Raw genomic sequence first — 52,641 nt, 5'->3', positions numbered from 1 at the left:
GTCTCTACTTTAAAGAGTCCTCTCCTGCTGATGTTCAGGTGTATATCAGTATGTAGTGTCTCTACTTTAAAGAGTCCTCTCCTGCTGATGTTCAGGTGTATATCAGTATAGTGTCTCTACTTTAAGAGTCCTCTCCTGCTGATGTTCAGGTGTATATCAGTATGTAGTGTCTCTGCTGGGACATGTCTCCATGCTCTTTATTTTTCTCATACTGTCTGTGCTGCAGCACCTCTTTTCACCCTCTGTCTGAAACCAGAGCCCAGTCTCCTCTGATTGGTTAGCTGGCCGGCTCTGTTGTGATTGATTAACCGCTTAGAGATGTCCCGCCCCTTATCACGTACAATGTGTTGGAGCGCTGGCCAATAGAAGCGCAAGTGTTACATAGTGATGTCACTGTGTTCAGGAAGTAAACAAAGGAGTCTGATGGAAGGGTTTAATGTGTGGGAGAAAAAACATTGGGATTTTAGCCTTTGCACAAAAACCTATAGAACACACTACATGAAAGGGGAAACCACAGGAAGCAGAATAGGGCCTCTTTGAGTATCTGAATACTTCTTCCATCACTGTTTGTGTGTTTGTTAGGCTTTGGTACATAAAGTGAGAGGAGTGTCGCATGCAGCAGCTAAACAAACACACCTGTCTTCCTCTTCATTTACGAACACTCTCTTTCTCACACACACACAAAGCTTCTCTTACGCTCTCGACATGTTGTTGTGCTCTTTGTGGCGGAGAATCAAAAGTGAAAAGTGAGCTGCTTTTGTTCCACTGACCTCACTTTACTCTCCCGCTCTACTTCCTTTATTTTGTTTTTCTCTCACTGCCTAATATTTCCCTGGCTCCATGCATGTGTCTTACACCTCTCTCCCCCTCCTCACCCCCAGTCTGTGGGTCCTTTATTTCCACTGACTTGTTTTTGATGTTTTTCTCACCTGCCTTCCCCCCCCCCCGTCACCCGTCACCCTCTCCCTCCTCCAGCCATTCATACAGCGTTTTCATAGAAGTGACAAGGAAGGTTTTCCATTTGTCACGTCACCGGGGGACCAACATATTACGTTATTAGGATACGAAAAAAGGTAAATGAATTCACAGTTACATAAAAAATACGCAATCCCATTACTGTACATTTTGAGGAATAGGGAGATTTAGAGCAATGTTACAATACATTTTAAAATAAGGAACGATATATTAGAATGCACACAATACAGCGTTTCACAACCCAAAAATGAGTCAGCATTTTAGCACTCAGGTTCCCTCGTCTAGAAGCCAATGGTTTTTAAATGTTTTCACTTCTGGAGATGTTTGTTCTTGGTGTTTTTGTAGGCCCGGAAGTTAGCATCTCCCTGGTTCCCTCGACAAATATCCAATGGGATTTTGACATTATAGTTATAGCAAAAATAAGTATCAAACAAATGTTTTTGATTCATACACGTATTTTTCAGCAGAATAATCTCCACATATTAACATCACTTTATGATTTCTGAAGTAACAAAGCTAATGTTAGGCTATAAAGGAACTACAGCACAGTCACATGACTTCACGTCACCACCGCTAAGCTAAAGGTGGCTAATGTTGGGCTATAAAGCAACTACAGCACGGTCACATGACTTCACGTCACCACCGCTAAGCTAAATGTGGCTAATGTTGGGCTATAAAGGAAGTACAGCACGGTCACATGACTTCACGTCACCACTGCTAAGCTAAATGTGGCTAATGTTGGGCTATAAAGGAACTACAGCACGGTCACATGACTTCACGTCACCACCGCTAAGCTAAAGGTGGCTAATGTTGGGCTATAAAGGAACTACAGCACGGTCACATGACTTCACGTCACCACCGCTAAGCTAAAGGTGGCTAATGTTGGGCTATAAAGGAAATACAGCACGGTCACATGACTTCACGTCACCACAGCTAAGCTAAAGGTGGCTAATGTTGGGCTCTAAAGGAACTAAAGCACGGTCACATGACTTCACGCCACCACCGCTAAGCTAAATGTGGCTAATGTTGGGCTATAAAGGAACTACAGCACGGTCACATGACTTCACGTCACCACCGCTAACCTAAAGGCGGCTAATGTTGGGCTATAAAGGAACTAAAGCACGGTCACATGACTTCACGCCACCACCGCTAAGCTAAATGTGGCTAATGTTGGGCTATAAAGGAACTACAGCACGGTCACATGACTTCACGTCACCACCGCTAAGCTAAAGGCGGCTAATGTTGGGCGTGATGATGTTTCGTTGTCTCATTTAGACACTTGTTAGCAACCGCCGTTTTGAATTCACCAGTGCGGAACAACCCATAAAACACATTCAACAAACCATTGACTTTCAGACAAGGGATCCTTAAATGCAAAAATGCTGACTCATTCCCATGTTTTCAGGCCTATCCCTGCACCGCTCCATGGTAACGGAGTACACATTAACCATAACGAGTTGACGTTGGCTGTCGGCTCGGAGAGGTCACCATGCAGAGGGTTAGTGTCCAGTATTTCCTGAAGTTCATGAATGCCTCCTCTTTGATGTGTTGGAAACTGTGTGTGTTTGTTTATTATGTCTGGGCTGGAAGCCTCCGACACCAAAGTGGAAAAGGCGCATTCTTTGATGAGTCAATGGAACTTTAATATGAATACAACAACAACAAATATCTCCCTCTGTATGTGTGTGTGTGTGTGTGTGTGTGTGTGTGTGTGTGTGTGTGTGTGTGTGTGTGTGTGTGTGTGTGTGTGTGGTGCAGACAAACACACACACTTCAGAGGGTTTGGTGTTTTTCTTGCTTCCTTCATTTTCTCTCTACGTGCCGGGCTTGTTTACTCGGGTCTGTTACATCACCTCCGCACACTGACAGAGAGAAATGGCTTGTGTGGGAAGTTTGGTGAATACATAATTTTGCTCTCTGTGTAGGCTCTGTGTGTGTGTGGTGTGTGTGTGTGTGTGTGTGTGTGTGTGTGTGTGTGTGTGTGTGTGTGTGTGTGTGTGTGTGTGTGTGTGTGTGTGTGTGTGTGTGTGTGTGTGTGTGAGAACATTCTGTATACAGTGTGTATTGCGTGTACAGTGGTGTGTACTAGCAACAGTTTTTGCTTCGGGGTCAAACAGTGTCTGGCAAATAGCTACCTCAAGTCTATAATAAAAAACCCAAGAAGTTTATATCTCATAACTCATTCTGAAAGTATTTCCAGAGACACATTTACTCTGTTGCACAATACAAATGTTTTCAGTTTCTCAAGTTGCAATTGCATTTCCTTGAAAGGACACACTTGGTCTTCGTACCCATGCTAGCAGCATATTTCTGTCTGTCAAAAACAGAATGTATGCTAACAACGTTGGTTATCCTCTCAGCCTACCTTTACACAACCAGCAAGTTCACTTTAAGATTCTTATTATATACCAGAAAGAATGATGCATCTTCTATGTATCAGTTATTAATGCAAAAATGATTATCAAATTATTTAACATAAATTTAAAGTTTTCAATGTGATTCCAGTATGCTTGATTTCCATTTCAAAAGTTTGAAGCATATTTTGATGATTAGTGGAATATAATTTTGGCCATAATAATATTGACATGAAGGTTTCCAATTGTCCTAATCTCAAAATACTCTATGGATTGTCATTAGGTGTGGCACAGATTAAACCACTTTGCACAATTACCATAACACCATGAAGTCACAATTTGTATTTTCCTTCAACTTTGATTTTATGAACAAATACCTGCAAAATGTTACCTAAAATGCTAATTGGCAAATATTAGCGTGCTAACGAGGCTGTGAAAAGGGCCCTGTATCTTAAATATCAGGATGTTTGCATTGCAATTTTTAACATGGTGCAAGTCAATGTTAGCAATTAGCAATATTGACATCAATACCTTTATACATATAATAGAAAGTGGAAAATATTTGTCTTATAGATGATTAGAAGATTTAGAAATAATCTTTAGAACAGTGGTAAGGGTTTTTATTGACATAGCTGGGTATTTCTTTTTTGGAGTCGGATGCTAATGTGTGTGATTCAGCTTTAATGGAACCACATGAGAGGCTCAGCATGGAGCTCGGTGTGTGTGAAGGCTTTTGAAGTGTGTGTTTCTGATGTGCAAACAAAGTGTGTATGCACATGTGTCTTTCTATGCAGCACAAGGGCAGGAGGTGATTTTTTAGAGGATAAAGGGACAGGATATTTTCCCTGTCCACACAAATTAAACAATTAACTGCATCCCTCTGCTTAATGACACATTTCAGGGAAACTGTGAGAGAAAACAACAATTAAAACACCCACAATCCCTCTTACTGAACCTCAACAAGCAGCCCACTGCGTGTTCCTGTGTCCCCGTTTAATGTAACGTTCGAGAGTGCATGCAGTGGATGTGGAATATGTATTTAACCCTGTGTGTGTGTGTGTGTGTGTGTGTGTGTGTGTGTGTGTGTGTGTGTGTGTGTGTGTGTGTGTGTGACTGCAGATGGTTTCCTGTGTGCGTGTCCGCGGGGATGACAGGAAGATTATCCAGGCGCTGCTCACCTCCGCTCTGCACCCTTCAATGAAAACCTTAAAGCAAATTAACTCAATTTCTGTCTGTTTACATGGGTGTGTGTGTGTGTGTGTGTGTGTGTGTGTGTGTGTGTGTGTGTGTGTGTGTGTGTGTGTGTGTGTGTGTGTGTGTGTGTGTGTGTGTGTGTGTGCGTGTGTGTGTGTGTGTGTGCGTGTGTTTGCAGAGAAAGGTGGCCTGGGAACCTCCGAGTAGGTGAAAGGGATGTGGGGGCTAAAGACAGGATATGGAGGGAGGCAGCTGTGAAATCTAATGAAGTACATGTACTATATATTATGCAGTGCAATATTATACTACTGTACATAAGTAATGTGGACATACTTGTACTTAACTTGAGTGTTTGAGTGTATTATTATTGAAAAATGTGCAATGCTACAGGGTAAACTCCCCCCATGCCTGAAACACTTTCATTGGACTCCTATGTTTACTTCCTGAACATAGTGACATCTCTATGTAACATCCGCTCTCCTATTGGCTAGCGCTCCAACACAGTGTACGTGATAGGCTAAGGGGCGGGACATCTCCAAGCGGTTGACCAATCACTATAGAGCCGGCCAGCTAAACCAATCAGAGCAGACTGGGCTCTGGTTTCAGACAGAGGGTGAAAAGAGGTGCTGCAGCACAGGCAGTATGAGAGAAATAAAGAGCTTTTTGAACATTAAAGCATGGAGACATGTCACAGTAGAGACACTACATACTGATATACACCTGAACATCAGCAGGAGAGGACTCTTTAAAGTAGAGACACTACATACTGATATACACCTGGACATCAGCAGGAGAGGACTCTTTAAAGTAGAGACACTACATACTGATATACACCTGAACATCAGCAGGAGAGGACTCTTTAAAGTAGAGACACTACATACTGATATACACCTGAACATCATCAGGAGAGGACTCTTTAAAGTAGAGACACTACATACTGATATACACCTGAACATCAGCAGGAGAGGACTCTTTAAAGTAGAGACACTACATACTGATATACACCTGAACATCAGCAGGAGAGGACTCTTTAAAGTAGAGACACTACATACTGATATACACCTGAACATCAGCAGGAGAGGACTCTTTAAAGTAGAGACATTACATACTGATATACACCTGAACATCAGCAGGAGAGGACTCTTTAAAGTAGAGACACTACATACTGATATACACCTGAACATCAGCAGGAGAGGACTCTTTAAAGTAGAGACACTACATACTGATATACACCTGAACATCAGCAGGAGAGGACTCTTTAAAGTAGAGACACTACATACTGATATACACCTGAACATCAGCAGGAGAGGACTCTTTAAAGTAGAGACACTACATACTGATATACACCTGAACATCAGCAGGAGAGGACTCTTTAAAGTAGAGACACTACATACTGATATACACCTGAACATCAGCAGGAGAGGACTCTTTAAAGTAGAGACACTACATACTGATATACACCTGAACATCAGCAGGAGAGGACTCTTTAAAGTAGAGACACTACATACTGATATACACCTGAACATCAGCAGGAGAGGACTCTTTAAAGTAGAGACACTACATACTGATATACACCTGGAAATGAGCATTTAACCTTTAATAACATGTGATAATGTATTAGTTGATTTAATTATATATTAATATATTAATAATCTAAACCTGCAAAGTAACTAGAAACTAAATCTGTCAGATAAATGTAGTGGGAAAAAAGGACAACATTTGACTACAAAATGTGGTCGAGTAAGATAGATAGATACTCTATTGATCCCAATTTGGGAAATTATTTTGTTACAGAAGCATCAGTGTGTTCAGACAATAAAATACAAATACTTAAGAAGTGGAAAAGAGAATTAACAATTAAAAGTAAAATGAAAAATATAATATCAAATATAAACAATACAAAATATTCTGGATGATTAAAATGTTTAAAAAAAAGATGTATAAAGTAACATAATGTGAAGTAACTCAATTTTGTATTTAAGTACATTATTGAGTATATTTAATTAATTTAGTTCTGTTTTTATCTTCTATTTCGAGATGTTTATATTGTATAATTGTATATTTCCTATTCTTTTTTATTCCTTATTATGTACATACTTGTTTTACCTGTTGCTGCAACGAAAACATTTCCCAATTAGGGATTAATAAAGTATATAGAGATGGTCACACATGCAGAGCACACAGCACACACAGTGACATTTGTTCTCTGCTTTTAACCCATCCTAGTACCAAGAGTCTAGTACCAGGAGTCTAGTACTAGGGGTCTAGTACCAGGAGTCTAGTACCAGGAGTCTAGTCCTAGGAGTCTAGTACTAGGAGTCTAGTACCAGGAGTCTAGTACCAGGAGTCTAGTACCAGGAGTCTAGTCCCAGGAGTCTAGTACTAGGAGTCTAGTACCAGGAGTCTAGTACTAGGAGTCTAGTACCAGGAGTCTAGTACCAGGAGTCTAGTACCAGGAGTCTAGTACCAGGAGTCTAGTACCAGGAGTCTAGTCCTAGGAGTCTAGTCCTAGGAGTCTAGTCCCAGGAGTCTAGTACTAGGAGTCTAGTCCCAGGAGTCTAGTCCTAGGAGTCTAGTCCCAGGAGTCTAGTCCCAGGAGTCTAGTCCTAGGAGTCTAGTACTAGGAGTCTAGTACCAGGAGTCTAGTCCCAGGAGTCTATTCCCAGGAGTCTAGTCCTAGGAGTCTAGTACTAGGAGTCTAGTACCAGGAGTCTAGTCCCAGGAGTCTAGTCCTAGGAGTCTAGTCCCAGGAGTCTAGCACCAGGAGTCTAGTACCAGGAGTCTAGTACTAGGAGTCTAGTACCAGGAGTCTAGTACCAGGAGTCTGGTACCAGGAGTCTGGTACCAGGAGTCTAGTACCAGGAGTCTAGCACTAGGAGCAGTGGGCAGCTATTGTACAGCGCCCGGGGAGCAACGGGAGTGAGGGGGGAAGGTGGATGTCCAGTGCCTTGCTCAAGGGCACCACGGCAGGGCAGGAGGTGAACTGGGACCTCTCCAAGTAGCAGTCCACACTCCATATTTAGGTCTGGTCGGTGAATTGAGCCGGCGACCCTACAGTCCAAGCCCCTACTGACTGAGCCACTGCCGGACATGTTTTATCTTATATTATTATCTTATCTTAGTTACACAACTGATGGTAAAATAACCATTCCTTCATCACTGTCCAGCTTCCTCTTGTACTTGATCTGTTCAGCTCTTGTCTGAAAGTATTTTTATAAAGTGAAGGGAAGGAAATTCCTCTCTGTTTTCCATGGCTGCCTCCAGTATTAATGCAGCACAGACTCGCAGCTGAGTATATTTATTTAACTTTTCACAAAGCAGCAGCCGGACAGAGGTATGCGTGTGAAAAGAACTTTAAAGCATCAAAAATATTATTTTCGCTCGAACATAAATAAATAAACACCCAGAAGCCAGGTCCTCTTTGGAATGTAGTAATTCAGAATTTTTATGAATGACTGCATTCATGCTAGGCCACGCCCCCTCATCTCTCCGTGTTGGAACTCCAAGCCCCGCCCCCCATGCTGCTTCCTGATTGGTTGAAGGAGTTCTGGAGTGGGCGTGGCTTCCGTAAACAGCACAGCGCTGATATAAAAACAAAGCGTCAAACTTCTGATCGATGAAAATGTACGAGTGATGGGAGAGATTAAAGGACCGGCGTGCATTGCGGATTTTACTTTTTGGGACAAAAGCCTTTGTTTCTGAGCATGTGGAGGATTTATTTTTCTTTGATATAAGTTTTCTCCTCTTCTATGTGAGTCAGCTGACAGCATGGGAATACTGCTGTTATTTGCTGTCGTGCAGGTGGTGACAGTCGGACTGGTGAGTGCAGGATGTGTATTTATTGACTCGGTTATGCTTCCTGTAAACACTGAATAATCTCGAAGACTCGTTTGTTTACATTAACCATAAAGCCTTATCTTCCTTCTCCAAAATCAAAATAATGGTCGAACTAAATTGCAGCTGCACACACGTGAATAATAAACCTACTATAGTCCTCATTTTTCCTTCCATGACTCAATGTTTTATCCTCATATTTAAAGAATATGTGGGAATATTTGCAAGTTTTCAATATGGGGTTAGAGGGACCACGTGAGGTCCTTAAGTGGTGTGTCAATGGTCCGTAAGAACTAGGTTCCTTTTGGACATATACTGCAATATAAATCCTGCATTGATAATGTCACTTGAGTTCATTAATGAACTTATTAGTGTTATTAGTACTACATGTACTACAAATATTGGATTATTATTACAGATGCATCATGGTGTAATTATGACTTTTACTGTTGTTGATGTTGTTGTGTTTTAGTCTATGGAACAATATAAATTGTCATATACAAAGATGGGTAGTTGATAACCTGATAAAGCGTCATTCATTTGTTGTTTTTTCAAAGTATATGTACATACGCTTTCTATCCCTCTTGTACACTTCCGTAATATTAGACAAAAGTCCTAATAACGGAGATAAAAAATACCCTTGACTCCCACTCACTGTGAACTCATTGCCCTTTATAAATGAGATGTGACTTTTGTACAGAGGATGTTTCAAGTTCCAGGCTATTGTCACTGGATTGTGTAATGTCATGGATTTAGACCTGTGTGTGTGTGTGTGTGTGTGTGTGTGTGTGTGTGTGTGTGTGTGTGTGTGTGTGTGTGTGTGTGTGTGTGTGTGTGTGTGTGTGTGTGTGTGTGTGTGTGTGTGTGTGTGTGTGTGTGTGTGTGTGTGTGTGTGTGTGTGTGTGTGTGTGTGTGTGTGTGTGTGTGTGTGTGTGTGTGTGTGTGTGTGTGTGTGTGTGTGTGTGTGTGTGTGTGTGTGTGTGTGTGTGTGTGTGTGTGTGTGTGTGTGTGTGTGTGTGTGTGTGTGTGTGTGAGAGCAGAGATGGAAGGAGTACTCAGATTTTATATTGTAGGTGAAAATAACAGTACTAAATCAAATAAAAACTCTATAACAAGTACAATTCCTGCATTTAAAATGTTACTTCAATAGAAATACAAACATATTTGAATCTTAATATACTCAAATTAAGTAAATGTATGCGTAATGACCCATTTCAGGATTATAATTACTGATGCATTAATGCTTTCATCACAGCTGGTAAAGGTTGAGCTCATTTTATCTACTTGATATACTGCTGCTGGATATCTTAACCTATAATTATATGTGCATGTTTATTTATGAATATTTTGTATTAGCTAACAATCTGAATCTGCAAAAAGCTGTATAAAGATTCAAAGGTTTTATTGTCACAAAGCTCCAGTGTAGAAATGGCAATGAAATTCTTCTGACCTGAGCTCCTCCAACAATGCAACATATAATAAAATACAAAAATAAAAGTAGTGCAAAAAGTCTGTATACAATAAAAATACTCAGGTAAAATACCTCTTCTTTACTCCACATCCCACCGCTGTGTGTGAATGTGAGACACAAGGGATTGGCGGTAGGAGGCTGGTGGTGGTGGTGGGGGGGTTTTGGGGGGGTTTTGGGTCAGAGAAAGTGCCTTTCATCCCGACTCGCTCCTGTAAATGCCAAGCGGAAGGCGACAGAGGGTTACAGATATCCCTGAGGGCCGGGACAGTGCTCAGCATTCAGCTAATGTTTAAGCCTCACACACTTTCAGGAATTTCAGGGATCTGTGTAACATAAGTCCGACTATTGTCCCGCTTTGGTCTCCTCCTAACATGGAAAATGTGTGTGAAGTCAGTTTGCAAATATGCAGGTAAACTAAAGTGCTTCATGGTTTGATGAACAACATGGAAAAGGCACAAAAAGTTGGTCTTAATGGGTAAAAATGTTATATATTATGAGTCTTTTTACATTATTCAATACCAATTTCTCACCTACCCGGAGCAATTACATAGAAAGAGTCGGTGTGCCAGAGCTCACACACACTGTGAAGTCACCAGGAAAATGTACATTAATTTGGTTTAAATCAGTAAAAATTGTATTATAATGTCAACCAGGCTTTTCTTGTTCCAACCACATTGAGGAATGACATGATAAATGCACATAAGTTGGTTTGAATCGGTAAAAGAAGTATTACACCATCAGTCTGACCTTGTTTTTACACTTTTCAACAAGTTACTACTGTGCCTATCCTCAGGTTAACTAAAGTACACACTATGGGCCCTCACACACTTCAAAGGATTCCTTGGAAAATGAACATGAGGAAGTTAATTTATTCCAGTTTACTCCTCCTGCTATATTGCACTGTTTCTCTTCCTTATTTATTTTATGTCTTAACAACATTGTATATGTGACTGTTGGAGGAGCCATCACATTTTCATGGCTAACAACCACGCTGTTTCTATCCTGCAAATCACAATAAGGAAAATTTCCTGATTGCCAATATTCAGGGTAACTAAAGACCACACTTTTTTTTAGATTTTATTTCAATTACCGGACGTTTGTTCTATCCAAAAGCGACTTACAATATATGCGCTTAAACATGAATATACAGACTCCAAACAGCAAGCATCCTGCAGGTACATTAGCTGTCAATGGGCAGCACCAATTTAAGTGCTACATATATAGAGAGATGTATTTTGTATTGGCCAAAGTGCAGTGGAAACAGGTGGGTTTTCTGTCTGTGAGCTAAGATGTGTAGACTTTCTAGTGTCCTACCCTACTACAAATCTCACATTTTTAAGGAATCTTTGTACTTAATCTAACTATTGTTGGTTCCAGTGGAGCTCCTCCTTACATGGAAAAGATACATGAAGTGTTATATTCAGGTTAAAGTGCACACTCGGTCTTTTCACAAACTTTTAGGACAAACTTGTGAAGGTATTCGTCAAAATGTTGTCCTGCTGGTCGCTGAATAGCTTCTGATTTCGGGACCATTTACTCTTTTCATTCCCTTTATCGCCCTTTCAAATCTGTCTTCTATAATAAAACCACATAAGGGCTGAGACAGAAATGTTTTAAACAAAATAAAAACATTGTCCTGATTGGTTCCAGTGTGGCTACTCCATGAACAATCAAAAAAGTACTAAAAGTCACTTCGCCAATATTCAGGTTCACTAAAGTGCACACTACGTCCCGTCAGACATTTCGAGGGAATCAAAAGTTAAATGTACGTAAAGTTGATTTGCAAGTAAGCAGGTTAAATAGAGTGCACACATTGTCCTTTCATACACTTTGAAGAATTGCTGGGATCTTTCTAGTGCAAGTCAAACTAATGGACTGCAATTGTAAAGCACTTTTCCAGTCTGTACGACCCATCAAAGCACTCTTACATATAGTCAGCTTTCACCCATTCACACACATTCATTCAGAGGCAGAGGCTACCATACAAGGTGCCACCTGCTCAGGAGACTCTGACACACCCTTGGCCATCGGGAGCAATTTGGGGTTAAGTATCTCGCCCAAGGACACATCAAAATGTTGACTTAAGGGGCTGTGATTGATCCCACAACCCTCTGATTGGTAGAGGACCGCACTACCTCCAAAACACCCTATGAGAGTACATCAAGTCCAATATTCAGGTTATGTCTTTTAATTTGTATTGTACAATGCCATGTCTTTTTATGCTGCTGCAACGCAAGAGATTCCCAAATTGGGATCAATAAAGTACTTCTTATCTTATCTTATTAGGTTATTTGTTTCTTTCCGTTAACTGTCAAGTGGGAACTAAGTATTTTTTTGTACGTTTTTGTGTTTCTCTTATTTTCCTACGACACTGTTATGATTGGCTGTGAATAAGAAAACACGAAAGACAGACCATCTATTTCAACTTATTCATTTTGGGAAAGGGGCAGGTACAATAAGATTATTATAACATTCTGAGTTGGGAACATTTGATAGAATATAGGAACATCGTTCTGGTGTACAAAATCCTGCACTGCTTAACTCATTGGTTACTCAACGTAACAACACCAGACTGACCACTAGTAGCTCCACACGCGGCGACCTATCAGTCCCATTCAGGAAGAGTACTTTTGGTCAGTTATCATTCTCCGTCACAGTGATACAAAACTGGAACTCTCTACCCACTAGTGATGTTACGTTGGCGAACGATCCGATTCTTTTGAACGGCTCTTTGGTACGAACGAAGCGAACCGAGTCGTACTTAGTGAGAGCCGTTCTTTTTATCGTTGGTTCACTGCCTGCCATAAATCCACTCGCCTTTACAGGAACTTGCTTTCCTGAATGCAAATGTTCCGTAGATGATGGCATAACGTATGCTGCTTGCGTAGTAGTTGGGCTGGCTGAGAGATGTAGCAAGTTAAACATTTTCTGTGAGTAAAAGTAGATTTCTGGCAAAACAGTCAATCATTATCCTGGTGATTATTTCGCAGATAAACCTATTAACCCCGCCCTCTTTTGAACGGCTCTCGGAAAGGAACGGAGCCATAAGATCCGGCTCCCTTCAAAGAGCCGTAATTCCCATCACTACTACCACTCAAATCAAAGACATACATACATATACCACCTTTACAGCTCACTTAAAAACATGGTTCACTGAGAACCTGGATATGGCGTTGGATATAGCGTGTGTGTTACATGTTGCGATCATGGACCCCTCGTTTCTGTTGTGTGATCGTGATGTGCTATATGTGACATGTATGTAGTAACGTGTGTTGTTTGCATTGTTCTCTTTCATCCTTTCTTTATAACTAATGCTGTTGATGTGTTGTGATTTTAAAAAGGTGTCTATTATCATCCGGGGACAACAGCTGGAAATGAGCATGTTGGCTAAAGCTAATGCTCCATTTACTGTTTTTAAGAAATAAAAATGAAATGAAATGATCTTTATTAAAAGTGCACATTGTCCCCTAGGTGTCTGCTGGCTGCCCGGAGGTGTGTGTGTGTGCCGGCCCCCCCTCCTGCCCCCCGGGCGTCTCCTCCGTGCCGGACGGATGCGGCTGCTGTAAGGTCTGCGCCGCGCAGCTGAACCAGGACTGCCAGGAGGGAAGAAGACCCTGCGACCATCACAAGGGACTGGAGTGCAACTATGGAAACGATGTGGGCCGAACACACGGCATCTGCAGAGGTACGACCAGGGAAACCTCCTCCACCTCAACTATGTGCATTATCTCTCATTTAGTGCTGCACTTAAAGGTCCCCTATTATACTGTTTGTCATCAATATATTACAGGTCTCAGATATATACAGAACATGTCTCTGATTGGCTGAAACACCAAACAGATCATTGCAGCATCCCATAATCCCCTCTGTTTCAGCCCTGTTTCCAAAGTGCTGATTCTCTGTCTGTTACTTTAGATTAAAATAAGGAGCCCCTCCCCACGCCCCTCTGAGAGAGATTTGGTTAAAAAGAACATAATGGTGCTCTAGGAGGTGATTCAGGTGATAAGGTGGGGGGGGGGGGTTACCTTGGTTGCTGATTGGCTAATGGTTACACAAGACAAAACATCGTTATGACATCATAAAGTGGCCAAAATCTGATCAGCTCATTTTCAGACAGGTTTTTATATAAATGGATCAGGACAAAAAGAGAGAGAATCTTTGTTCCTGAAACTTTCAGAGTCTCTTTACACAGAGGGGACACATGTTGATGTAGAAGAGACATGAAGAAGAGGGGACACATGTTGATGTAGAAGAGACATGAAGAAGAGGGGACACATGTTGATGTAGAAGAGACATGAAGAAGAGGGGACACATGTTGATGTAGAAGAGACATGAAGAAGAGGGGACACATGTTGATGTAGAAGAGACATGAAGAAGAGGGGACACATGTTGATGAAGAAGAGACATGAAGAAGAGGGGACACATGTTGATGTAGAAGAGACATGAAGAAGAGGGGACACATGTTGATGTAGAAGAGACATGAAGAAGAGGGGACACATGTTGATGTAGAAGAGACATGAAGAAGAGGGGACACATGTTGATGTAGAAGAGACATGAAGAAGAGGGGACACATGTTGATGTAGAAGAGACGTGAAGAAGAGGGGACACATGTTGATGTAGTAGAGACATGAAGAAGAGGGGACACATGTTGATGTAGAAGAGACATGAAGAAGAGGGGACACATGTTGATGTAGAAGAGACATGAAGAAGAGGGGACACATGTTGATGTAGAAGAGACATGAAGAAGAGGGGACACATGTTGATGTAGAAGAGACATGAAGAAGAGGGGACACATGTTGATGTAGAAGAGACATGAAGAAGAGGGGACACATGTTGATGTAGAAGAGACATGAAGAAGAGGGGACACATGTTGATGTAGAAGAGACATGAAGAAGAGGGGACACATGTTGATGTAGAAGAGACATGAAGAAGAGGGGACACATGTTGATGTAGAAGAGACATGAAGAAGAGGGGACACATGTTGATGTAGAAGAGACATGAAGAAGTGGATTCTGCATAATAGGTGACCTTTAAGTAGAAATATGAGGTACTTGTACTTCCCTTTACTCAAACGCTAACCCTCCACTATATTTGTAGGCAAATGTTGTACTTTTTAGTTACTCATTGTGGGCCGAACACATGGCCTCTGCAGAGGTACGACGAGGGAAACCAAAGGGCAGGGGTGGAGTGTAACTAAGTGCATTTACGTTCATATAGTAGTGGCATTAAGGGACATTTTGAGGGACAACCTTAACCCTCCACTTAATCTTTAGGCACATGTTACAGAATTAGTCACTATTTTCTTTGCAGATTTAGGTTATTAATGCAAAATGTAAATCTACTAATGCATACGTAATAAAGATTGCACTCGCCGGCAGTACATAGAGTCATTCAAACTAGCTTTAACATCAACAGCTGCAACACATAACTGCACATTAATGCATCAATTATTATAATACAATAACTATTTATGATTCTGAAATTGGTATACTTAATAACGAGTACTGTTGTCCTTCTTTCACGTCTGCGTCAGGGTCTGAAAAGTAAAGCTAAAAAGTTAGTGCTTAAACCTGCATTATTTCAAATAGCCAACTCCAAAATAAGTCAGATTGTATGAAGAAATGACCCTACTTCTCACCTGATTTATTACACCAGTAATCACTCCTTCAAATACGTTTTCTGGGCTTATGACTAGTTTTCTACGTTTTTTACAATACAGTAAGTTATGCTGTAAATTATGTTCTCATTTGAAGTCAAATAGACAACAAAGCAGGGTATGCTTTAGGTATTGTATCGAAGTCTATGAGAAAACGACCCTAATTCTCACCTGATGTATTACATTACATTGCATTTAGCTGACGCTTTTATCCAAAGCGACTTACAATAAGTGCATTCGACCAAGAAGATACAAACTTGAAGAAAACAGAATCATATAAGTACATCAGGTTTCATAGAGCCAAAACATTTCAAGTGCTACTCAACTGGCTTTAGATAAGCCAGTCCTTTGTTAGTATATAAGTGCTTTGTTAGTAATTCTATTGCTCGAAGTGGAGTCGAAAGAGATGAGTTTTCAGTCTGCGCCGGAAGATGTGTAAGCTTTCTGCTGTCCTGATGTCAATGGGGAGCTCATTGCACCATTTTGGAGCCAGGATAGCAAACCCACGTGTTTTTGCTGATGGGAACTTGGGTCCCCCTCGCAGTGCGGGTGCAGCGAGCCGTTTGGCTGATGCAGAGCGGAGTGCACGTGCTGGGGTGTATGGTTTAACCATGTCCTGGATGTAGGAAGGGCCAGATCCATTCACAGCATGGTACGCTAGTATTACATTTTTCTAATGAGTTTATGGTCTCAATCCCTACTTTCAAGTCTCCTTCGAAACAGAGTGATGTATATTTTGTACATGATGGACCCATTTAGAGAAAAACCCTTTCACAGTCTTTTTTCAGTTCATGAAAGTTGATTTTAAATATTGTTTGCCTAAAAAATGTCTTCAGCGTTCGGTCGTAGACAGATCCACTTCCTGAGTTGTTCCAAAAAACAAAATGGCAGTAATCACTCCTTCAAATTAGTTTATGGCCTTATCACTAGATTTTTTTTTACTATACAGTATTAAGTATTATTGTATAGAAGTCTATGAGAAAACGACCCTAATTATCACTTGATTTATTACTTGGTAAACATCTTTTCTAATGAGTTTATGGTCTCAATCCCTACTTTCAAGTCTCCTTTGATACAGAGTGATGTATATTTTTGTACATGATGGACCCAGTTAGAGAAAATGAGCATTTGGTCGTAGTCAGCTCCACTTCCTGAGTCACTTCTTGCTCCAAAAAACAAAATGGCAACGTCCAAAAATCAAGATGTCGACGGCTAAAATCCCCCAAACTCTCGGCTTCAAAACGGTAGTCCACAAAACCAATGGGTTAAGTGAAGGTCACTCCGGACACTTCTCCTTATATACAGTCTATAAGTAGGTGGTAGGAGGAGGAGGAGGGTCCGATTCGGGGGGAGTCTTTTGGGTTTAGAGTCGGGCATTGAGTTTGGGGTTTAGCTCGGGGTTGAGTGAGGGGATGTGTGACTTCAGGGCGGGGGGGAAATCTGGCTGGAGGTTCTCTTTGATACGAGTTTCGGGTTTGAAGCCGGTGCCACGTTTTCAAAAACCAGAGCACCTTCATGAGCTGCCACTGAAACCCAGCCAACTGCACAGGATTCATATAAGCAGTTCAGTGTGTACACAAACACACACACGCACACACACACACACACACACACACACACACACACACACACACACACACACACACACACACACACACACACACACACACACACACACACACACACACACAGTGGTATTTTTATATGTGTGTTTATTTGGGGGTGTCCCACTCGGGGAGCGACATTGTAAACAAGTCTAAATTCCTTTCTGATCTAAGAATAGAGCTCGCTTCATAAAAGTGGAGATAGTGTGTCTCGCCGTCTCTCCTCTGATCTCTGTGCACATTAAAGATGCGTTTACACATCAGCCACTTCCTGTTAGTTATTTTATTTCCTGTCACAGCTTTTCACAGAGTTTTCTTTTTGGATTTAGAATATTTAATATCCGAACACTTCAGTTTTTGAAGTCTTTGAAGTGCGGTTTGGATACTTTTCAGCCCACACTGATAATTACCAGCTTCTTATGATAAGATAATATCCAATTGTTGTATTTTAAAGATCATAAGCTGTAGTTTTGCTCACTTGATGCTAACAAATGCTAACAAACAGTGAGCAAATATGCATTATTTCATATTCCATAGCTATATTATTACCACAATAGACAAACAAAAATTTCTGACTTTTTTATTAACGTACTGTACCTCAAAAAATGCAGAGGCTTCTGGAACTTGCAACTGCGTTCTCGTCCTTTAAAACTGTGAAAAATGTCACAAACAAGAACCAGACTCTCTACTCAGCATTGTGCAGATTTTCTTCTTCTTCTTAGTCTTTATAGGATAGCAAAACTATTTTAACTTGCACACCGCCACCTACTGTATAAATATTGCATTGTTAAGTTAATGAAGACAATTTTAATAATGTTATCGGCTAGATTTTAACATAATAATATACATTGCCCATTCTCTTTTGGCCATAATATATATAAATATTTGGCCTGCTGTGATGCAAGTCAAATTTCAGACTTGATCTACGTATTATCGTATCGTGTCGTATCGTATCGTAAGTGCATCCCTAGTTTGTTTTTGTCCATTTAAAGGTCACCTATTATGTCTTTTCTACATCAACATGTGTCCCCTCTTCTTCATGTCTCTTCTACATCAACATGTGTCCCCTCTTCTTCATGTCTCTTCTACATCAACATGTGTCCCCTCTTCTTCATGTCTTTTCTACATCAACATGTGTCCCCTCTTCTTCATGTCTCTTCTACATCAACATGTGTCCCCTCTTCTTCATGTCTCTTCTACATCAACATGTGTCCCCTCTTCTTCATGTCTCTTCTACATCAACATGTGTCCCCTCTTCTTCATGTCTCTTCTACATCAACATGTGTCCCCTCTTCTTCATGTCTCTTCTTCATCAACATGTGTCCCCTCTTCTTCATGTCTCTTCTACATCAACATGTGTCCCCTCTTCTTCATGTCTTTTCTACATCAACATGTGTCCCCTCTTCTTCATGTCTCTTCTACATCAACATGTGTCCCCTCTTCTTCATGTCTCTTCTACATCAACATGTGTCCCCTCTTCTTCATGTCTCTTCTACATCAACATGTGTCCCCTCTTCTTCATGTCTCTTCTACATCAACATGTGTCCCCTCTTCTTCATGTCTCTTCTTCATCAACATGTGTCCCCTCTTCTTCATGTCTCTTCTACATCAACATGTGTCCCCTCTTCTTCATGTCTCTTCTACATCAACATGTGTCCCCTCTTCTTCATGTCTCTTCTACATCAACATGTGTCCCCTCTTCTTCATGTCTCTTCTACATCAACATGTGTCCCCTCTTCTTCATGTCTCTTCTACATCAACATGTGTCCCCTCTTCTTCATGTCTCTTCTACATCAACATGTGTCCCCTCTTCTTCATGTCTCTTCATCAACATGTGTCCCCTCTTCTTCATGTCTCTTCTACATCAACATGTGTCCCCTCTTCTTCATGTCTCTTCTACATCAACATGTGTCCCCTCTTCTTCATGTCTCTTCTTCATCAACATGTGTCCCCTCTGTGTAAAGAGACTCTGAAAGTTTCAGGAACAAAGATTCTCTCTCTTTTTCTCCTGATCCATTTCTATAAAAACCTGTCTGAAAATGAGCTGATCAGATTTTGGCCACTTTATGATGTCATAACGATGTTTTGGCTTGTGTAACCATTAGCCAATCAGCAACCAAGGTAACCCCCCCTCCCCCACCTTATCACCTGAATCACCTCCTAGAGCACCATTGTGTTCTTTGTAACCAAATCTCTCTCAGAGGGGCGTGGGGAGGGGCTCCTTATTTTAATCTAAAGTAACAGACAGAGAATCAGCACTTTGGAAACAGGGCTGAAACAGAGGGGATTATGGGATGCTGCAATGATCTGTATGGTGTTTCAGCCAATCAGAGACAGGCTCTGTATATATCTGAGACCTGGGATATATTGATGACAAACAGTATAATAGGCGACCTTTAAAGTATCTTCCACTAACCCTTGTGTCCTCCTTCTTCCTTTCCCCCCAGCAAAGGCAGAGGGCCGCTCATGCGAATACAACGGGAGGATTTATCAAAACGGAGAGAATTTCAGCGCCGGGTGTAAGCACCAGTGCACGTGCATCGACGGGGCGGTGGGCTGCGTGCCGCTCTGTCAGAGCAACGTGCCGCTGGCCTCCACTTCCTGTCCGGCTCCACAGCTCGTCAAGGTGCCCAAAAAACATCACTCAAAACACACCTGTTCAACCACTGAACATCCACACTGATAATGACCTGCTTCTTAGGACAAATACCATTCACATCATTTCCAATTGTAGTATTTTAAAGATCATAAGCTATAGTTTTATCACTTGATGCTAACAAAGACTAACAAACAGTGAGCAAAGATGCATTATTTAATATTCCATAGCTGTATTATTACCACAATGAACAAACAAAAAGTTCTGACTACCACAAATATTGAGTTATTTTTAGTAATAACTAAAAAAAACTAAAATAACTATGAAATAAGAAATGAATTAAAATGAACATATATACATAATGGCTCATATATACATATTAGATATATTAACATGTGTGGAAACAGTGTGTATTTTTGTGTTATTCTCTGTCAAAGCGTCTTATAAGCGCTATAAAAGTGTCATGTATTATTATTATTATTATTATTATTATTATTATTATTATTATTCCATTCTATTCCTATGTAAATACTGCTATATTTGTCTATATTTTTTATTATCTCCAATATTTTTTAATGTTGATTTTGATTTGATTTGATTAGATTTATTCCGAATGTGTAAAACAATAATACAAAAATGTAACATGAGAATTATTATAGAATAAAAAAATTAAGCAGTGTCAAATTGATATACAAAAATATACAAATAAACAAATAATCTACTTAATTACACATCCTGAGAAGGATCCCACCCCTTCTCCCAAAAACTAAATTATTAACATATATATATCTTTTTTATGTACGCACCATGACATCAAGTCAAATTCCTCGTACGTGTCAACCTACCTGGAAATAAACCTGATTCTGATTCTGATCATTAAGGTGCCCGGTCAGTGCTGCCTCAAAATCGACTGCCACAAAGGATCCTCCATCCAACCTCCAGTTTACCCGCCTTACCCCTTCATCCCATACCCTGCGTACCCCTTCCCAAAGCCTTACCCCAAACCTTTCCGGAAGCTGTACCCCTACAAACCCAAGAAGGAAAAGGACACGCTTGGCAACGAGCTGGTGGAGGTGGGGCGCAAGTGGGACAACAACAACAACAACAAGCTCCGTGGAAACAAGCACCTGGCGGGTGAGCCTGAGAGCGCCGTCTGTTTCCTCCGCACTAAAGCATCATGTTTACGTTTTGGACGTTTTGACGCACAAACGGCCTCACTGTGGCACCTTTCCTCTGCATCTACCACTGTGTGTGTGTGTGTGTGTGTGTGTTGGCGTTTATGTGAGTCTTGTTTTCCACTGGCTCCTTGCACACCAGAGGTTCTCTCTCTCTCTCACAGCACATGCCTCTGTCACCCAGCCTTCCCTCTCTGTAATCACCCTCTCTGTGCGTCAGTGTTGCCTGTTTGCTGAATGAAGGTAGTGTGCTTTGCATCTCTGGACCTCTGCGTTCCCCTCTCTCTCCCAGCGGCCCTTTTCCCCCTAGCTTTGCTTCTGCTGATCCTGCTCCTCTTTCCCGTCACATTTTGCATCGTCTATTGTCCTCCAACACGACATTTTCATAAGCCTGGTGTCCGCGATCTAGTTCATCGTCCGAGAGTTACAGATCCTCCTGGGATGGTGTTGATTGTAACACGTAGCAATTTGTTCTACTTGCCACCATTTTTTTGGTGTGGTTTTGGAGGTTATTGAGGATGTTGAATTCATTTCTGACATTTTTAGGATGAAAAATTGTAGGTTTGTGTCCCTTAAAACCTTAAAGTCGACAAAATGTTCAACAGAATCAGCTCACCGGGAGTACATATATGGCCACTTTTTGGTCAAAATAGCCATTATTGATGCTGAAAATGTCCAAATTTGATATGGCATATGCAATAACCTCCAAAATCACTCCCAAATTATCCAAATCAAGCAAGACATTGTTTAGCTTTTGTCTGCATATGCTAATTTATGCTAATTGTACAATTTGCCCAACATCTGCAAGTTAGCATCTGGCAGTTTCTATGTCCTTGGGGAACTTTTGGGGATCTCAACATTTCAGGGTTCACACTGCTGCTAACTAAACTAATGATTGATGGGGTTACTAAAACCTCAAAATCAACACAAAATCAGCCCCTAGAGAATACAGATATGACCACTTTCTGGTTAAAACGGCTATTATTGATCCTGAAAATGTCCAATTTGATATAGCATCCTCAATAACCTCCAAAATCACTCCCAAATTGCTATTGTCTGCATATGCTAATTCATGCTAATTCATGTCACTTAATGTACCATACATTTTCTTACATAAAACGTTGGTGAACTCAACATTTCAGGGTTCACAAACAGACTATCAAAGGGGGTACACGAAACAAAAAAGTGTTGGGAACCACTGCTTTAACACGTCCTTTGTTTCCTCTCTCCTAGCCTGGAGGCAGGTGGGAGATCAGTGTGCGGTTCAGACTACTTCCTGGTCCCAGTGTTCCCGGAGCTGTGGGATGGGCGTCTCCTCTCGTGTTACCAACGACAACGCCAGGTGTAAACTGATCAAGGAGACGCGGCTGTGCAACGTTCGGCCCTGCAGCTCCATGTCCGCCCCCGTCAAGATGAGGAATGTGAGTGATGCTTTTAAGATTCTCAGACAGGCATTTCTTCCTCTTAATGAATCCAACAGAGTCGTTTCAGAGAAAGGATTGCTCTCAGTTTGGTTTTTAATATCACGGCATGTTGCTGGAGTCCTTTCTGGTGCATCTCGGTCTATTAGTGGTTCTGTTGCTGTGTGGGAAACCCCAGCCGGGTGACGATGGACTCGATTTAGGACACGTTTCCTCTGAGAAGCTTCACACTCAGATGGTGGTTTCCCAGTCTGAACTAGAAGGGCATTCGGAGAGACCAACGCAAATGCTGTTTCCAGAAATGAAAAATAATGCACGAACCCGCCGTGTGATTTGGATCTGATCCTAAATGTAAGGGGTTCTTCTTTGGCCAAAACCAGTAGAGTTCCATAATCCTGCTGACAAACAAACCAATAAACCAAAACATGACGTCCTTGCTGGAGGTAATAAAGGTGATTCAAAGCTTAAAGGTGGGGTAGGTAAGTTTGAGAAACCGGCTCGTGATACACTTTTTGTTATATTCCATGGAATGCTCTTAACATCCCGATAGCAATGAATATCTGAAGTGCTTTGACAAAAAATCCATAAATAAATATCATCTGTGGAAGCTGTAATACTGTAAAAAGCACGACCAATCATTTTAGCCGGCCCGGCTAAAATAACTGGATGGCCTACCTGCCTGTCAGCCTTCCATCTGTGCACAAACTTATCTCGTGCCCTCATTGGTCATGTGCGTGTTCGTGTGTGTTGGAGGAGGGGCTCTGTAAGGAAGGGGCAGATTTTCTCCGGTTGTGTATTTTCAAATTCTAGCGATCTCGAGCTGGTTTCTCAAACGTACCTACCCCACCTTTAACAGTAAGTTCAAAATATTGGGAAATGCTCTGAATCTCTTCCTGGCAGATAGTATGATTGATACTGCACAAAAAACGATGTAACACTTAAAATGGTTTGGCTTTTTTAAAGTGAATTTACTGTTCTGAGTTTGCAACTCCAAATGACACAAATTATAATGTGAAGGTATATCAAATAAAGGATCCAAGAGGAGGTTAATGGGAAACCAAAGCCAGCCCTAACCATAAGAGGAAAGTCATAAGTCCATTGCAGCATCTTACATTTCCCAAATTGGGATCAATAAAGTACATCTTATCTTAAATGTTGAACTTTGTCAGCAAATGAAAACAAACTGGGAGATAGCTATAGGCGTTGTCTCCCATTGTACTTTCGGACACTTTAAGAACACCTAGAACCACAGTTTTGGGCTAAAATCCCATAACTTTTCAGACACAAAACAAAAACCCCTCATTTGTTTGCTGGTGTTTGGAGAACTCCCACGCTGAGCCGTCACTGTCAGCCGCACTCAGCGTCTCTTTGCTTTGTGATTTAAAGAGCTCTCCATTCGCCCACTCTGTTTTCCTCTCATCACTCAACTCCCTCTGAAACGCTCTGCCTCTCGCTGTGAAACACTCAGGAGGTGGACAGGTTGTTTTGCACCTGTTCTCTCCCCGTGTTTTCAGAGCGGCTGTGGGTGTTAATGTGCATCGTGTCGATCCTGAACCGTCGCTGGCATGTTCCTCTCCGCCACTCATCGGTTGTTCTGACCTTTCATTTGTTTTTCTTTGTCTCGGTACTTAACGGCATCGAGTTTGTTTTCCATGGCGCGGGGATCGAGTAATGAGTTGTTTCGTCTTGCTCTGCGGTATGTAGGGTTTGGTAACGTTACACAATAGAACTACTCAGTGCTTTTAACTAAGTAAAAGTGCCAATACTTAACTGTAGAAATACTCTGTTACAAGTTAAAGTACTGTGTTCCAAATCAAGTAAAAGTACTCAAGTATTGGCATCAAAATATGACTTGACTCACCGGAAGTAAAAGTTCTCGCTATGCGGTATGACCCATTTCAGCAAGTTGGTTAATGTTTCCCAACGCTGCACATGTTGTCAAGTTGGTGAAGACAATAGGCGCTTTCACACCGCAGTACTTTTCCCACAAAGGTTCATGAGAACTTAGTTCATCAGAACTCTTTAGTTCTCATGAACTAAGTACAGATCGCGTTCACACCGGAATAAGTTCCTGAGGGAAGATTACGCAAATGAAGCCGCTGACGTCACTTATTCTTCTTCTGCTTTGGGTTTACTGGCAGGCCGCAAACAACTTCACGGCGTATACTGCCACCCGAAGTCCCCGGCCGGAAGTCCCTGGAGTTGGGGACTGGCTTCAGTAGAAGCTGCTGGGACTCCCAGCAGCTTCTACTGAAGCCTTCCGAGTAAATCGCCAGAACGCCGACACCTCCTCATCTCCACCGCTCCCATGTTTTCTTTTGTGTTGCCATAAGTTAGTCTCTCTGCGTTTGCGCCCTGGGCTAATGCTAATGCTAATGCTAATGCTAATGCGAGGATAATAAAATGGCGGCTTCACAACACTTTTTGGGAGTTTTACGGGGCGTGGTTTGCAATCCGCCCAGCCAATCAGAAATAGGAATCTTTTTCTCCCACGAAAGTACCTGCTCTCTAGCAGGGACGGAAAAGGAGGTAAAAAAGGTTCTCATGAACTAATTTTTGTTCCGGCTCTTTTTGGTGTGAACGCGACATTTCGGAACTATATCGGAACTAAAGTTGGAAAATTACTGCGGTGTGAACGCGGCTATTGTGTTCTTTTTAACCAAATATCTCTCAGAGGGGCGTGGGGAGGGGCTCCTTATTTTAATCTAAAGTAACAGACAGAGAATCAGCACTTTTGAAACAGGGCTGAAACAGAGGGGATTATGGGATGCTGCAATGATCTGTTTGGTGTTTCAGCCAATCAGAGACAGGCTCTGTATATATCTGAGACCTGTGATATATTGATGACAAACTGTATAATAGGGGACCTTTAACTCTAGACTCCTTCACTGGAATTCACTCGTGTCTGTTTCCCTCCACAGAAAGGAAGGAAGTGCTCTCGTACCCACAAGGCTCCTGAACCCCATCGCCTGTCCTACGCCGGCTGCAGGAGCTCTCGTCTGTACCGACCAAACTACTGCGGCGTGTGCAGGGACGGCCGCTGCTGCTCGCCTCGCCGCACACGCACCGCCAGCGTGAGTTTCGCCTGTCCCGACGGAGAGAGATTCAACCGCTCCGTGATGTTCATCCAGTCCTGCAAGTGCAGCGATGAATGCAACCATCTTAACGAGGCCGCCATGCCGCCTCAACGATGGCTCTACGGGGACACGCACAAGTTCATCGACTAGACATTCCCCCACAGCAAACAGACAATAACCTCCCATAGTGATCCCCAATATAGAATAGCTGTCCTTAGTGTATCTATGACAGGGGTGTCCAAACATTTTTCACCGAGGGCCACATACAGAAAGATATTCGAAGGGCTGGGCCACTCACTACAGGTCAGGTTTGCCTCATAAGTGAAGTTATAAGTTAGCGAAATCAATCAAATGTAAGTCAATTATACTGCTGCTTTCCATAGGGTTTCATTTATTGTGTTGGCAGCTCATTCCTTAAAACAGAAGCCTTAGATTGCTTATCATAAGAGCAAATAGGAAGGGTCTATTTCAAGGTTGTTATGTAAATAAGTTATTGGGCTTTTTTCTTATCAACTTAGATTTCTTAGAACATATTTTCAACTTGAATTGACTGAAAGTGGGTTTATTAACACATGAACACTACTGTGTAATATATATTTACAGATATATTTAAGAAGTACAAGACAAGCACAAGTTTCATTTGTGGGCCGCATTCCAGTATACTTTTTGAATTTGCCGATTAGTTTGGACACCCCTGATCTATGAGTAGACGCAAGCGAGGTGAACGAGAAACTGGGGAGGAATGGGGAAATTTGGACGGGGAAGAGCAGGTGCTTTAGTGTAGATAAACGTTGTTCCTACAGACTGTGACTAAGACCTTAATGGACGCTACCAAACGTCCTCTGAGACTTTTGATGAGGACGATGGAGCGAGACACACAAACAGAACTGTTGATGTTTCTTTCGGTGGATCCACGTCACAGTTTCGTAAGTCCGACGAGCCGATAGAAAGCTGGTTGACCTCGCATTGGAGCTAATACATGCACTCCAATAACTGGATGAACCAAAAGAAGACAAAGAAACCGGTACGGCAGAAGATGGACGAGCATTTCAGATGTTCTTGAAGGAGGTCTTTTCACAGTATTTATTCACTGGTATTTATTGAGACAGACGTGATGACACAGTTGGGTCGCTATGTTTGGACGGACAAAACAGCTGAGAGCTGTCGGCCTAAACAGATCTGGGGCTCGACCCCTGGGTCAGAAAGCCAAATCTAATGATGGATGATGAAGGAGAGCAGGAGGTATGTACTAGAAAAAGCCCGAGTTGAACCTGATGGGTTGAAGCATTAGTGGGGGAACAAGTCAAAGGTTGTTGACACAGCTGGACGTCCCCCTGCCTTCGAATCTACAAGAGACATTTAGCAAGAACCAGAAGAACAAGCATAGGATTCTGGCGCCGAGACGTCGACCCGCCTAACTCTCTGAGCAAATTACAATCCTGACTCAGCGAGAGTGGACTCTTTGGTTTGCTATAAAAATAAAATTTGAAAAAAAACGGCGTCTGCTGAGGTAAACATGTAATTTGTGACTCGCGGGTTGGAACCGCTGTCTGGCCTGTAATCGAGCGGCATGTGAGCTCATGAAACAATAACTCACGCTTCATCCATGTGTAACAGTCTGTTTCTGAGAGAGGAGCCTCGCGGCCTTTGGAGAGGACGTTAGGAAAGGATCCCATAAGACATTTCGATGGGAGGAAAATCCTTCGTCCAGTTCTATCTACAGAGGAACTGACTTTTATCGTTACTGAATCACCATTTTCAGTATTTCAAAGATGTGTTTTCTCTCGGCTTAGATATTCCTTCTGGATAATATTTGCATTTTCTACCATCTCTTCTTGGCTTCAGTAGGCTTTCTTAGTTCAGAGACTTTGCCACGAAGCCTGAAACAACTTTTGCAGGTGATAAAAAAATAAAGTGTTTAATTGTTGGCCATTGATATTTGCCTATGTAGATGCTGTGGTTTTGGTACTGTATGTGTAGTTTTGTTTAAACACTATAGAGCAGCTATGTACAGATGCATTGTTCCCTTTGTAGATCTGCTGTATAAGAACCAATCCTTTTACCCAGTTATACTGAAGTAGTCCATGTAGAGTTTAGCACTGAACAGAGCAGGGTTCAGGTCCTTTAGTGCCAATTTGAAAGCATGAGGATTGTATGTCTACTAGTGTACAAACACCATCTGCAGTCATAAAGTCATGCTTTTTAGGATTACATATTTACAGACTTGCTGGAAACGGGTTGCCTACCAAATAATGGGATGTTAAGAGTTTGGAGTTCATTTTGCATTTTTAATAAAGACATGTTCACTCCTACAATTGGTCTTCAACATTTCCATAATGTTATATTTTTCTTTTAATGTAGATAAAATTACCAAATGTTGCGTTTTCAATGCCGTCTCAACAGTTCATACATTGGTGGGTTTTAAGCTAATTATTGCTACTATTAAATTCTGATGTTAACACGGCATTACCATGCTTACATGTGCTTTTAAAAACATCATAAATCATGACAATTGTAGACGTTTTAACCTCAAAATACTAGGAGATACAAATTAAAGGGGCCCTATTCTCCTTTTTGGGAGTTTCCCCCTTTCCTGTAGTGTGTTTAAATACATTTTAGTGCATGTAAATGGTCTGCTAAGGCAAAATAAAGACAGTTAAAGCTTGGAAACACGTCACATTACAGGCACAAATTACATATGAACCTGGAATAAGTATAATTTTAAGATTTAAGCTTCAATTACTTCAATATACGGTGTGTTTTATGACATACGTGTAATAAAAATGGCCAAATTCTTCACTTGGTGATTCTTTTATTGGAGGCATTCAATTGGATATTCAGAGAGATAGCTGCCATGTGAGCATAGACTTACTTAACGGTCACTACATGACTTTGTAAAAAGGCTTATCGTTGCAGGAGGAGAGGGGGGGGACAAAAATAACTTCCTATACAATACTATTTTCAAAAAGGGGGCTCAAATCATGTTCCTCAGAAATATGTTTTTATACATTTCCCTGAAGCTCTGAAAATGGGGTAGAGACAAGAAGAGCCTCGGAAGAGACCAAGACAGTAAAAATGGCATTTTATAAAAAGTTTTAATTTCAACAGTTAAAGACAAATTAAAAATCAACCCCCCCTGTCGCCCCCAAAAAAGAAAAATGACAATAAAAATAAACGTTGGTGAACAGAGCAGAGCCTTTTTGACTCAACAGTGAGATACGTCTACTTCCAAATACAAGACACGAGATCCATGAAGAAGAGATTTCTGCTGGGCTGGAGGACTCATCTGGACTGCTCGACTGTAGAGAAGGGAAAGAGACACGATGAGCATTTTAGAGATGAGCGCGATGAGCAACAGCTGAGCATAACTACATTTCAGCGACTGGTTAAACATGCAGAGCAGATCCACAGATACATGACACAACAACAACAACTGCTGCTGCTGCGTGTTTCTGCCAAGACGAATGAAGGTTAATTACAACAGCTGACCAAATATCAATGGATTAAACAGACTGTATATCAACTACAGAGTGCTGCAGGAATTAGTCCTAAACCCAGGAAATAAGTTATCATTTAAACACTTCATATAAACTTCACCAAGTCAATGTTTTTCTGGCTTCCCTATAGCTGAAAATAAGCCACCTTTAGCTTAGCGGTGGTGACGTGAAGTCATGTGACCGTGCTGTAGTTCCTTTATAGCCCAACATTAGCCACCTTTAGCTTAGCGGTGGTGACGTGAAGTCATGTGACCGTGCTGTAGTTCCTCTATAGCCTAACATTAGCCACCTTTAGCTTAGCGGTGGTGACGTGAAGTCATGTGACCGTGCTGTAGTTCCTTTATAGCCCAATGTTAGCCACCTTTAGCTTAGCGGTGGTGGCGTGAAGTCATGTGACCGTGCTGTAGTTCCTCTATAGCCTAACATTAGCCACCTTTAGCTTAGCGGTGGTGACGTGAAGTCATGTGACCGTGCTGTAGTTCCTTTATAGCCCAATGTTAGCCACCTTTAGCTTAGCGGTGGTGACGTGAAGTCATGTGACCGTGCTGTAGTTCCTCTATAGCCTAACATTAGCCACCTTTAGCTTAGCGGTGGTGACGTGAAGTCATGTGACCGTGCTGTAGTTCCTTTATAGCCCAACATTAGCCGCCTTTAGCTTAGCGGTGGTGGCGTGAAGTCATGTGACCGTGCTGTAGTTCCTTTATAGCCCAATGTTAGCCACCTTTAGCTTAGCGGTGGTGACGTGAAGTCATGTGACCGTGCTGTAGTTCCTCTATAGCCTAACATTAGCCACCTTTAGCTTAGCGGTGGTGGCGTGAAGTCATGTGACCGTGCTGTAGTTGCTCTATAGCCTAACATTAGCCACCTTTAGCTTAGCGGTGGTGACGTGAAGTCATGTGACCGTGCTGTAGTTCCTTTATAGCCCAATGTTAGCCACCTTTAGCTTAGCGGTGGTGACGTGAAGTCATGTGACCGTGCTGTAGTTCCTTTATAGCCCAATGTTAGCTTGTGGTGTTAATGTGTGGAGATTATCCTGCTGAACAAAATGTGCAAGTATCATAAAAGTTAGTTTGACACCCCTGCACCACTCCAATAGCAGACGTATCATTTAGGAAGCCCCATTTAGAAAAATTAACTAAATGTAATCATTTTGCAGTCGTGATGAGATTGCATTTCTCAAAAAACCCAAAAACTTTTTTCCAGAATATAGTGCAAAAATCCAATTTTTAATTATTTGATGTTGTATATCCAACAAAATGTATAGGAAGGACATGAAAAATATCCAAAAAGTGTTTTTTATTAAGTCTGTAGAACTGGTTTTGTTGGCTGTGACATCTCTGCTGCACCACAAGACTTTATTCAGCATATTTGTACACATATTTTGCGCTATTGCGGTTTCAGTTAATTGAGCAGCGCTGCGTTTTATGTTGTCTTGAGTTACGTGATTTGATCCCACACATTACGATCGGTCCAGCTTCACTAAAGCCCGTCAGCATTAAGAGGAGGAGAGACTTACTGTAAGAGGAGATGTCGATCTCGTCCGGCAGCTCGGCCACATTGACCTCAAAGCGGTCCTGCACGTCGTTCAGAGTCTTGGCGTCGGTCTCGTCAGAAACGAAGGTGATGGCCAGACCTTTGGTTCCAAAGCGACCGGCACGAGCAACCTGAAGCAGAGGAGGGGCAACGTGAGTTCAATCCACTAACACATGGAGCACAAAGGAGACACTGGGAAACAAAATGGGCGACCACTTTCTTTGATGAAGAGATGCTAACTATACTTCTTATTGATGAAAATGGCAGACTGAAAATGTAGTTTAATTGATAATAAAACATTACAAAAACTTTGCCTAAGAAGATCTACATAATATGTTTGGACTTGTTTTTTTTGCATGAATTCACTAGTAGCATTTTCTGTGCTAAGATATATCGCAATTATATCAGCAACTCTGCGTAACTTAAGAAAAAGTAACAGGACTTGTGAGAAATAAGGTGACAAAACAAAGACTATTTGACTGTATACATATCCAGTGACGAGGAGATGCTAAAACACCAACTGTATTTCTTATTGATAAAGGACTAAACAAAACCTGTTTATTCTTTGTTTAAGAAAAGTAGAAAATTCATTGTCAAACCGTGAGCTAAGTGAGGAGGACTCGGCGTAACTTACTTGAGGAAAAAGTACGAGGACTTGTGAGAAATAAGGTGATCATTTGGCTACTCTAGATTGACTGAAATGTTCAATAATACTTCACGAAAACCAAGGACACTTCACACAGACGTGAGACTAATTAACACGACATATCCATGCTACGGTTATGCAGGTATTCAAAAAGGGGGCGTGGTTAATAGGTTTATCTGCGAAATAATCACCAGGATAATGATTGACTGTATTATCAGAAATCTACTTTTACTCAGAAATTTTTTATAACTTGCTTCATCTCTCAGCCAGCCCAACTACTACTCAAGCAGCATGCCATCATCTACGGAACATTTGCATTCAGGAAAGCAAGTTCCCGTAAAGGCGAGTGGATTTATGGCAGGCAGGGAACCAACGATAGAAAGTACGACTCGGTTCCCTTCGTTCAAAGGAATCGGATCGTTCACGACCGTAACATCAGTACTCTGAAGCTCACCCTGTGCAAATAGGTGTCAGAATCTTCCGGCATGTCGTAGTTGAAGACGATGTTGACCCGCTCGATGTCCATCCCTCTGCCGAACAGGTTGGTGGCGACCAGGATCCGCCTCTGGAAGTCCTTAAACTGCTGGTAGCGAGACAGCCTGTGGAGTAAATCATAATAATACGTTTATTTAGTATAGCACCTTTCACAGAAATACAATTCACGTTACCAATGCGTACATTTGCTTTTGAAAACATCACAAAATCTTGACAATTGTAGTCGTGTAATATCTGTTTTAACCTCAATATACTAGTAGATACACATTTGTGGGGTTTCTCCCTTTCCTGTAGTGTGTTTAGTAGTTTTTAGTGCATGTAAATAATAATTAAAATACTTTTAAAGCTTGGAAACACATCACATTAGAGAAACAAAATACAAATAAACCCGATAATTAGCATAACGGGGCCGATTTAAGCTTCGATTACTTCAATATATGGTGCGTTTTACGACATACGTGTAATTAAAATGGCCATATTCTTCACTTGGTGATTCATTTATTGGAGGCAATCAATTGGATAGCTGCCATGTGAGCACAGACTTACTTAACGGCCACTACAGGACTTACTAAAAGGCTTATTGTTGCATAAATAATAATACGTTTATATAGTATAGCATCTTTCACAGAAACAAAGTGCTTCACAAGACTTAAAATGAAGACCACAGAAACATGAATACAACAACATGAGGCAGAAATGTAAAGGGGGGGGGGGGGGGTGTTATCTATCAGCTGCTGCAGGATTACTGACTGAAGCCTCTTTGAAGGCAGTGATGTGTTGAGTTCACTGACGAGGCCTCATGCTCCATAAACATGCTCAGTATTCAGAGCTCAAAGGAGCACATGTTTATGAGAGGTGTGTAGTGTACGAGGAAGATTTATCTGTGTGTGTTTGCATTAGCAACCGTCACAGTATGCGTGAGAGATTTGCATTTACTGTTGCCACATATGAAGTGTGAAGATGGAACTTTGAGACATTAGATAACTCACTTTCACAATCTATATTTACAAAGTCAAGCCCCATATTTATATTTACCGGAATTACTGCTTTTTTGAGACACAGCTAGAAACCTACTCGACATAATGCACTTCCCAAACAACATGAATAATCCCAATGATCTTGGAAGAAGTAGTCAGATCCTTTGCTGTCTGTTTACATGGGTGTGTGTGTGTTAGTCTGTGTGTGTGTTAGTCTGTGTTGGTGTGTGTGTTAGTCTGTGTTGGTGTGTGTGTTGGTGTGTGTGTTGGTGTGTGTGTGGTCTGTATTGGTGTGTGTGTTGGTCTGTATTGTGTGTGTGTGTTGGTCTGTATTGTGTGTGTGTGTGTTGGTCTGTATTGTGTGTGTGTGTGTTGGTCTGTATTGTGTGTGTGTGTTGGTCTGTATTGTGTGTGTGTGTTGGTCTGTATTGTGTGTGTGTGGTTGGTCTGTATTGTGTGTGTGTGTTGGTCTGTATTGTGTGTGTGTGTTGGTCTGTATTGTGTGTGTGTGTTGGTCTGTATTGTGTGTGTGTGTTGGTCTGTATTGTGTGTGTGTGTTGGTCTGTATTGTGTGTGTGTGTTGGTCTGTATTGTGTGTGTGTGTTGGTCTGTATTGGTGTGTGTGTGTTGGTCTGTATTGGTGTGTGTGTGTTGGTCTGTATTGGTGTGTGTGTGTTGGTCTGTATTGTGTGTGTGTGTTGGTCTGTATTGTGTGTGTGTGTTGGTCTGTATTGTGTGTGTGTGTTGGTCTGTATTGTGTGTGTGTGTTGGTCTGTATTGTGTGTGTGTGTTGGTCTGTATTGGTGTGTGTGGGTTGGTGTGTGTTGGTCTGTATGGGTTGGTGTGTGTTGGTGTGTGTTGGTCTGTATGGGTTGGTGTGTGCGTGTTGGTTGGTGTGTGTGGGTTGGTTGGTGTGTGTGGGTCTGTATTGGTGTGTGTGCGTGTTAGTGTGTGTATTGGTGTGTGTGTATTGGTGTGTGTGTTACCTCTCCTCCTGAGCCATCCCTCTGTGGATGGCGATGGCCGGGAAGTTTTGCTCCACCAGCAGCTGAGCCAGAGCCACGCAGCGCTGCACTGACTTGACGAAGATCACCACCTAGAGGGAGAAAAGAGGAATTCAATCCAGCTGCTGAGGAACAGCAACTTGAAGCACTCCTATGACTCCTGGCAGGCTTTGTTTACACCTTGAATTAGTTTTAAATGACTTGAACTTTCTCGCAGGTTTCAAAGCAATAACTACACTTTGGGGTATACGATTACCCTTTCAATTTGTTAGATGGGAAGCTTAATACCATATTTATGTTTCATGTCTTCAATGTAAAGCTACGAGCCTTTTAGCTAGAAACAGGGGATCAACCATCTGAAGATCTTACATACTTATATGTGGTTTTGTTGTAGAAATATGTGTCACTTTATGGGATGCAAGTGCTGTTTTTACCGGTTGTTAATCTTTATTGGACGGTGAAAATACCGTCAATCAACCAAAGAGCTTCCCAATTATTTTTGTAACAGTTCTAATTTCTTTACTTGCAGATTACCAGCTTACTACGACTAGATACACAAGAACTAACTCAAAGATGGTCCCAATAAATAACAAAATTGTTATATAATTAGTATTGATAGCTCCATCACTCTACCTGGTTGAACTCCAGCACGTCGAGCAGGTCGAACAGTTTGCGGTTCTTCTCGCTGTCCTTCAGCTTGCAGTAGTACTGCGCCAGGCCGTGGAGCGTGAGCTTAGTCTCGTCGTCAACGAACACCTCCATGGGCTGAAGAGGAGGAGAGATAACAGAAGGAAGGGTTAGGGAAACATGCAGCGGTGAAGGAAGACGCACAAGTTCTCCCTGATAGAAAGTTTCAGGAAGATTCAGATTTAAAACGGTCCCCTATTACACTGTCTTTCATTACTTTATTATAGGTCTCAGATATATCCAGAACCTGTCTCTGATTGGCTGAAACACCAAACAGATCATTGCAGCATCCCATAATCCCCTCTGTTTCAGCCCTGTTTCCAAAGTGCTGATTCTCTGTCTGTTACTTTAGATGAAAATAAGGAGCCCCTCCCCACGCCCCTCTGAGAGATATTTGGTTACAAAGAACACGATGGTGCTCTAGGAGCAGATTCAGGTGATAAGGTGGGAGGGGGTTACCTTGGTTGGTGATTGGCTAATGGTGACACAAGACAAAACATCGTTATGACATCATAAAGTGGCCAAAATCTGATCAGCTCATTTTCAGACAGGTTTTTATAGAAATGGATCAGGACAAAAAGAGAGAGAATCTTTGTTCCTGAAACTTTCAGAGTCTCTTTACACAGAGGGGACACATGTTGATGTAGAAGAGACATGAAGAAGAGGGGACACATGTTGATGTAGAAGAGACATGAAGAAGAGGGGACACATGTTGATGTAGAAGAGACATGAAGAAGAGGGGACACATGTTGATGTAGAAGAGACATGGAGAAGAGGGGACACATGTTGATGTAGAAGAGACATGAAGAAGAGGGGACACATGTTGATGTAGAAGAGACATGAAGAAGAGGGGACACATGTTGATGTAGAAGAGACATGAAGAAGAGGGGACACATGATGTAGAAGAGACATGAAGAAGTGGACTTTGCACAATAGTTGACCTTTAACTCATCGATCACTTACGTCCTGCATGAACTTGCGGCAGACGGGTCGGATCTCTTTGCTCAGAGTAGCGCTGAACATCATGACCTGCTTCTCGTGGGGTGTGATCTTAAAGATGTCCTGGACGTCACGCCTCATGTCTGGAAGAGAATACAATCATTTATTGTCATTATACAAATACAACGAGAATGAGTAAAGCTACTCCTTTTAATTAATTAAAAGTGTTTTAAGGATGGGTACCGTCACAAGACGCCTTGAAGGTTAATCAAATGTGGGCTAATGTTCAGAAACAACAAATAAAACCCACCGAGCTGCTCCAACATTTTGTCGCACTCGTCCAGAACGAAGTGCTTGACGTTCTTCAGCGCGAGGGTTTTGTTCCGGATGAGAGCGAGGATTCGGCCCGGCGTTCCCACCACGATGTGAGGGCAGTTCTTCTTCAGCACGTCCTCGTCCTTCTTGATGGCCATGCCTCCGAAGAACACGGCGCACTTTACCGTGGACATGTACTTTGAGAAGCGCTCGTACTCTTTGCTGATCTGGAAGGCCAGCTCTCGCGTGTGACACATGACTAACACAGAGACCTGAGGAGGAGCACAGAGACACACTGAATCAGACACTCTGCATCTCCACAAGTTAATGCGTCCCGATAGCAGACGTTTTATGGGAGCCCTTTATATCATATTTTAATTCATTGAAAGTCCTACCCCCTGACTAAGTCTATATGTCCACCCTTTAGTTATTGTTTTTTAGAATTTATTGTGTGTGTTTTTTGTGTGTGTTTTTTATATATATATATATATATATATATATTTTACGGTGTTTTTAATCATATGTTTGCTCTTTATCGTGTGAAATGTATCAGGATGTGTAAGCGATACAATGCTGTGACCAATTTTCCTGAAAACCAAAACCAGGATATGTGAAAAACGGTTGTATTGTCTGTTAAATCTGCACTCCTTAGTAAAGTAATTTAAAAAAAAATGCATTTGGTGTATCGAAATTTGAAATTATCAAATCGCGAAGCATGCGATTTATTTATATATTTTTTGTTCTTCTTGTGTGTCAGTCATCCACACCAATCAGAAGTGCTGTGCTCCACATGTACCAGCCGTTGTTAACCAATCAGAAGTGGCCCATGATAGACAGATTGATCCAAACACCTGCCAAGTATTTTTGAAATACTTTTCCAAATGGCTTCCAATGGAGCTTTTCTAGATGGTTTGGTGAAACAAACCATCTGAGTCAGGTTAGTAATGCTCCATCACATGTTTCTATTACAGGGTGAATCTTAAACTGAAGCTTGACTTTAAAAGCAACCCAACGGAAGTTTCATGTGAGTTTAGTTCTTTCACTCGTAGCTCGGGCTGCGGGGGTGCTAGAGACGGGAGCACGTTGATACGACCTTCGATAAAAATCGCATCGCAATATTTGTCTGAAAAATTGCAATTAGATTATTTCCCCAAATCGTGCAGCCCTAATGCCTAATACACATTTTTACTGAATAGAAACTTGACATTAACTTGGTACCGGGAGTGTGAGTTCCTGTGACATAGCCAGTCCTGATACAGTTGTAACAACAGTATACCATTTGGATCCAACCCCTTTTGCAACGCAACAGGACATTGGACTCTACTTAATACTTTGAAGTAATTCACTGATGTCAAACCGCTAAACATGGAGTATATAATTACTAGAGTCACAGGAGATACTTCAAATTAGACGACAAATTGCGTTTTGAATGGTTTCATACAACATACACATTTTAATATTTCTGACATATCTCACAGAAGCGTCTGCACTGTTTGTGCTTTACTATCACAAGAAAAAAAGTATCTAGCTAGTCCTCTGTACATTTTCTATGACAACGCGCCCTTCACTTGATCCAATACACCTATTGTATTCAATATGCGTACTGACCTGTCCGTCAACAGGTTCGATCTGCTGCAGCGTGGCCAGCACGAACACGGCCGTCTTTCCCATACCGGACTTCGCTTGGCACAGGATGTCCATGCCCAGGATCGCTTGTGGGATGCACTCGTGCTGGACTGAAAACAAAATTTAAAAAAAATGGTCAATGCAGGCACATTATTGTTGGGAAAGCAAGTACATCAAGGTACTGTAAAGAAACTGTAGACACGTGGGAGATCCTATAGTTAGGTTTAATTTTGTATTTAAGGAACAAGGGCATGTTATCAAAAGAAAACCTTATAAATCAAAATGATAATTAGTATTAAACTGATGCTAAAAACTTTTGTGTTTACCGCCAGTTTGCCAGAGGTCATTTAACAACATTATATGTTCTCACCATTTGCAGAATTCACTCTATTTTCATGTTGATTTTTCACAATTTTCTGTATTTCCTGAATTGTATTGTTCCCCCGTTTTTCCCCATGCTTACATAAAGCACTTTGTTTGTATTGTACATGTTAGGCACAAATGAAATTCAAACTAACCCATACCCCTTTTGTTTTCTATATTTGACACAACCAGTAAAATGGTCTGCTCTTGTTATTGATGAAAAGTATCTATTAGACATTACTGTCTATCAAATTGTAATGATTCTATGCATTACTTCATGAATTTGACTTAACAGATAAAGAAATACATTTCTATAAATACAACCAAAGTTCGCTCACCTTCAGACGGATGCTCAAAACCGCAGTCGATGATGGCACGCAGCAGCTCTGGTTTGAGCAGAAAGTCCCTGAACCCGGAGCTGTGGATGGAGACGTAGGATCCCTTCACCTCCTTCTTCCCTGCGGGGACGGCGCTCTCTGGGGCTCCCTGAGGCTCCTCATCCTCTTCGTAGTCGAGCAGCTCGTTGTCAACATCAGTCTCTGCCATTGTGTCGGTCTAAGGAGGGAAAAGGAAATAGTGTGAGTTTAAAATTGTGAACATGTCTATCATCACATGACTGAACAGACGGACAACTTGGAAAAACAAGTAGACTTGTATATAGTCTTTTTGCACTACTTTTTATTTTATTATATATGTTGCATTGTTGGAGGAGCTCAGGTCAGAAGAATTTCATTGCCATTTCTACACTGTAGCTGCTGAGTATATGACAATAAAACCTTTGAATCTTGAGTTGCACAACTTGGAAAAGTGTGCAACTCGTCAACAAATTTATTTCGTTGTGCAACACCTGGAGATTTTAAAGTGCTTTACAAATGAAGCTGTATTGTATAATTCTCATTACCATCGATTATGGAGTGACTTTATAAAGAGGGACTGTACCAAACGCATGTTTAATTTAGTATGTAAAACTATATGTAGGCCGGGTTATCTCCGCAGCTCCACAATACTACATTCAAAACTTTACTTTAACACATATTGAGGCCTAACACATCGTGTGCCTTCTGTGATTTGGATATTACACAAATTCACACTGAAATGTGGATAACATTTCCACTAATTGTGCAATCCTAGAACCAACTTTCCAACTGGTTTGAAAGAGAACTGTAAACTGAGACCAGCTGTTGTTGCTATTATTTGTGCCAACTTTAACCACAAGTTTTAAAGAAGATTCAAACAATGTAATACTACAAAAGTGTGATAATTAGCTTTCATTGCAACATGAGTTTGTTGTGTGTACAGTGGAAGTATTATGGTTGAATAGGCGTAACTGAATCTCACCCTTTGTACGGCAAGAGGCTAATCAGTGAGCTATGCTAACTAGGTTATTTGCAGGCGCTCATATTAAACCAGGCCTACAATTCAAGTACGCAGTATGTAGACAAAACGGCTCCCCTTTACACAAAACACCCGTTCACATTCTTTTAATGAAGCCAAGCCTTGAATAGTAGCCGACGCCTTCGGTTTAACCAAACCGGTTAGCACTAGCTTCAGATCCGTTGACAACACTGGGACTCCATTGTGTTTCATGACTAATGCTAAGCTAACATGCTAGCGGCAAACAATATTTTTCTGACGAAGCAGCGAAACCATACTCACAACCACCGTAGACAAATACATAACACGTATTTAATTATATTTAACTCGGTATGTTGGGATAAAAAAAGCTACGCACTTACTAAAACAATAAAAAAATAAAAATGGGGAAATGTTGGTGGCTAAGCTAACTAATGCTAACGAAGAAACGTAACGACTATCATCATAAAACAAACAATGAAAGAAGATATTTCATTACAGAGTAGCTCATCTGTAACTCCTTCGAACTAAACTAATCGAACTCTTCCCAAACTTCATTCAATGTTTTTCAGAAACTCTCTATTTGTGGATAAAAGACTGAATTCTTACCTTGTCGTTGTTAGCTTCTCTACTACAGATCAAAACCGCATGGGCAGGCCTCAGTCGGTTTATACGAGTACCCGGAAGTCCCGCCTTCTCTGAAGCGCATCGATACGATTGGTGGATTTAGACGAGCGCCGGTAAAAGAGGATAGCGATTGGTTGAAAAGTGTGCCGCAGTATAAAAAAAGCGGGATACAGCAGTGATGAGTGTATGGAAGCCCAGGAGAGACACTGACATTTAATTAGAATACAAAAATAAATTGCACAATAAAGTAAATGCATTCTTATGGTGCAAAAAAGAAAGGAAAGGACTTTATTATGATTTTCGTATGGGCGAACATTTCTTATTTGATCAAATCTGGGACTTTTAGGCCATTTAATTAATGTATTAACTACATTAATTAAACCTTTATTAGTCCTCTTAGTTCGTCTGCCAATAGCATAATATTTAAATATATGATAGGACAGAAAATAGTTCACACAAGGATACAAAAATTATAAAATATGAAAGTAACAGCATAAATAAAAACAACAACAATAGGAATAGGTACAACATAACTTTTATTCATTCACTTTTTTCTGTATTGCTTCTGTCATTTCAAAAGGTTCAATACAAATATGATTGCATAAACATGCCTTCAAGTGATCTCAGTGTGGCAAACACACAGTGGTAATATCAGTATTATTGTTAGAAATACTAATTATAAGGCTGATAATTGCAAATAACAGCAGAAAAGTCAGTATTTGTAATGCATAGGTTCATAAAGAGTCATTATAATTTATTTTGGTGTTGGAGATAAGTACAACTAGCTATATATAGACACACCAGCATCCGGTTGGATTACAGTTACTAGCATTTAACACTCTCAGTGAGTTATTTTAATAAAGTGATACAACAGGCACAGTAAGAAACAAGCTGATCAACTGGGATTATCAATAAATAATCATGTTTTTGTTCTCAAGTGGCCTTAATTAGAGACTACGACTGCACCTTTTCAGTGGTTCCTTTTTTTTTTAGTATCTTATTAGTTGATATATATTTTGTATTAGCTAACAATCTGAATCTGTAGAGTTATCAAAGCTGTCAGATAAGTGTATAGGGAGTAATCGGTACAATATTAGCTTCCAAAATGTATTGAAGTAGAAGTATAAAGTAGCTAAAAATTACAGTAAATACTCAGTTAGTGTACCTCAACATTGATACTTGAGTAAATTGCATTTCACAACTGGTATTAGAGACTTATATCTGTGATTCCAGAGCAGAAGAGAAACTCCACTGAGTAGGAGAGAAGTACGGGAAACTGTCGGACTCTGGGCGTGAATTACCCTCTGAATATGCACCAGAGGGGGGGCAAGATCTGCTCAGGAAGTCCCTAACTCTGGGGGGCAAAGAGAGAAACAGCCAGTCCTCCACCAGCAGACCCCCTCCATGCAAACCGGGGCAGGATCCCAGCTCAGCGGGCAGATCCTCCAGACTGTTACTGCGCAGATCGAACCTGCACAACCGACTCAGAGCTGCAACACCTCTGGGTAGTGCACTGAGAGAGTTGTGCGCCACATTAAGGATGTGCAGCTCCAAACAGCTACTGAACAGCTGAGAGGGGAGTTTCTCCAGTCTGTTCCCACTGAGATCCAGCTCTGTGAGCAGCTGCAGCGCTTTCACCTCAGCAGGAAGCACCTCCAGCAGGTTACCAGCCAGGAACAGCTTTCTAAGGCGGTGCAGAGTGAAGAGGGCTGGAGGAAGACTCTGCAGCTGGTTGTTGGACAGATCCAGGAGCTCCAGACCTCGCAGAACGGCAACACTAGCGGGTAATGAGAGGACTCGGTTGTAGGCGAGTCTGAGGCAGGAGAGTCGGCGCAGAGCAGCCAGACTGAGCAGCTCCTCCAGGGTCCGCAGGTTGTTGTGCTGCAGGTCCAGAGTGCGCAGGTTGGTGAGGGACAGTAGAGCAGACGGTAATCTCTCCAGCCGGCAGTCCTGCAGCAGCAGCTCCGTCAGATCCACCATCCGCTTCAGCCCTGTGAGGACCAGCAGCCTGGTGCCCTCGTTGAAGACCTCCAGCCGCACCAAGCTGCCCGCCACCTACCATACAACAATAATAAAGCTTTATTTATATATATATATATAGCACTTTTCATACAACACATGCAGCTCAAAGTGCTTTACAAAATGACACATCACAAGTTGAAAACAAACAACAAGAAATGCAAGACCTTTACAGGTACATGCAGCAAAATACAACATTTTAACAGGTTAATAGATAAAAGGAAGGCAACATGTATGATAATAAAATAAAATAATGGTTTCTCTCTGACAGAACAATACGATTATACTTTATTATTCTGTTTGCCAGCTCATAGAGTCCTATTGTGAGCACGGAAATGTTGAGTACCCCAAAGTGTTATGTTAGAAATGTACAGTATGGGCCCCAAGCACAGAGAGACTGCCGGATGCTAGCTTGCATATGTTGGGCAATTTGCACAATTGGCATAAGTAGCATTAATAAGCATAATGCAGACAATAGTAAGAATGGCGTGGCCGATTTTTGAACAGTTTTGGAGGTTATTGAGGATGTTGAATCACGTTCTGCCATTTCCAAGATTGAAAATGGCCGTTTTAACCAGAAAGGGACCATATTTGTGTTCCTGGTGGCTGATTTTGATTAATTTTGGGTCCATTTTGCAGTTCTAGGGGACTAATATCTGCCATTCTTGCTCCTAAAATTGTCAGAAAACATAATCAAATGGTATAAAAACAGTAAATAACAAATGTATTACATATATATATATGTATATATAATATCCTGCTTTATATTGTGTTCAATTTGAGATGTTTACATTTTGGATTGTTAATTTCTAGTCTTTTAATTTCTCTTATGTACTATGCCATGTCTTTTTATGCTGCTGCAACGCAAACATTTCCCAAATTGGGATCAATAAAGTACTTCTTATCTTATCTTATCTTATCTCAATATAAAATGTTCTTGATAAGTTAGACTGTTCTATGAAAGACCAATATATTACAGCAACAGAAATATAGACATTTTGTTGTTTTCTTTGTACTGTTTCTGATTTTATGTAAAGCGTCTTTGAGCACCAGGAAAAGCGCTATAAAAATGAAATGTATTATAATTATTATATTAAAGCGGCAGACCAACACCTCACACAGCTCCCCGGGGATCCTCTGCAGCATGCCTCTGATCACCAGCACTCGGAGGTGACGTAGTTGTCGCAGGCTTCCTAACGCCCAGCTGCGACCCACACCGTTATCACTGCTCAGGCGTCCGGAGAGGTGGAGCTCGTGCAGGCCTCGGAGGGAAGTTACCCAGCCGGGGATCTCTGAAGCCTGGGTGAAGGTGAGGTGAAGGACCTCCAGACGCTCCTGCAGGACCCCCAAAGCCCCCGGATCCACCGCCGCTGAGCAGTGGTAGAGGTGGAGCTCCCTGTTGGGGGAATACATAGTTAAATGTCCCCTATTATACTGTTTTTCATCAACATATTATAGGTCTCAGATATATACAAAACATGTCTCTGAAGTGTTTGGCTCCAAACACCAATCAGATCATTGCAGCATCCCATAATCCCCTCTGTTTCAGCCCTGTTTCCAATGTGCTGATTCTCTGTCTGTTACTTTAGATGAAAATAAGGAGCCCCTCCCCACGCCCCTCTGAGAGATTTGGTTACAAAGAACTCAATGGTGCTCTAGGAGGAGATTCAGGTGATAAGGTGGGGGGGGGGTTACCTTGGTTGGTGATTGGCTAATGGTCACACAAGCCAGAACATCGTTATGACATCATAAAGTGGCCAAAATCTGATTTTCAGCTCATTTTCAGACAGGTTTTTATAGAAATGGATCAGGACAAAAAGAGAGAGAATCTTTTTTCCTGAAACTTTCAGAGTCTCTTTAGACAGAGGGGACACATGTTGATGTAGAAGAGACATGAAGAAGAGGGGACACATGTTGATGTAGAAGAGACATGGAGAAGAGGGGACACATGTTGATGTAGAAGAGACATGAAGAAGAGGGGACACATGTTGATGTAGAAGAGACATGAAGAAGAGGGGACACATGTTGATGTAGAAGAGACATGAAGAAGTGGATTTTGCATATTAGATGACCTTTAAGATAAAAACACAACAATCAATATATACAAAATAACAGTCACTTCAATATCTTTGGGAATGTACATTAGTGCAAGATTCTGATTCTGATGTGATATTAAACCATCCTGAACTCACCTGAGTGATTTCATGTTGGCTACCTGTGCAGTAAACCTGGCCTCGGTGATGAGCTCCAGTTTGAGGACGTGCAGCTGGTTGAGGGTGAAGAGAGCTGGAGGAAGACGAGGAAGAGCCACCAGCTGCAGTCTGGAGCTTCCCTCTGAATCCACGCTGCTCATGGATCTCAGCTTCTCTTCCCCCCAACGCCTCTCCAAGCTTTCCTCCAGCAGCCGGCTCTCAGTGACCGGAGACAGAAACACGGACAGACGCTGAGCCAGCAGGGGGTCGTACTGGTCCAACATGTGCAGGAGGAAGGCCAGATCGTTCCTCAGGTCAGGAACATCTCTCAGAGAGCACAAGTCCTTCAGTGAGTGGAAGGAATACTGACGTAGAGAGCTGAACAAAACACAGAAGGGGAAATATATCAGACATTTTAAAGGTCACCTATTATGCAAAATCCACTTTTTCATGTCTCTTCTACATCAACATGTGTCCCCTCTTCTTCATGTCTCTTCTTCATCAACATGTGTCCCCTCTGTGTAAAGAGACTCTGAAAGTTTCAGGAACAAAGATTCTCTCTCTTTTTGTCCTGATCCATTTCTATAAAAACCTGTCTGAAAATGAGCTGATCAGATTTTGGCCACTTTATGATGTCATAACGATTTGTTGGCTTGTGTAACCATTAGCCAATCACCAACCAAGGTAACCCCCCCCCCCACCTTATCACCTGAATCTCCTCCTAGAGCACCATTGTGTTCTTTGTAACCAAATATCTCTCAGAGGGGCGTGGGGAGGGGCTCCTTATTGTCATCTAAAGTAACAGACAGAGAATCAGCACTTTGGAAACAGGGCTGAAACAGAGGGGATTATGGGATGCAACAATGATCTGTTTGGTGTTTCAGCCAATCAGAGACATGTTCTGTATATATCTGAGACCTATAATATATTGATGGAAAACAGTATAATAGGGGACCTTTAAACGCTAGTTCAAAACACAGTGTAATACTCTAATCCTTTAATCAGACCGCTGGTATGCAAAACCTCATGGGAAGTGTTTTGTTGGAAGGTTTTTGAACAATTACAACCTTTGTAGTCTACTTAGAGTCTACAAAAATAATGAAAATGTTTACCTGTTTATGTTGTTCAAACAAAGTGAAAAGTTGTGTATTTATAAGCCAGTTAGACTCCTCTGTCTTTTTGTAGTTTTACATGTTTCAGTTGCTGCAAATATGTTTTAAAAGCATAACATTCAATCTGTAGTGTCTTGAAACATACAGAAGACATGGAGTATCATTAGTGATTATTTTCACTGGCCCCACCAGAAATATAAGTTCAATATTCTCTGGCTTTAATGCTCTGTTTTGGTCTCCTCCACTTTCAAGGCCAATTGTGCATTCCCGTGCTCCTTATATGGTCCCATCACCCATCTTGGGAAGTCTTTCTTTTTGACGTCGGTTAATTTAAGTAAACATTTGGAAACAACATGAGCAATAAAGACCTTGATAGGTTTCCGAGTTTCTGTTCCGACTTGATGGTGCATTTTTATGGGAATTAGTGTTAGGGTTTGTCCTAAGGCTAAGCTCATATTTTTCGATTGTTCCAACTGTTCTTTGTGGGTTGTTCCTTATAAGCTCCATCTAACATGTAGCCATTTGATTGTGTTTCAATGTTGGAGTATTGATGAATGCAGCCTTTAAAGTTCAAGGTTCAAGGTTCAAGGCTTTCATTGTCATAGCTACAGTGTAGTTATGACAATGACATTCTTAGGTCACAGGCTCCTCCAACAGTTTATAGGGTTAGGGTTTGTCCTGAGCTCATATTTTCCTATCGTTCCAACTGTTTTTTGTGGGTTGTTCCCTACAAGCAACCCCGTGATTCAATGTTGGAGTATTGATCAGTACAGCCTTTAAAGTTCGGCACTAACCTGTGTAAAATCCAGCTGAGGGTGTAGAGGTTCAGCAGGCCGTAAAGCCCCAGCAGGGTCAGGTAAGCCAGCAGTAGTTTGCGTAGAAGAGAGGAGAGAACATGGATACACTCGAAGGTGGTGTATCCCACTAAGGCCTCTTCCTCTGGGCGACAGGTGTGTGTGAAGGAGAGGGAGCTGAGCAGAGGGATGGTGTAACTGAAGATCACCGTCACCATCAGCAGTTTGAATACCGTCTGAGCCAAGTACACCTGAAAGCATGAAAAAGGGGGTTTAATTAATACATTGATATTCAACCAAACCTGATCAAACATGGATTTGTGTCATATATATATACTTTTTTAAACATGTATTTATTGATTTTTTACATTTATCACATTACACAAACGAACATTCCCAACATTAGACATATGGCAGATTACAAAATAATGCTACAAAATAAATAAAATTCAAATGAAAATGTGCCGTTATTTGTGTCATATTTTATAGTTTTATAATACAAAAGCATCATCTAAAAGCTTGTCGCGCTAGAGTTGTGCAGTGATGACGTATTTTGATTCAACGCAAGGGCTCTCCCGACTAAAAGTGAATGGGATTTTTTTATGGTTATTGGAATATTGTAGAAAATAAGCTCTGCAAACACACATTTATGAAACTTTGTTTAGCAGGTTAGTCCTCATATAGTAACATAGCTTTTATAAAAGTTGAAGCATAATGGCAATCTCCAGAAGCAAAAAGCTAATAATGACGTCACCACCGCTAAGCTAAAGGCGGCTAATGTTTGGCGGGATGACGTTATGTAGTCTCATTTAGACACTTGTTAGCACCCACCCTTAAAAAGACATGTTAAAGCTTTATTTTATGTGAAAATGTAGTAAACTTGTGTTAACTACAGACCGAAAACTCATTAAAAAAAAACATTGACTAAGGGAGCCTAGAAGTGCTAACATGCTAACAAGGTTATCCAGGTTGAGGACTTATTCCTGCACTACTCTATAAACTCAATGTCTTGTAACGCTATTACAACTTTTACTTTTTTGGACAGCAGGTTTCAACAGTTGAGCTTACAGAAGATCTACAATACATGTATCCATTAGACTAGAGAATCTCTCACCTTATAGATGACATCTGCGCTTTCCGAATGGGACCGAAACTTCCTGACCCTTTCGAACAGCGCTCTGGTTTGTTCCCCGTCACTTTTATCCAGACTGATCACCTGCCTGGGACTGTCCACCATGAGAGAGGGCTTGGAAGAAGGAAAGTTCACCTGGGACCCGAGGGATAAGGACGAAATGTTGGAGTGACAGGAGTGTGCGGAAGGACATGGAGAAGGAGGGGTAAAGGACGCACTATCTAACCTCTTTAAAAGGGGGCTATCTGTTCCTGAGTCTATGCTCGATCCTCTGGTTCGGACTACCGGAGCTGAAGATGAGTTTGAAGATAGAGGAGGTTGAGGCGGTTGTCTTTCCTCCACTACTTCCTTCTCTTGGATGCTTTCCTGTCGGGCGGCGTGAGACAAAGCCTGAGATGTCCATGGGGACTCGCAGCATTTGGACAAGATGGCGAGAAAGTGCTCTATGCGGGCGGAGGTGTGAGGGAAGTGGAGCCAGAAGGAGCCGCTGGCCACTAGAACCAGAGACTGCAGCATGGCCATGTACGGGAAGAAGCGGGAACACAGCGGCAACGCCTCGTGGTAGCACACCTGAAGAGGGATAGACAGTTAAACCTGCAATTATGAAGTTGTCAGAGGCAGAAACAATATGTGAAAACGAAATGTGTAAAGCTATCTAGCTCCACATTCAGACAATACAGAGTAAAACACATCCAAATGTTTAACTAGGTACCTTAGCGTCACTTAAAAATAATGTTTTCTTAACTTTTTGGCCATAATGCCTTTATAATAGATACTTATAGACAGATTGGAAATGGGCAGAAAGGGGGGACAACAGAAAGGCCAACAGGACAGAGTCAAACCAGGGTCCACTGCAATCCAATATTCACTCTCTTTTATTTCTGCTTTATTTATAAATATATTATTTTTGTTATATTTTACATTAGTTTTACCGAAAAAAAAATTGATTTAATTGTATTTAAAATAACATTTCCAAAGAAATAAATCCTTCGAATCTGCCTGTTCAGTCTCTGTTTGAATGTGAAGGGTTACATGAAAGAAGCTCGTCTGGCCCTCTCTGCGATTCACAGAGGGCCCGCTATAGTAACTGAACGAGAGAGTAATGTCAAATGACAGTACAATTGACCAATCATATCTTCCCTCTAAATGGGTGGGTTTTATTATCGCGGACTTTATGACGAGTTCCGCCCGCTGTGAAACTTTTCTTGTTTCCATAGCAACAACAACTTCCTGTCAACAGCGTGAACTCGCCTTCAAAATAAAAGCATGCCAAATTACACTTAAGACATACAACTGCAATGAAAGTAACAAACACAATGCAATATCCTTTTCCATTTCAAAGAACACAAATTGGGTTCACAGGTGTTGTTTTATGTGGTAGAGGGTCGCTGTCATTGATGCGTTTTGCACCCTGGGCCGTTGTTTTGATATTCCGCTGAAGTATGCGCTGTGACGTAATAACTCACTTTTTTTCGAGGGAATTGGTGGGGGTCAGAGGGCCTAGGTATAAAGCTCACGGCTCGCCACTGCCAGCGACTGTATTCGCCATGACACAGACAGTCTGTGGTTTGTACTTGTTTAACTTTTGTCTAGTTTCTGAACAGATATGAGGAGCTGTGAGCTCTGAGGGCTAACAGCTAACGGCTGATGTTGGTTTTGTGTTTCGCATTGAAGATGACGTCACGGCTCCGCCTACACTGCGTTACTATAGTTACTGCCCCAGTTCCTAAACTGTAATGGAAACGCAACATAAAGTGAGCCTGGCCTACCAAGGCCTAACGAGGCCTAGCCATATCGTACTAAGCCGAGCGAGGCCCTGCAGTGGAAATGCGCCATTACAACACTCAAAATTAAGGGAATCTGTTACTTCGTTAAATATTTATTGTAGCTGTTTAAGGGAATTACATTTTTTACCTGTGCTGTTGCAACATTTTCATTAACAATGGGAACACAGATTAGTATAACAGTACCTGGCTAATGTAGACGTACTGCTGGTAGACCAGATGTGTGCGTCGACCCCTCGCTGTAGTGTGAGTATTTGGGCTGATGTTGTGAGGAACATGGTTAGGGGTCTTTGAAGATGGAGTCAATGCTTCCCTGTTAGAAGAGGGACTGTGATTTCTGGTGGTTGGAGGGACCAGTGGATCCAAGGGGATGCAAACCACTCGGTCCCGGGACAGCTGCTCCGTGCAGGCCAGGACAGACGTCATCAGCATCAGGACCACCAGGTAGTCCATGAACACCTCCCACCACGGCTTCAGGAGTTTACACCGGCTCTGGTGCTGGTTCAGAGGAGCCAGCTCCGACAGGGAAAACATGGCGACCCTCTGGGGGAGAAATAATCGGGAAAATGGTGAATAAAGGTCTTGGTTATGAACATAAACGGATGTTCAAGGTTCAAGGTTCAAGGTTCAAGGTTCAAGGTTAGTTTATTTGTATAATAATAATATAATACATTATATTTATATAGCACACTTTAAAGGTCCCCTATTATACTGTTTTTCATCAATATATTATAGTTCTCAGTTATATACAAAACATGTCTCTGAAGTGTTTGCCTCCAAAGTCCTAAAACCCTGAGACGAGTTAGCATGGTTCCCTAGTCTTAAGAGTCAATGTTTTTTTTAAAAATGTGTTTGGTTGATGCCGGAAAAGTGGTCTCAGCTCAAAAGATTTTCACGGTTTGTTCTATGACCTAAATTAGGTCAGTAGATACCCCACTGAAGCTTCTATGTGTCTTTAAAGGTCCCCTATTATACTGTTTTTCATCAATATACTACAGGACTCAGATATATCCAGAACCTGTCTCTGATTGGCTGAAACACCACAGATCATTGCAGCATCCCATAATCCCCTCTGTTTCAGCCTTGTTTCCAAAGTGCTGATTCTCTGTCTGTTACTTTAGATGAAAATAAGGAGCCCCTCCCCACGCCCCTCTGAGAGAGATTTGGTTAAAAATAACTCAATGGTGCTCTAGGAGGAGATTCAGGTGATAAGGTGGGGGGGGGGGGGTTACCTTGGTTGCTGATTGGCTAATGGTTACACAAGCCAAAACATCGTTATGACATCATAAAGTGTCCAAAATCTGATCAGCTCATTTTCAGACAGGTTTTTATATAAATGGATCAGGACAAAAAGAGAGAGAAACGTTCAGAGTCTCTTTCCACAGAGGGGACACATGTTGATGTAGAAGAGACATGAAGAAGAGGGGACACATGTTGATGTAGAAGAGACATGAACAAGTGGATTTTGCATAATAGGTCCCCCTTAAAAACAATCTCAAGGTGCTTCACAATGCTATGAGGAGAAAATAATAAAACAAATCCAATACAAAGTTATCTAAGAAGCATATTATAGCACATTTTAAGACACAGAGGCAATTCAAAGTGCTCCACAAAGGCATTTAACACTTCATAATTCAAAACAAAACAAACACACAAACAAAAATAATTCATAAAAGCGATAAAATACTGGCCGCAGCTAAAAGTGCAATGATAAGACACGGTTAAAGGATCTCAGGATAGGCCGAATCAAAAAGAAAGGTCTAACTTTGAGAAAGGTTTTTAACTTTGATGATGTTAGAAAGTAGAGGTCAGCTGATCAAGATAAACAAAGTATTGTCACGGAAAAAATTAAATAGGAAAATGAACTTTCTGGCATTATATCGCCAACAGATGCAATGCACAAACATTCATAATACAACTAACTAGTGGGAATAACACACATGGAAGACAGTAACACAAAACATACTGATAACCAATTATTGATGTACACAGTAAAATCCGGAGTGTTCATTTAACACTCTGCGATAAGGACCATATGTTCAGTGTTAAAATTGACACTTTAAGTGTTAAATTAACACTTAAAGAGTACATTTTAACACTGAGAGCCAGTCCTTATCTCAGAGTGTTAAATTAACACTCCGGATTGTACTGTGTATCTGGTATCTTTGAACTATATCTCATAAATCTCTATAAATTAATAAATAAATGTAACTATATTTCATTATTTTGTGTTTGTGTGTGCAAATAAAATAAAGAAATAATTAAATAAAGTACTGGTCTGGCTTATAATAATAATAATAGTACACATAATAATAGTAATAATAAATATAATAATAATAGTAAAATAATAAAAATAGTAAAATAATAATAATAATAATAGTAAAATAATGATATTAAAAATAATAATAATATAATGAAACTAATAATGTGATAAAATAATACATATAAAATCTTCTAATAAAAAAAGAAGCCTAAAACTTCTGTCTCTTGTAGGCAACACTTCTAAAGTCTGCTACCTGTTAAAAAACACAAATAAAAACGAAACACTTTATGTTATTCATGTAATGTCACCTACCTGCGTAAACAACTTGTCCTTTCTCCCTCCCTCTCTCCTCTGATCAGCTCTCAGAAGCTCTCATACCGGCGCTGTCTGGTTCTCTCGTGAAAAACTCCAGAAACGTACAACAAACTCCTCCTCAAACACAGCTTTTCAAACGTTACCATGGCGGCGAGGGATGTGGGGGTAAAAAATCTAATTCAGCTCTTCAAGGGGGAGGGGGGGCTTTAAACTTTAACTCCTTCAGACTCTGAGGAACACATTGTAGAAATATCAGATCAACAATTCACAGCCACAACGAAGTACTTGATATCAGAGGTGGGAGAAGTACTCAGATCTTGTACTTGAGTAAAAGTAGAATAATTCAGATCATGTACTTGAGCAAAAGTAGGAGTACTCAGATCTTGTACTTGAGTAAAAGTAGAAGTACTCAGATCTTGTACTTGAGTAAAAGTAGAAGTACTCAGATCTTGTACTTGAGTAAAAGTAGAAGTACTCAGATCTTGAGTAAAAGTAGAAGTACTCAGATCTTGTTCTTGAGTAAAAGTAGAAGTACTCAGGTCTTGTACTTGAGTAAAAGTAGAAGTACCAGAGTGTAGGAATACTCTGTTACAGTAAAAGTCCTGCATTCAAAATGTTCCTCAAGTAAAAGTAGAAAAGTATTCTCATCAAAATATAGTGAAAGTAGCGACAGTAAAAGTAGTCATTGTGCAGATTGGTCCATTTCAGAATAATATATATGATATGTTTTATAATGATTGATCATGAAAGTGTTCTCAAAGCTGGTAAAGGTGCAGCTGAATGACTTTGTATACTGCAGGGTAGCTTGTGAATTTACTCCAGGTGGAACTAAAGTCTGATTTAACACTTGATTATATTTCACATCATTCATCATTCATCCACATCTGTGAAGCAACTAAAGGTAATACATGTAGTGGAGGAAAAGTACACCATTTACCTCTGAACTGTAGTGGAGTAGAAGTACAGAGTAGCATAGAAATCCTCAAGTAAAGTACAAGTATCTAAAAATTGTACTTAAGTACAGTTCTGGAGTAAATGTACTTACTTAACACCACAGCTTAATATCAGAAACATGCAGTTGTGCACCATTGATGAAGTCTTTTATGGATATTTATGGACAAACTAAGTCCATAGAAATAATTATTTTCTATGAAATGGTTGCTGAAAGTGTCTGAAAATGTGCTTCAGAATAACTGAAATGGACACCTGGACATTACAACACTTCCTGTGTAATACAAATGATGATATGTGTACTGTATATTATATTTACAACGTTGTACCAGCAGGGGCTGCTGAAGTTACTCAGTTACACATAACAATGAATTTCAATTAACTGAAATATTACAACAGCAGCAACTGACTCGACCGTTGTAATCTTAGCGTAGCATCAATCTTATCTCTCTTTTAAATAACATATCATTTCCTTTGGCTGACTCTTTTATCCAAAGTGACATAAAATTAGAATATTCTAATTCTGATTCTGATTCTGATTCTGATTCTGAAGAGGAGACAAATTCAAACCAACAAGAATACTTCAAGTACATTATCTTAAAATAAATAATGTATTTATCAGTGCTACCTACAGAAGAGAGAAGGATTTTGTTTTATTTT

General features: G+C 41.1%; 3 protein-coding genes across 3 annotated transcripts; 1 reads left to right on the top strand and 2 right to left on the bottom strand.

Moving 5' to 3' along the window:
- The first annotated feature begins 8,166 nt into the window (after nt 1–8,166).
- si:ch211-106h11.3 (CCN family member 1) lies at nt 8,167–28,154 on the top strand. The gene is made up of 6 exons (XM_034127068.1): nt 8,167–8,342; nt 13,300–13,513; nt 19,536–19,714; nt 20,566–20,818; nt 22,093–22,280; nt 25,202–28,154. Exons 1-6 carry the CDS (start codon nt 8,292–8,294, stop codon nt 25,505–25,507), a joined length of 1,191 nt encoding a protein of 396 aa, XP_033982959.1. The 5' UTR covers nt 8,167–8,291; the 3' UTR covers nt 25,508–28,154.
- Nucleotides 28,155–28,433: 279 nt separating this feature from the next.
- ddx39ab (DEAD (Asp-Glu-Ala-Asp) box polypeptide 39Ab) lies at nt 28,434–39,532 on the bottom strand. Its single transcript, XM_034127067.1, has 10 exons — nt 39,402–39,532; nt 37,778–37,994; nt 37,059–37,186; nt 35,446–35,722; nt 35,160–35,278; nt 34,143–34,274; nt 33,492–33,601; nt 31,488–31,632; nt 30,371–30,518; nt 28,434–28,656 (listed from the first exon to the last, which is right to left on the bottom strand). The coding sequence occupies exons 2-10, from the start codon at nt 37,983–37,985 to the stop codon at nt 28,640–28,642; spliced, it is 1,284 nt and encodes a 427-aa protein (XP_033982958.1). The 5' UTR covers nt 37,986–37,994; nt 39,402–39,532; the 3' UTR covers nt 28,434–28,639.
- A 406-nt stretch (nt 39,533–39,938) lies between these two features.
- Nucleotides 39,939–51,139, bottom strand: si:ch211-106h11.1 (volume-regulated anion channel subunit LRRC8D). The gene is made up of 7 exons (XM_034127066.1): nt 51,028–51,139; nt 48,639–48,995; nt 46,651–47,238; nt 45,537–45,787; nt 43,631–44,008; nt 42,552–42,834; nt 39,939–41,474 (listed from the first exon to the last, which is right to left on the bottom strand). The coding sequence occupies exons 2-7, from the start codon at nt 48,984–48,986 to the stop codon at nt 40,635–40,637; spliced, it is 2,688 nt and encodes an 895-aa protein (XP_033982957.1). The 5' UTR covers nt 48,987–48,995; nt 51,028–51,139; the 3' UTR covers nt 39,939–40,634.
- Between the last annotated feature and the right edge of the window lie 1,502 nt (nt 51,140–52,641).

Source organism: Trematomus bernacchii, unplaced genomic scaffold, assembly GCF_902827165.1.
Source record: "Trematomus bernacchii unplaced genomic scaffold, fTreBer1.1, whole genome shotgun sequence".
NCBI classification, from domain to species: Eukaryota; Metazoa; Chordata; class Actinopteri; order Perciformes; family Nototheniidae; genus Trematomus; species Trematomus bernacchii.
The sequence above is the reverse complement of the archived record's forward strand: the minus strand, read 5'-3'. Positions and strand labels throughout refer to the sequence as shown.

Bases quoted from the DNA above. Each gene is read 5' to 3' on its own strand.
- si:ch211-106h11.3 (XM_034127068.1), top strand. From the start codon at position 8,292: ATGGGAATACTGCTGTTATTTGCTGTCGTGCAGGTGGTGACAGTCGGA. The intron at 13,514-19,535 runs GTACGACCAGGG...CTTTCCCCCCAG, and splicing joins AACACACGGCATCTGCAGAG to CAAAGGCAGAGGGCCGCTCA. The intron at 19,715-20,565 runs GTGCCCAAAAAA...CTGATCATTAAG, and splicing joins CGGCTCCACAGCTCGTCAAG to GTGCCCGGTCAGTGCTGCCT.
- ddx39ab (XM_034127067.1), bottom strand. From the start codon at position 37,985: ATGGCAGAGACTGATGTTGACAACGAGCTGCTCGACTACGAAGAGGAT. The intron at 35,279-35,445 runs GTGGGTTTTATT...ATTCTCTTCCAG, and splicing joins CAAAATGTTGGAGCAGCTCG to ACATGAGGCGTGACGTCCAG. The intron at 31,633-33,491 runs GTAACACACACA...TTTACTCCACAG, and splicing joins GGGATGGCTCAGGAGGAGAG to GCTGTCTCGCTACCAGCAGT.
- si:ch211-106h11.1 (XM_034127066.1), bottom strand. From the start codon at position 48,986: ATGTTTTCCCTGTCGGAGCTGGCTCCTCTGAACCAGCACCAGAGCCGG. The intron at 47,239-48,638 runs GTACTGTTATAC...ATCCCTCTTCAG, and splicing joins AGTACGTCTACATTAGCCAG to GTGTGCTACCACGAGGCGTT. The intron at 45,788-46,650 runs GTGAGAGATTCT...TCATGCTTTCAG, and splicing joins GCGCAGATGTCATCTATAAG to GTGTACTTGGCTCAGACGGT.